Below are 72,089 nucleotides of genomic sequence, written 5' to 3'. Positions count from 1 at the left end.
TATAAACAGGGGCTAAATACACAATAAATCGGCATTTTCAGCATTCTGCATTAGCCTTTTCAATTTCTTTAAAATTTCTTCTGCTAGTAGTAGCACCAATATGGCTCGTGATTATAATGTTAGGTTAAAGGCTTCAATCCGTTTTGCGCCCGGCTCAATTCACGATATGGATTTTATTATGCTTTTGTGTGTGTTTAGTTATTCATGGAAATATGTGTCGTCTTTGTTTATAATTATGAGAAATGGAAGAGACAAGTTGACACAAAAGTCTGGAGTTTTATGACAAGTTGTAGCTGGTTTTATTTACTGTTTACTCGACAAAAGCTCCAGGCATACTAATCTCCAAAATCTCATTCTCACATTCATCTACGTATACCCATCCATGGCTACTTTGTTTAATTCCACTATCTTACATACATACTATTGAGACTCAACTATGAGATGTTTTTGCGTTTTTTGGAGATTCTACCTTGGACTATGTTGAGGTGTCGGTTCCGGTGTCGGTTGTGGAATTAATTTCACCGATGGGGATGGAATGTTTTCTTGGTATTAAGATATTATTTTGAGTGTCAATTTTGTTAATTTGTTATGACGGAATTTTTTGCACGCGCAGCAGTTACTCGGTTTTAAACTTCAAAAGTATGACAGCCTAAGTTTACCGTCGTCGATTGTTCTACTCCTCAGCTTTGGAGAGCAATTGATCACGCCTTTGCTTATCGTAGAGGACGAATGCGTAATTCCGGGCTTTCAGGTGTGGCAGGTTGTGGAAGGTCTTATACTTGAAGTGCTCTTAGTACTGACGCTTCGATGATTAATTGGAAGAGGGACTCTTCGGTCAACATCATCCCGCTCTGGGCATGTAGATTTGCTATGGTTAAAAAGAAGGATATCCCCGTCTCTCCAGGCTTTTAACGGGTAGTTATGAAATGATTAACCTGATCTGGCACAGAGTCCTTCCCGGAAAGGCGCCCCAGCTGTGGCTATCGCATTTCAAGCCATTGCTGGGATTGAATTCCTTGGTCGGTTTATCATAACCCGTTCTAGAGGTCTCTCTCAGCTAGGTGGAACCAGTGGGCGGCTGCCCCAGTTAAATTTCTTCCAAGTGTGTATACCTTTAACATCATCGGTTTAATTGGCGACATGTGGTTCATACTCTTTGATAAACTTGGCCGAGTGGGTTTCGGGTGTTCCATAGAATGGATGTCTCTTTGCTGGAGGACCGAATGCATCATTAAGCCAAACGCATTTGATCCTATGTCCAAAGAACTGGATGCCGCGATTATGACATCTCGTCATCGGAGGTTGTTAGTTCTTATACTTGCGTCATTCCCCTTCACCTCATCGTCAGTTTCGTTCACTACTGCGCCGTACGACATTTTCGTTAACTTTGGTCCCTTGTTGAAAGTCTGTCTTAAGTGTAAGAGAATCCTTTCAACGAAAGTCATCGAACGAAGTATTTATATGTGTTTAAATAGGCTAATAACTGCATGGTTTAGAACTCTAACAAAGCAAGGATACATATTATTACCTTGTTGATTCAAAACAACTTACTCTCTCTTACTTGCTCACTGAAACTGAGTGAGTTCAAGGTTTCAGGCTCGGTGTCTTAGTTGAATCTATGAAACTAATCAGCATTTCATAGCTCGTCGCACGTTTTTTCATCACCGTTTATTACTGTGTATATCAATTTCCAACATTCTTCTCAGGAAGATATCTAAATTAACTATAAATCTGTACATGCCTACTCAACGTAATTTCGATGTTAAATGTTGTATCCCCTCTTTTTAATATTGTCGACATGTATTATTCAAACAAGCTTAATTATACCGTCACGTGTTCCCTCGTCAACGTCCCGCACCCCCATGTTGACAATATTTTACTCAATTGAAGTACTAATATGGGATTCTCCAGACCATGCTAGGATGGTTTTCAGTGGAAAACAAGAGAGGAAGATATTTTGCGAGACTTCTCCGCAGAAGCACTCTGGGATCCTCGTTTACTGGGCGCATCACCTTCTCTGTTGATTGACACGCCGCCATTGGTACTTGTTTTGCTTTCTCAAACATTGCAGGTTTCATGATCTCATCCAATTTTTGTGACACCCTACTTCTTATGAATGCAGTACTCGTCATGTGAATTGCTGAATTTCCAGTTTTTGAATGGTGACGCAGTGTTTGTGGTTGGTGATCAATATTGTCGATCACGACACTCGCCCCGCAGAATATTTGCTCTGACACTTTGAAGTCTGATCAGCATAATCTAAAACAACAATGTTTGCCCGCTGGCTGATGTGGGTGTTTCCGTCTCTAAATCTAGCTTTTCTTTGTTCGTTGTTTGGGAGTGCGTAGGGGCTGCATCTCTTAATTTCCTAGTTTCCATTTTTGTCCTCCACCTTGTCAGGGCAAAGTAATAAATCCTTTGTTACCTACCGACATGTAACTGCATACATGAAACAATGGTATGATAAAGATGAATAATAAAGTGAAAAATGACTCAACAAGATAAAATTCTCTATTTTACATGGTCTAAGTATGGAAAATAGAAGCCGATTTGTAATTCTCGAGTACAAAATAAATATGTCGGTAAATATATATTTTCCTATAAATATCTTAATTAAATTAAGTTAATTTTCATAATATTCCTATTAGAACAACATTGATAATTAGGATATTAATTTATCTTAGCTTGTACTAATTTAAAATATAATATTTTTTGTTCAATATTTACTGATTAACTTAAATGCCCTAACGAATATCAATTTATATATACGTACGTCATCCTCCTTTCCAGCTAAAATATTTTCGTAACGATAAATATAGATGAAAATTTGTTAAATTAAATTAAATAAACTTCATAAATATAAACATGTACATTTGTGAAGCTGGTGGAAATTTTGTGTACACATTTATTTATTTACAACCTTAAGCATAATTTTTTATGTATTCATGACAAAACACTTTTCAGACTCAGCACAGTTGCATATGTATGAAAATATGTAGATACACAAATGAGAAACAATAATGAGTAGCAATAATGAAAACCGGAATCTCGAGGGTCACAAAAAAATTTGACTTTGTTAATATTTGCATAATTGGTAGAGGTGATTTTTGCGAGTACAACGGTATCAATATTTTGGTTCAACTCCGCCCCCTTCCCCGTAGGTAGTAGCCGAAAGTCGCAAAAATTGTAAACCGGGACGCAGATTTCCAGGCGATATCGACGATAAAAGATATCGAAATGCTGCTTTCAACAAAAGATTCCTAATTTTTTCCTCTACAACCCGAATCGAGCGTTTTTGGAAATTCGAATTATACAATTTTCAAAAAATGACGTTGTCAATAAAATTCTAATTCAGCACCAGGTCGAATAAATACGATAAATCAAAAATGTACTTCAGATATTGTTGCCCTACATGAATTATTAGCCAGCGTTCCTGAATTAATATTTTAAACAAAAGGTGCGATTCAAGTAATGCATATCTAAAAACGTATTCTCGTTTCGTCTTTCCAGTGTGGTAAGGTGACTGGTTGTTATTTGTTAAATTGTTTCATCATGTCCTTGGTAAATATTTCATAAAGCTTCCAACATTTTCAACCCGTGGCAATGGGCATGCATATGACGTGAGCGTCTAGTTCTCAGGAGTTTTCTACCGAGTAAATACTTACTTATTTATAACTAGCCTATAAGCCCGTCTTAAAGACGGTCCACAATTAAAGTTTTAAGCCAACAAACGTAAATCATTAGATAAAAGCATTGCATAATGTGATGTATTAATCTGTATCGCAATTATAACTCGAGAGTAAACATACATCTAAATAGATTAAAACTACGAAAAGTCTCGTTCAATCTTCTACGACAATCCTGCATTCTGATTGGTTGCCGACTTTCCAAAGACTTTTTTTAACGTTGCTAAGGAATTTTTGTAACGCTGGTGAGGAATTTTTTTTAACGTTGCCGAGGAATCTTTTAACCTTGCTAAGAAATTTATTTAACGTTGCTAAGGATTTTTTTGAATGGTTGCTAAGGGATTTATTTGACGTTGCAAAGGATTGTGTTTAATGTTTTAACTTTTCGAAATTGTAGCTGAAGATCTACCCAAACTTGTACCCTGCGTTGTACCAGATGTTGTACCAATTGTTGTACCAGCTGTTGTACCAATTGTTGTACCAGCTGTTGTACCAATTGTTGTACCAGCTGTTGTACCAATTGTTGTATCAGATGTTGTACCAGCTGTTGTACCAATTGTTGTACCAGATGTTGTACCAATTGTTGTACCAGATGTTGTACTAGATGTTGTATGTAACTCAAATTGTAACCATTATTATAGCCGTGCTGTGATTGGTGGAGCAAGCAACCCGACAACCAATCAGAATGCAGCAATGTCATGGAAAATTTGACGAGACGGACTTTTCGAAATTATAATATAGATGTGCGTATGGATTGTCCGGTGAAAGATAGTGTCAAGGTTCCCTCTATTGGTTCACCCAGATAAAATTAATTTTGCACATGTAAGAACCATAGAAACTGGCAAATTTGATAAGCCTTCTAAAACTGCAAACAGAATTTGTTTAGCTCTTTTAGTTAAAAAATGACAGCACAAAATTTAGAAGAAGTGGAAAAATTAGTTTGTCACTCGTGCGAAAAAGTGATTTTTTCGGATCGAAAAAAGGCACGTAACCACTTTATCCGTCAAGGTATGCATGCGACAAAATTCATCACACACTATACATATCTAAGGATCGCGAAAATGGAAAATATAAAATTTGGCCTTGTTGACCTGTCCGCCAGAGAATCCAAACACTGACGATAAACGTGCAAAATTTTTTCTGAAAAAATCCCCACAGATCCGTGAGGGTTGCACCCAGACATCTAAAAATTTCAAAAACCTATCTTCCCAAAATCAAAGCCAATAAGATGGACTTCATAACTTGCAACACTAAAACCGCGCCAAAATACAATGAACATAAAAAAGACGTAGCTAAAACAATTTGTGGAAAACTTGTTGAGAAAATGTTGAAATAGACTCCTAGAAGTTTCTCGTCATGGATGATGAAAACTACTGCTTCCTTAACCTCGAATGGTCAAACCTGTAAAGTTCAACTCATATAGAAGTAAAAATAACGTTCGTTCGAAATATAAATTCAGAACCAAGCAAAATCTCCGATGAAATGCATCAGATGGCCAGTTATTGACAAAAAGGGGAACGACTCAAATATATTCGCTTCCACCTTCCAAGAACATGATTATTTCAAAGAGTGTATCATCAATCGATAGACCTCCTCTATCATAAACAAACGCGTTTTGTTTCGGCCGGACATGGCTACGTGCCATAGCACCAAAATAGTGAGTATTTTCGACGAAAAAAAATGATTTCGTCGATAAGAAAGACAGCACCCCAAAAGTACCTCAGTGTCGGCCCATTGAAAGATTTTGGGCATAAATTGAATGGTTAATAAGTTTTTCTATTTTCTCGTTTTCTACCTCCGGTTTTATGCCACAATTCGCCGTTCGGTCTCCTCAACTTTACTGATGGATGGTATTTTTAATGTGTAATTGCCAGTTGAGAACTTTTCTGTGGCAATTTGTACTTTGTACTTAATAATAATATATAATAATAATAATTTAATTTGTACCGAGTATCCCTAGTAAAAATTTGAACAAATTTCCAGCATAAAATTGGCCCAATATTCTGCAGAAAATTGGCCCAATTTTCTGCAGAAAAGCTTTATGCATAGAGCTTTCTGAAGAAACCTATGCAGAATTATGCATAATTATGCACATATGGTTCTGCAGGATAATAGCGACACAAATTTTCTGCAGGATTATGTAAAAAAAATATGCATAATACAATATGCATAGGGTTTTTGTCGATTTCTGCAGAATTCGGCAGAGTGATTTCAACCAGGGATGCATGTTTGTTCGTTCACTTTTGGCCATGTTCTTTCGCTTACAAGTGTCACAAAAGCCAGTACCGTACCAACCGTGGTATATTGTGGTACGGAATACCAGGCCCGGGGCCCGCAGGGGCCCGGCCAGGTCGGCTGCTTTACACTAGATATAATGGACTTTTTATGTATTGACGATTTTGCAAAAAAACATTTCGAGACTAACAATAATCTTTTTAAAAATCCAGCGTAATGTAAGCCGATAGATCTTGTGTGTGAGCAATTGTTTTTCGTTTGTGAGTATTTTTTTAATCCTTTTCAATGGCTTACATGTTGGTATGAATTTAAATCAAACATGTTTCATTTTATTACTTTTTTTATTGTTGATTTTTTCGAAACGAAATTGTGAAATATGAAAGTGGTTGAAATCTATTAGGGCTGTCAAATCCGGATACTCTGAATTTGGTAAATCTGAACTTTTCGGATTTTGAATAGTTCGCAATCGGGATGTCATTCTGAACAGAATCCGGATTTTCTCAATTTAAAGACAAAATTCATTTACGATATAAAGATACAAATTATTGAGAAAGGTATGGATTTAAAATAGTTACATGTTATTCATCTCCGCTAGTTGTGTTCTCACCTTCGGCAGCAAATCAAGTTTTTTGAAATTTCACATTTTATCATTATATTAACTGAAAAATATGCTCAAAAAATTATTAGAAATGATAAGATGAAATGGTAATTTTCGAAAATATTGAAAAAAACTTCAAGAAATCTGAAATGCACTTGAATGTGATGATGAAACTATTTGACGTCCACCTGATCCGATCGAATATCAAGGAAATTAATAATAGCAATAATTAATTCAAATCAGGAATTGGGTCCCAACTAAGTCGGCTAATTCGAATTCCGGATTTGAAAATTTGGAAAAGATTTGACAGCCCCATTAATGGTACGCTCTGAAACCATTATCAATCAAAATTTTCCGTCGACAAGCATCCGAAAAGGCTTTGTATTTTCAGTACATATGCATCAAATTTCTCAATCGATACCAATAATAAAAGCTGAATACTTGCGCGGCTAAGCAAAATAATAATTTCTGTAGTACCATGCTACAGATTCAAATGGGAGTGGGTTTTATGATTTCCATGACTTGATTTTCTGGATAAACCCACCTGGGTTCAGCGATGGATGTACTTGAATGGGACCTTCTTCAAAAAATTACTGATTAGTCGCCACAGGAGGAGTACCCCCATCTTTTTCAACGAATATGCCTTCTTCATATAGTAAAGTGCATCTGAACTTGAAATTTCCCGAAATTTCTTGAAACTTCACGTTCAAAAGTGCGTTAAGATACGAAGGAGACACATTCGTTGGAGAAGATGGGGGTACTCGTCCTGTGGCGACTAATCAGGAATTTTTTGAAGGTCCCATTAAAATAGAGCCATTCAAAAGGAGCCTACCCTTAAATACTGTTGTTCAATGAACTCTTAATTTTGTGCCTTCTTATGCCATAAGTAAATTTTTATTTTTTCATTTAACAAATACGTACAGAGATTTTCGAAATTAAAAATTTAAATACGTATTCTTAAGGTCCTAAGCTTCTGCTATGGACTGTCCGGTGAAGTTAAGTGTCAAGCTATTTTAACGTACAAAAAATGAATGCACGAATCAAATCTAACGAAACTTTTGTGGAATATTAACGATGACCAGACCGAAGTTTTTTAATCCTTCACTTGTCCAAATACCCCTTCCGTACCGGTGGAGAGAAGACTTTGTCGAGGACCTCTCATGAGCGCTTTGCCACTCGTTTCTCCAACTTCTATGATGATTTTCTCTATAACGCGCCGAAATTTTTCAAAATTTCTTTCTGTCATTTTTTTCAGAGTATATTGTTTCTCAATTAATGCCCAAAATATTTCAATTGCTCGATACTGAGGTACGTTTGGGGCAATGTCTTTTTTCTCGAAGAAATCAGTTTTTTTCCTCCATGTTACCCTGTCACTATTTTGGTATTCTACCCCGTAGCCATGTCCGGCCAAAACAAAACGCGTTTGTTTTTGATAGAGGGGGTCTATCGCTTGATGATACACTCTTTGAAATAAAGTTCGAAGTTCATGTTCTTGGTGGAAGCGAATGGATTTGAGTCGTTAACATTTTTGTCAATCTTCGACCATCTTTTGTATTTCATTGGAAATGTTGCTTGTTTTTGAATTTATATTTCGAACAAACTTCATTTTTACTTCTAATCGAGGTCAACGGAGCAGTAGTTTTCATCATCCACAAGAAACTTCTGGGAGTCTATTTTAACATTTTCTCAACAAGTTTTCCAAAAATTGTTTTAGCTACGTCTTTTTTTATCTTCGTTGTATTTTGGCACGGTTTTAGTGTTGCAAGTTTTGAAGCCTATTTTATTGGCCTTGATTTTGGGAAGATAGGTTTTTGAAATTTTTAGTTGTCTGGGTGCAACCCACACGGATCTGTTGGGATTTTTTCAGAAAAACTTTTTCACGTTTCTCGTCAGTATTTTGGTCCTCTGGCGGACAGGTCGACGAGGCCAAATTTTATATTTTGCATTTTCACGATCCTTAGATATGTATACTGTGTGATGAATTTTGTCGGGTGCATCCATTGACCGATAAAGTGGTCACGAGCCTTTTTCCGATCCGAAAAAATGACTTTTTTGCACCAGTGGCAAACTAATTTTTCCACTTACTTCTTCTAAATTTTGTGCTGTCATTTTTTAACTAAAAGAGCTAAACAAATTCTGTTTTCAGTTTTAGAAAGCCTATCAAATTTGCTAGTTTTTATGGTTCTTACATGTGCAAAATTAATTTTATCTGGGTGAACCAATAGAGGGAACCTTGACACTATGTTTCACCGGACAATCCATAGTCTTGGGCTTGATTCAACCAACCCAAAATTCTGTTCCCAAGTTTTGGGAAGTTGACTGGCTAAAATTTAAGTATTTACAAGATCTACTCACTGTCCTTGCATAACAACAAATACAAGTATTTTTCCCTTTGCACTGTCCAGAGACAAAAATTTTGACTTTCGTTCATGAACAAATACAATTTGAAAGTAAAATATAGTTATACATAGTTCCAAGTGTATCACAGCTACATATGTTTTCAAAACGATGGTAAAATTTGGCAACTTTGATTTTATAATCTCAGATTAGTTTAATTGAAAGCACGAATTATGCAAAACTGCAAGGGTAGAAAAGCCATGGTAGCTTGAATTGATTTCGAAGGGGCCAATTTTGCTTAAACCAGGGACAAACTTACGAAGTTCTTGAGGCAGTCAGTGCATTAGATCCAGTCTATGCGATGGTGGGAATTTGTCAACATATTTTATCTGAAAGTTGAAAAATGGGTGATTTTTCGCTTCGAAGTGAATGGGAGTTTGCTTCATCTGCTTGGTAAGAATCCCCCGTTTTTTCAACATTGACCTCAACTATTTTGGAAAATTCTGACCATCCAACCAATTGCCTCAAGAAACGCTGGTTGTATAGACTTGGATCACATAAGTTTAAAATTTCAACCAAATCGGAGGGTAACACTTCACATCATCGCATTGTATGTAAGGTTAAAGTATGTGTTACACATGCGGTTTTATGTAACAAGTATTTTTGATCGCATTTTCTATGTCCTTCGCTCATATGCATATGGTTGCGTTAAAAATCCAAATAATTTGTTACCATTTTTTTACGTAGTTACATACAAGTGTAATCTCTTGGTATTCTAGTGCAAAAAGGCATTACATAATATCGAATATATTCAACTTATGAAAGGGCCCGGTTCTCAAGCACATACCAGGTCTAAGAATCTAACGGTACGGCTCTGACAAAAGCAATATGTTTCTTACTTTCCACCAGAGTGCTTTCGACACTTACTTCACTGCTGGAATACCACTTAATTAACCATGTAGGGCTTTGACTTAAACTTTTAACTTAAAAGTTTTAAGTTTGTATTTGCTTGACTTGGTTGTGAACTAAGTATCAACAGGGGAATTTTCTGGTTACGGAGACAAAATGCGTTGCTTTAGATATAATACCTAAGTATATCTAACGTCCTTGTGAGGGTAATACAGTCTAATGCAGTCTAAACTATTCAAAACACACGTTTAGTTAAATTTTGTTCCAAAGGTTCGAATGGCCATGACTCATTTTCTTCCTGCCTTTTTTGCTCGTTGCTGGTTATTTATATTTTCTTTGCTCTCGCCCAACTCCACCTGACAAGAATTTAAGAATTGAATTAGGTGAAGTCTAACAAACTCATTCTGTCGATCCCCATCCATTTCCCTGATGGCATCTCAGTATATGGAAAATTAATCCAAGCGTTCATGAACAATCTAGTTTATGTATACACTTTGTCCTCCCCGGCATGTTTTCCTCTAAGCAATCCTCGTTTTCGGGATCATTTGTGGGATTGAACTGGTAGAAAATCTAGACGGTACATTTCTCATTGGTTGTTATAGCAGGCACTAACGGGGCGCTACTTTATCGGGTTGTACTTTTCATTGCAAAAACAGAACAGGTCCTGCTCCATGTTTTGTGTAAGATCAAGCCATTCCATGTCAACGATTTCTTCCACAACTTTGCCCAAAATTTCTGCTTATTATTCTGGTTTGGTTTCCGTTTGTTGATCAAAATCTTCGAGAAGTATATTAAATATCGACATTAACTCACTACGTACACGACCAATGTAAAGTCACAAAACCGCGACGCCAAACGAAAGTTGTGCTTGGCGTCCACCGTTTTCTATTTTAATGCATAAATTTATCAGTACAAGTTTTTATTCTACCATCATACATATTTGCCTCACCACATTATGATTGAATACTGCTACCAACCACTGTAACGTTCAATGGTTATTATAAGTTTATTGTTCAACGCAGTTTTTCATGCCTTATAAAAATAAACTTGGATTCATACAGTAATTATTTACTGCAATTTTGTGATCATGAAATTGTAAAAATTGTAAAAATTAAAGTTAGATAAGGAGAATGTACATAAGTGGAGTTTTTTTCCTTGGAAAAAATCACAAGCGCTAACGCCCCGACAAAAGTGTTGACCTGAACAATTTACTTAATTCCCAAATGTCAACAAAATCGGAGTGTTGCACTTCACACCATCTCATTGTAAGTGCATAAAGTCGGTTTAGCACTCACAATGCAAGTCTTTTACATGTACAACTCGGATTTGGATGAGACTGGCACCAAAAAATCAAGAAAAAAATTAGGATGAACATTTGGTTTGGCACTTTTTATAATGCTCAGGTTGTGACGAGAGATGACGTGACGAAGTGACGAAAACGGGCCCGTGCGAGCCCCATCTCACCGCTTCTCTCGTCCATTGCTCTCTGACCTCCTCATTGCTCCTCTCCTCCTTCTCGCTCGCTCGTTTTCACACTTTCATGCGTTCTACATTTTATGACATTATTTTTTCACTGATTTTATAGACTTGTTGTTGCAAATTATTTTCAAAGTAGTGAAATTAACAATGGATAGTATTAATTTTCTATCAGTCGCTAATGAATTGGTGCGTCTAATAAAAAGTACATATTCATACGAAGAAAAAATAGCAAATTTGGAAGAAGAGGAAATTGCAGAATTATTGTTGGAACAATTACACGATATCACTCACGAGTTTGTATTTATCGACGAAAATGAGAATGGTAAAATCTCCTAAGAGCGTGTAACCTTAGCAGTTTTAAATATTATTAAATATATACAGGAGAAGATATCAATAACAACGAATCAAATGAACCGTACATAGACCAACATGGAGCCGAACTAAAACCGTCAGAAGTCTCGCTGCAGTACAAGAAAAGGGCGGTGGAGGTTTACGAGAATCGCAAAAAGTGGAAATTTTCAACCTTTAAACAACAGTTCTCGAAAGTTCGTCAACCACACTACTTAACGAGGTGGAAAAAGCATATTCAGATGGGAGGAACAAAATTTGAATTATTTATGCACATTGAAAACTTTGTAAGCCATCAATTTAGGCTATGCAGAGAGCAATTCCTCCCCGTGCATGATATGGATTTAAAGAAATGGGCTATTGTAAAGGCGTCTGAATTTCTCGGCTTCGTTTTTAAAGCATCGCATTCATGGTTAAACGTCTTTAAACGTCGTAATAAGATAGTCTCTCGAAAAATTCAAAAACTTGTTAGCTTCCGCGAGGTAAAAGATATCGAGCAAATCCAGAATGACGCAGAATACTTTCGGAATCAAATAGTTCCCATGCTGCAGAACTTCAGCCCCGACAAAATATTCAATACAGACCAAACAGGTTTCAGATATGAGATAACTTCAACAAGAACTTTGTCAAAAAAGGGGGAAAGGTATACGTTCGGCTCCTGCATGTCACCCAAAAATAAATACACGCATAGTTATACCGTTCAGTATGTCATATCGTATGCCGGCGAAATATTGGACCCATTGTTTATTTGCCTGCAAGAGGTTGATGGCAAATTCGGCCCCCGAATATTGGATACGATGCTTTTGGCCCTAATCTGTACGTGACTTGTACAAAATCTGGGAAGCTAAATCGGAGCAAAGTCGAAGAATTCTTGGACGAAGTTCTCTTAAAAAATCAAACTGGCAATATACTCTATATTCAAGATAGATGGAGTGGTCAAACGGACAACACACTGTACACATCCAGATGCACGGAAGAGTTAAACATCGACGTAATGTATATTCCCGAACATTGTACCGACGTTTGTCAGCCCCTCGATACCTATTTCCATCGTCAGTTAAAGTACTTGGCCAGACAATTTTATGCTTTCGAAACTGTGCATCTTAGAAAACCAAAATCACCCATACAATTGCGGACCCGAAATGGATTATTGAAAATGCATTCCCTAATTCAATTTTTGTTGTCAGCTCCCGTATTTAAAACTATGGTTAAATACTGCTGGTTTTCGAGTGGAATATGGGATCAAGGAGACAAGCCAATTTTTCGCAATGCTACAGAGGTGTGCTTTAATTTTTCAAATAATATGAAATGTTCATCTGATGGTTGTACCGAATTGGCTTTCATTCAATGTAGTTGGTGTAATTTGGTGTTTTGTTTTTATGAATTTTTTTGTGATTACCATTTAATGTATTGTACATCCGGGCCATACAAATAATTAAATCTTGTAGCTAATGTACGAAATAAATCTAGATTTAATGATATATATCAATCATCTCACTTGGGGCTGAGTGAGAAATATGAGAAATAATGAGATAAACTTGTAGTTCATGACCACGTCCGCTAGGTGGCGCTAGTGCATGGCTCATAAATCTCACTAAATCTCATATTTCTCATGTCTCACTATTTCTCATTATATCTCAGTGAGATGAGATTTACGAGGGTGAGATAAGATTTCTGCAACCCTGGTCTCATGAGTGTACTAAAACCCTGAAGTGGTTTGACTCCATGGCCACATTTGCGCCCGCCACACCCACTCAAAAATGCCCAAAAAACGCTTTCACTCCAGTTTTCACTCACTCAAATCCACGCCAGAAATCCAATTTTACTCGGATTTTGAAATTTCTTTCACCATTACGCTCCCAGATAGTTGCTTTCTTCAATTCCATATCAAACTCAATCTTGCTGATGATTATTTCGCAGGCGTAATTTGAGTTGTTGATTACTACAACAATCCTCATTCAGAATTTCAAATTTTAAAAATACTAAAAATTTCGAAAAAATTGAGTTTGATATTGGATTGAAGAAAGCAACTATCTGGGAGTGTAATGATGAAAGAAATTTCAAAATCCGAGTAAAATTGGATTTTTGACGTGGATTTGAGTGAGTGAAAACTGGAGTAAAAGCGTTTTTTGGGCATTTTTGAGTGGGTGTGGCGGGCGCAAATGTGGCCATGGAGTCAAACCACTTCAGGGTTTTAGTACACTCATGAGACCCTATCACATATCCAAAGGGCATCAAGATCTGTTATTATCAACCTCGCAAGCTCCCCTCCTAAGTGTACAGTATTTAGATGTATGTGATATCAGTTGGTATAAAATGTGTAATTCTAAATTAGGAATTTGCAAGGTATTAAATTTTTGTGAAACTGTAGAAATTGATGTAAAACTACAGAGAAAGTGTATGTCTTTAAGAGAAGTAGATTCTAATTATGGGTACGTGATTCCATTATGTAATTCTGATTTGAGCAAGTAGATTATTAATTTACAATAATAAATTATCCAATATGCTCCTGAATATAAGTAATAAATACTGTAAAAGACAAAAAATTGTGCATTATAACATTGTTTTTATCGCACCGTTTATGGTACCGTTACAATGCCGAGTAATGGGTGCATATTTTGTGCTAGAGAAGAGTGCCGAGTAGGTACCGGCGCACAGGCGTTGGTAAACTGATGGCATATCGGTACCAAAACTCCACCGAATATCGGCATACGAACGGTAGTGGTAGAAGGGGCACATCGGCGTTTTACCTTCACCTGTGTTGCCACTACCGGTTCGTTAAGAAACCTTCACTTGTTTGCTGGTAGGGAATGAATATTTCCCGTCCGGTAATAACATTATAACTACCGGTATCAAAATTATCATAACTCGGAATCAACATTTGAACCAAGGCGGTTAAGTCATACATGTATCATACATGTCATACATGTATCATACATGTCATACATGTATCATACATGTCATACATGTATAAGTCATATATTGACACCGGCGGTGTTGATTTGACAAATTTTTGTCTTGAGTGTACCTTTGTCAAGCAGGATTTAGTACCGGTCACATGTCACTTCATGTGGAGGTAATAAAAGTGCTCTTACTTTTCAAAAAAGTAAAATTATTTTTAAGAGTTTACCCCCTCTCATCCAAATTTCCTTTCCTTTCAGATTTTCAGTTTCCCCACTCAGATTCCCCATTTTATCACCACCTCCAAGAATCCTACATAAACAAAGCCCTACATGAAATTAACCCTAAGCCTGACTGGGATTCAACATCAAATCCCAGAGTTAACATGGGCGTGGTCGGATTTACCGATTGGGCTGAGCCCAACGCCACTAACTTTTATTGTTATCGAGTGCTTTCCCAGGGACTCAATTCCACGGAAAAAATTCCCCTACCAAAAAACGTTCTCCCACAAAACGATTCCGATCAGCGGGACTCAACCTTAAACGCCATCTATTTCGCGGCAATCGATTTAAAATTTTCTTGGCCGAAAGGCCCCTCTAACAGAAAATATATCATATTTTTCTCCAACAATAAGTGGAAATGGGCCGAAGATGATATTCAGGATCGAGGCCCGGAGTACAAATTACGACCCCCGGACGGCGAAAGGGAAGAGGAGACGTATGACGGGAAATTTTGTAAGGAACAAGCCCCAGTCTCGAAAAAAGTGCTATTCTCAACCCTAGAGAACAATAACATTCACCTCATCGGTTTCCTAAGCTGGGAAACATATTCAATCTACAAAGATTTCTTCGACGATGCGCCCTCCCCCGGGAATTATTTTATGATAAGAACTTTTGGACTTGATAACGACACGGCGTCCAGGGTTAAGGACGATATTGTTTCGGAAATTAAGGGTAAAATCTGTACTTGTCGAATACGCTATGAATTTGCATTACTGATGGACACAACCCAAACGTTTACACGTATGTGGATATCATTACAAATAATATTTACCATTTTAGTGCCTTAGTAACTGTATGAAACTTATTTAATGCAACGATCGCATTTTCTTCATGATCTCGTAATTTAAAAATTTAAAACTCCGTTAAAAATTTAAAAACTCTCTATGGTCAATTTCCTCGTCATCGATTTTTAATGTCACACACAGGTCAAAGGTCAAGATTTTTTTTCCGACAAAATATGAGGGATCTAGAAACAAACTTTTCGGAAATTTTTTCTTTTGACTTTGCAATATTTTTATCGGATGCGACATGCGCTTTGAAGAAAAATGAGCTTTGATCGTGTCCAAGATACTCTAGAATATCAATTTTTGTATTTATTACTCGTTGTATACTCAATTGATTTCAAGACCAATCTTTTTTATTGCTTCAATAAAATAATTTTTTCACTCTAGTCGACTTTGGGCAAAGCTTTGGAACACAGAGGAGCCGGGCTCAGCCCGTTATCAAAGCCATCGTCCGTAAAATTAAGCACGAAGATCCCCAGGCAAAATTACACCTCACCACATTCGGAGATTATCCCACTGCCGAAAACCACAATATGGGGGACGCTTTCTGCTATAGACATGCTATGAAGACGACAAACATGGAAGAATTCCTGGCCGCCTTGGACAATGTGGATTCCACGTATGGCGGGAGAGACAGTGAGGAGTCCAGTCTCACCGCCTTGCTGTACACGGCACTTGAACCACACATAAACTGGACCTCAGGAGATTCTAATCTTGAACCTGGAGAAAACATCATGAAGATTATTGTCATAGCTTCAGACGCATTCTGGAAATCTGGAGACGAGTTGCCTATAAATCGCGGACCGGAATACGACTACCCGCCAGCGCTCGGTTACGGAGATTGTTCCAATGGCCCTCCTAAAGTGAAGGACGTTTTTGACGTATTGACTAATGGAAAGTTCCATGTCATTCCGTTAATATTTGGGAACGCGTCGAGCCGCTGGGAAGAGCAGTTTGCTAGTCATGCCGGGTTTCCATATTATTTTGGGTGGCAGTCGTGGCCCACAATGGATTCTACGATAGATCGGTGGGCAGAGGCGTTATGCGCCGGTGGATAAAGATTTGGATGTCAGGATTTAGGTTAATAGGAAAGATTCATGTCAATTAATTACTGTTTCGCTTAGACGACGCCAAAAAATAAATGTTCAGATGACGAATAATATTGTTTACCACGTTGCCTTTCTACTAATCTCTAGATTTTCCATTTGAATTGAAATAGCTAGCGATCAAGCCCGTTTTCAAATTTGTCACGATTGATCTAAAAATACCCGGAAGTATATGGGACATCAATTAGTGTACGTCTGTCTAAACATCCATTGTCAATATGAACGTAATTGTTTAATTAATCTAATTGTAATTTTACAATGTCGTATTGTTCCACGAATTATAAATTCATTTACCAATTTCCAGATGATTAGTTGTGGCTCGACGTTCGCCGTGCTAAATGCATTAAATGTCGCACAAAATGTTAATTTATTTCGTTTCTTTGACAATCATCTTCTTAATTAGGTCCACAGATTTAAGTTATATTCAGCTTATTCCGCTGAATTCTTCAAGCCAACCGGATCGAGGACTAACGTTTAAAGCGTAAGTAACTGGGTTTATAAAATTGTTGTTTCAGAATATACTTAAAACGTAAATACACTATTAGAAATGTGACATATATTCAGTTAGAGCCGAGAATAAAAATATGCTAATTTTGACTATTTGAGCAATCTATCTTAAATACTTACGTTAAAGAAATACTCATAAAGAAGTTTAATTAACCTTGTAAAACGACAGAATTCGGCTTTTTGCGTCGTTTATTTTACACCTGGTTCCTTTACCTGTACCTTTCCTTTAATAATTTATTTAAAATTATATTGTTCAGTAGGGAACGACCATACTGTACTTCATCAAAAAGGTGGATGGTTTTAGGTCGCCTAACTTATTCGTGTCTAGCTTGACATAAGCAAAAAAGGGAAATGCTGAGTTATTGGGCTAAATATCAGCGTTTTTTACGACGCAATTTTTTACTTGTTTATTTTCAGCAATCGTATTAGATCAAAAAAGCGAAACGAAGTAAATCTGACTATTTCGCGATTGACTAATCTGGCTCATCTGGATAAACCGACGCAATACTCGATTACTCCATCAAAGCTGTCGCTAAACTCTCCAGGTGAGATTTTGGTTTAATTGCTGTTTAATTGACAATGTAAGCCTTTTACCTGTACAATTCTGAGACAAATTTTATTTTGTTCAGCACAAAAGAAAAGCCTACCCGTATTTTTGCATTTTTCCTAATGCGCTGATTTGCACGCGTGGCACGAATTTTAAATTGTTTACAGCCTAAACCTCGATTTTTAAAAATGCCACAACTTTTCGCATTTCAGTAAGAATTCAAAAATTCGAAAACATGTCTCTTCAGATTGGCTTGATCATATTAAATATCCAATTGCAAAATTTATAAAAAGTATAAAACTGCAGGGGTTCATAATGTTTTTAAATTTCATACACTGAAGCCTTGATCTCTTAAAAATAAAAATATATTTATTAAGGCCTTATTTAATATTTGCGATCATTCATTTCCACAGAAATTAGAATAATTTAATGTATCTTAATTAAGCATAATCGTCATTTAAATAGTAATAAAAGTAAACTATGCAACCTGCTTACACAAATTTGTTACTTTATCTTTCCAGTTGTACACATTTGTCGCCCGTTGCTTCACTTGCGCGTAGTGCTAATCCTAGACGGGAAGTTTCCCTTTTACGTGATTCCTGAACGTAAGTAGGTTCAAAGTTGAAGAAAGCTACACTCTTACAAACTTGGTGTTCATCGTCACCTTACGGAGTGCATATGTAAATATGTGACTTAACCAAATTGTGATAATGTTTTTCACCCCATGGTGAGAAACACATGGTGACAAATTGTTACCGGCTGGTGTTAGCTTTACTACTGTTAGGTGAGAAACCTTATCACCGCTCGGTGAAGTCATTCGTAACTAAGTTTTTAAGAGTGTATAAGTAAATGCATACGTAGAACGACACTGGCTCGGACATACTATTTCTGGGGATACGCCCATCCCGACTCCGCCTTCGAAATCGATATCTTAAGATTAAACTCCGAATTTATGCAGATCACCTACTCTGACCTAACATTATCTTCAAATCGCAAACAATCACACTCTAAATGAAAATAAGTAAAATTTATTCAACGTTGAGTAAAATTTACCTTCTGGTTGTGCCATCCACTTTCATACACACTTTGAGTAAATTTTTCTGAATTTTATTTAGAGTGCAGCAATTAAGTTGCTACATTAGTAATCCTGTAGTCCTTTCTTATACAGTTTTTTTTACTTCATTCCACCAGGCTGGCAACAGAAGGACGATTCCCCATTTTTCGCCGCCCTCCTAGAATCCAACATTAACCAGGCAATACAAAACATATATCAGGGGCATGAATACAATCCCCAGGTCACGACAGGCGTGGCCGGATTTACGGATTGGGTTGAGCCCAACGCCACTAAATTTTATTGTTATCGAGTGCTTTCCCGGGGACTAAACTCCACGCAAAAAATTGACTTGCCAAGAAACGTTCTCCCACAATGAGACTCCGATCAGCGGGACTCCACTTTAAATGCCATATATTTCACGGCAATCGATTACAAATTTGATTGGCCTACTGAATCGTATAACAGAAACTATATCATATTTTTCTCTAACAACAAGTGGAAATGGGCCGAAGATGATAACAAGAATCGAGGCCCTGAATACAATTTAAGCCCTCCGAACGGGTCCCGGGGGACGGAATGGTCTGAAGGTCAATTTTGTAAGGAACAAGCCCCAGTTTCCAAAAAAGTGTTTTTTTCAACCCTTGAGAAGAGTAACATTCATCTCATCGGTTTACTAACGCCGGAAATATATTCGACGTATAAAAATTTTTTCGACGATGCGCCAACCCCAAGAAATTATAAAATGATACAAATCGATCAAATTGATGATACCATGGGGTTCCAGATTAAAGATATTGTTGTACCGGAAATCCAGCATGAAATTTGCACTTGTCGGGTACGCTACGAGCTTGCGCTGGTGATGGATACAACCTAAACTTTTACACGTAAGTGTAAAAATAGGTGAATCTGTATAATTATGATCATATTTAGAGATGAAGCTTATCCGTGTCAAGCCGATACATGTCATATTTGTCATAATGTTTGACATATATTGTCACAGTTGGACTATCCACTTGTCAGAATTTATTGGTTACAAGTTCCAACGTTCGAAGTTTAGTTTTTATCTGGTTGCACCCCAAAGTTGAATTTTTGGAACACCTAGAAGCGTTACCTTAATTAAATTAATTCATAAATCGCGTAAATGTTATTTCTATATTGAAATCGAGATCGAAATTACATCCTCTAAACTTAATACGGGCTGCACTATGGAATCGAAAGATTCGTAGTGCTATTAATCTGAACACTAATAATATATAAAATACGTAATCCAACCAATGTTTAATAGTACAATTTACCGTTGCCTCCGCATTATTTATCGTGCAGCAAACATATCTCATGAACTTTATAACTTTTACAAAAAAATAATTTATCCACCTTAGTCGACTTTGGACGTAACAAAGGACCTTACAGGAACAGAACTATAGCCATTATTGAATCCCTCATTCGCAAACTTCAACACGAAGATCCCAAGGCAAAATTACATCTGACAACTTTCGGAGATTATCCCACCGCCGAAAATCACAACCCGAACGACGCTTTCTGTTATAAATATGTCATGCAGACGTCCAACATGGAACAATTCCTTGGCGCAGTGGAAAGCGTGGATTCCACGTATGGCGGGAGAGACAGTGAGGAGTCCAGCCTCACCGCCTTGCTGAACACGGCACTCGAACCACAGATAAACTGGGGGTCGATCAAGGATCAGCTTGAACCTGACGAAAAAATCATTAAGATCATTGCTATAGCTTCGGACGCATTCTGGAAATCGGGGGACGAGTTGCCCCTATATTATGGACCGGAATTCGATTACCCTCCCCCCAACGGTTACGGAGATTGTACCAATGGCCCTCCCAAAGTTAAATATGTTTTCGACGTGTTGAGTAGCGGAGGCTTTTATGTCATTCCTATAATATTTGGAAGTGCTTCGGATAAATGGAAAGAGCGTTTTTCTGATCAACCGTACAGTCGAAGCTTTACATACTATTTTACCTTAGAATATTATTCTTGGCCGAATGAGCCTATAGATCGTTGGGCAGAATGGGTGTGCGGTGGTACCTAAAGATTTTATAGAATAGGAATCAATAAATTCGGTGATCTTTACACTTACTTATTTATCATTGCGCTGTGACGACATTCCAATACATCTATTGTGCTAAGGCATCCAAGAACAATTTAAACATTTTTTTATGCAAGAAAAATAAATAAATGATGTGTATGTATTTACTTATTCTGGATTCGTATTTTGTTAAGGTTAATCTTACAATACAATGTATACCTTAAATTAAAAAGTAGCACATACAATTTTTCGAATATTCTAAATTTGTCTTGCGTAATTGAAAAGAGCATTGCAAAGTTACACATGCATAATTTAATTTAATTTGTATTAAGTTGTTATTTTTACCATACATATGTATATTTGATAATAAATAACATTGGTACTAATCTGATCCAGAAATTTTTAGCGTTTAGAGTTATCTAATACATGTAACATGGCGTCAAGAATTAGCGTAAAATGAAATTAATACGTGACAAAGTTATTGTCTTTATTGACTTTATTCATGCATAAATTCAAAACTTTCAGGCTGCGCAACATATTCTCTAACCATACCTTCGCGCGACGTTTCCGAGCATTATTCAAAGTTTCCGTAAATACTTTATTTTAAGTTAGTTTAGTTTTTGCCGCTTATCCAAACACAGATGGTTCTATTGACCAAGATTTCAAATTTTAGACGGATCCTTAATTATTGTGATTTTGCGTTTTTCATCTTATTTTTCGGATATGATATTTATGTTAACAACATATTGATGTAAGTAAAGGGAATCTTTCCGATTTATGAGAAGAAGCATGAAAATTTTAATTTCGTTAATTTTACGAATCAGTGCTAAATCAATTAATTAATTTAGCCATATCATATTTAACGAAAAATTTTCCGAGTACATATTTATATCCAATAAATTTTCTTTATGATAAACTCTACTTTTTGTTCCAATTTTAGGCTGAAATCCAACGATTGATCTGACAATACACAAGAGTAAGGTCCAAACACTCATTGTCAATGTGTGTAACAATAATGTAATTGTTTAATTAATCTAATTGTAATTTTGGAATGTCACATAGTTTCACGAATTATGAATGAATTTAGACCCTTCCAGGTGATCAGTTGTTCCTCGGCTGTCGCTGTGCAAACTGCATTTTAAGTCTGGCAAAATTTTAATTTATTTTCCATTTTTGGCTGTAGTCTTCTCAATTAATCCTGCAGATTCAAGTTACATAGAACTTATTCCGTTGATTTCTTCAAGTCAATTTGACAAATGACAAACATTTAAGCTGTGAGTAATTCGCTTTAAAATAATTGTTGTTTTACTAAATAAGAACTACGTAAGTAAAGTTGAGAAGAATATGAGATTACGCAACTTTCTCTATAGAGAACGGAGAAAATATATTGAAACACTTGGAACTTGGCCACTTGTAACTTTGAAGATATCCATTGGAATTCTAACTCCCTTACTTTTCAAACCTAAACATTATTACTGAACGTTTGTTAAAAGTATACCGGGATTATATGGCGAGTAATATTTACAAATCAAGCCACAAATTAGGAATTGGTTAGATCACTGATGCTGGACAAGTTTTCAAGAATTATGCTCTTCGTTTAATGTTCGCACCATATCATTCAAGGTCATTCATGTGAAATTGCGGAATCGTTCATTTTCATTCAAATGACAAGAAAGTCATGCTCATTCAATGTCATAATCCGTAAAGCTGAATGAAAATGAACAGGCATGATTCGAAGCTTGATATTAAACATGTGCTTATTCATTACGTGTTCTACGTTTACTTTTTGCATATGTACATAGATACCGTAAAACCTCTATTTATAGCCGGGGCTAAAATCCAAAACTGAGGGTCATGGACCCGGCTAAAATTAGAGACCGGCTATAATTAGAGACCCGGCTAAATTTTGTTGCTCCAAACATTTTAGATGTTACAAAATCAAATATAATTCATGTTGACTCAATTTGAGTTTTCTAATTTAGCAATATAAGCCATAAGTAACCCATTCTCTTTTAATCTACATCTTGAAACAAAGTTTAGCAGGTTTTTTAAATTTTCTGTCATAATTATATCCATTATTAACCCGAAATTAATGGGAAAAAATTAGTAGTTCAACTTATTCGTTGATTGGCATAATGTGCAACATTTTTCTTTAATGGACTATGAACAAGGATACAGCGGACAAGACAGGTCATAATTAGAGACCCGGCCATAATTGGGGACCCGGCTATAATTAGAGACCCGGCTAAAATTTGGAAATCTTGGCCTCCAGACCCGGCTATATTTGGAGACCGGCTATAATTAGAAGAGGGCTATAAATAGAGGTTTTACGGTATGTACACATATGTATAAATGACGAATACATTTCGATTTGCATTACGACGAGTATCAAACCTAAGGTGCCGCATTGAATGTATAATACTTTTCCTGAAATATATTTCGGAAAATTAATTTATTCCTAAACAAAGATGAACTTATTATTTACATTAGAAGCAGGCTGACTGTCTGAGTAATGCAGAAATTCTGCGTTACCAACGCTGTCCCTCTGTCTATGAAATTACTCCCAACTTGTATCCTCATTGGCCTTCGGGATCGTATCCTGCTTCGGTTCAACTTCGTCAGTTCCGGATCTAGCCACCACTCTGCCCGTTGTTGTTCCGAGTTGACAAAAATTTGTGCCGCAAATGTTTCGAAGACCACGCATACCATGACACAAATGAAAATGGTGAACGGATAAGTCATAAATCCCGATGATGGAAGATACCTAGCCAGTTTTATCATAACAAAAGTACAGTAAATTTGCAGCCAGGGAGAAACAACCATGGTTGCCGGGATCACGCGGGTTGATAAGGTTAGATTGAACTGTTTCTCAAGAATTTGCAAGCACCGGTACAATTTGATGCGGGCGGGGAGATTCACGCGAGTTGAGTGGGCGGGGTTGCCCATCCTGTAATTTGAATCCGTATGTTATATGGGTATTTTATGTGTGCAAAATAACAAGCTAAATTTGTAACAGGGACACGAAAAACAAGGACAAGTGAACAGTAGGTTAACCAAGTATGGGCAACATCTACATATAATATTAAGGTTCTTCTGGACGACGAATCAGTGCGCCAAGAATACTTATGTAAGTACTTTGACAAAAATGTTTTGCCCGTTAAATGTAAAGAAAAGTTTTCGTACAATTGGATGTATTTCCATTTTCACAAAAATTGGTTAATTCATATTTACGGAAATTTGCAAAAATTATTGATTACCAAGCATTTTTTTCACCACTTTTGCCTTGGATTTCATTGGACTAACAAATAGGAAGCCATAAAACTGATTTACATTTGTCCAATCGCATCAATCGGAGATCCAAAAGAACCTTAATAAACCTAACGGTAATTCAAATTACCGTCTCAGTATGGCCAGATAATCCAACAGACATCCAGTTCCAACAATAGAAAATTAAACAAGATGAAGAAAGCTCTCCAAAGTTGCACCGTGCAGTGATATCCGTCCACAATGGAGACCAAGTATTTTACCAAGTTCCATCCAAGGGCGTCTGCTGGAACTAGGTGCTGCTGACAACTGGAACAATATCCGACCAAATAACCCAAGTAAGGCGGAACACAATGGTTTCCAAGAAGTCGTCTCGTTCTTATTATTCCCATCGGGATGCACATCCTGTTCACGAAAGGCAGCATTCGCAGCAGAATGATGTTACGTTGATTTCTATGAAAATTTAGGGACTTATATACGATACGTAGCTGGATGTGATACTTGTTCTAATTGAGAAATATTGAATTCATGTACGACTAAAACAAAGTATCAACAAACTACTAACTAGTACTAACGAACGAAAAAATGTAAATGTATCAGGATACTGAATAGATAATTCATATTCCGTATCCAATTCATCTTAATAAACGTCACCCCGTTTAGCCCACCTGTTCGTTATCGACTTCCCAGAATTTGTATCCGGCAGAATATCCATCGCCTTAAACGAATCTTGCATCCATATCTCAAACCGTAATGTTGTATTTAACAACGCCCCTGCCTTATTAGATAGATCGATCCCCATTCCCCAAAGGTACAGCGTGATGGTGACCAGCCACATGAAAACGTTGGGCAGGAGGGTGATCAAACATCCCGACTTGTACTGGTTGTACGCGATTAAGGTGACCAATCCAAAATAACCGAGCTGCAGGATTTGCACCGCTCGGACAATATTCAGCTTCGTCCGCGTCTTGATATGAGCGATACGTTGTGAAGACTTGTCCCATTTCAGGGGAATACAGTGTAGCCAGGACAATCCTGTCAGGCTCCATTTTATAATTTGTATATGATCGTGTAACATTTCAGGTCCTGTTAATCTTCTTAAATTATAGAGTTGCCAATGAGATTTGCGTCAGCTGAAGATGAGCTGACAATAACAAAAGTTTGTACACATTTAATTTTTAACCATACATATTTGCCCCCTCAGACAAATTTGGCATTAAACGGTATAAGTTTCATGTATATGCCAAACAGTAACTGGCCGATGTTCAGAACTTTTTAACTGGTCTAAATTTTTCGAAAGTGCTTAAACTTTGCAAAAGTTAATCATTTAAATTGAGTTTAAGACCAACTACTGATTTACAACTCATTGGTAACTCATTACTAACTTATCTTTCTTGTAAATGTGTCTGGTTGTTTGTCTTGAGATCCATAAACGTCACAATTTTCTTCTGCAATAACTGTTATTTTTTCAAAATTAATTTTTTCCAATAAAGGGTGGACAAATTACTTTGCTCAATTAGACTAATTTGACCTCCGTTCTTCGCTGGGACTGGATTCTCAGGGCGCTTGCAGCTACAAGAATTCGAGAATCTACCTGCATGCAGAATAAGTACAACGCTCATACGAAATTATAGGCTTCGTGCAGAAATTAACTTTAAACCCCAGGCCAATTACGTGGCTTTCACGATTCTCTAAAAATAAAGTAATTGAAGATAGATAAAAAGTTAATTTCTTTTAAAAAATCCATAATTTCGTATGACTTTTGTATTCTGCAGACACATAGGTAGGTACATAGATTCCCGACTTCTTGTAAAATGAAATTAGTCCTCTAAATTTGGTTTGCAATCCATGACGGTCTTTCTCACCATATAACTCTGGTGGACATGAGTCGGATCTTCTACACAGAGTACAGACTCACTGAGGGCTTCCCCTCTATTGCATTGCCAGACCGTCTGGCTGGGCTCACCGAACCGTTGAGAGGAGCACAAAACCCACTAACACCGAGCCAAGTAGGATCAGCAATAGCTTCCAGGCAACTGTAATCGAACGTGATGACTATCATACCCCCGATCCACTTAGGAGTAGGGTGTCACATGTTGTCAGTCTCAGATTTTGATGTCCTTTACATAGATATGCTGTAGTACTATATGAGTGTGCAAAAGGGGAAGGAGGGTTAAACTCCATGAGCCCATTTACGTTCGCCACACCCCCTCAAAGGCACAAAAACCCCCAGAGTTGCCGCACTAAAATCTATCATATTTTTTTGAAATTTCTAATTTTTTCAATGGACATATACCCTTGATCAGAAAATCTTCAAAAATATTGAAAATTTCGAAAAAGTTGAGTTTAGAGCAACTATCGGGGATCACAAAAATGTTAATTTCGTCCAAATCTCGATTTTTTGGGAAGATTTTAGGGTGGCAACTCTGGGGATTTTGGCGCCTTTGAGGGGGTGTGGCGGGCGTAAATGGGCTCATGCAGTCTAACCCTCCTTCACTTTTTGCACACTCATATAGTACTGCAACATATGCAAAGGACATCAAAATCTGAGACTGACAACATGTGACACCCTACTCCTACGCTAAAGGGCCTTGCATGTATACAGGGTTATAATTTTGTATAGGCACAGTAGCTAATTTGCCGATATAAATAAACCTGCTGCTCGAATTCAAAATGTTGTAAATGATTTTAAAACTACAATTCAAGTCGAACAAAGTTTCAATTTACTCCATTTTAAAATTTCGAAATCTGGGTCCGAAAATTGACCCCCAAGTGTACCATGCTGCTAAACGATTTTGCACACCTAAAATGACCTCTAAATCTCTAAAATGTAATTTATCAATGCAATTAATATGGTTTCTGATAGAATTGAGCTCAATGCAAACAATTATATCCAAAAATCGACCAGAAACACAAATCTCAGCTTTCCAGAGTCTCCAAACGCACCACCCTCAACAATTGCGAAACCAGACGCGCGTGACATACATTGATCGTGCTTTCACAAAAAAAATTTTTTAAGTACAAAATGAGTTGGGGAAGAAAGAACACGATCCCTAGTTTATAAAACACTTCATTTTTTGGTATTTCGACAAAATTTGAGGATATGGCATTGAAAATAGGGTGAAACCACAAACTTTTTGGAACCCTGCACAGTCAGAATCACCACTCAGTATTATTCAATTTGGATGAAGTACTCTGAATTAGAATTATTTTGTACAAAGATGCACTAGTTACGATAACTTATGCACCTTTTGTGTTTTCTCAAAATGGCAACTTCAGGACGACATTTTAAAGAAAAGTGTGCCTAATTTTTTTATGGATTTTGCAAACTTTTTGATGACGAGTGTACGAAACTGACCTATGAAACGCGGCTTAAAATGCTTAATTTTTGGAAACGCCGACTTTGTTCCTTATCAAAAAAGGATGAGGAACACGTGGAAAATATCAAAAACATGCACCGACGAGTACTTCGGACGCAAAATTAATGTTATCAACTGTGCCTATACAAAGTTATAACCCTCTGTAGTGGGCATACATACATTACTGCGCTATTATTGTAGTTGCATGGGCTTTACAAATTCAACCCATTAGAGGAACGGAGATCAATTGGACAAAGTATTTTGTCCATGGTTTTAAATCGTGCGATTATAAACTGCTAAACATTCAACTCGGCGAACACCGAAATTAAATATGTATGTTCGCATGCTCTTATTTACATACATATTAAGCTTAGCTCTCTGAAAGGATGTTGCACGCGCAACGGCAAGTTATGTACTTGGAATTTAATTGCCTATTCACTTAAGTTTAATCGAATTTCACTAAAATGGGTACTAAATTGGAGTGTTTCTTTAAATCAAGTGCAAAATGTTATTACAATTTTGCGTTTCCAGTTTAACTAAACTTTTGCACATTAAAAATATTTAATGCGTACTAGGCTTTAAATATAGCTCTTTAACAATATTTTGCTTGCAATGGAATATTAAACTACTGGAAAACTTTGATAGAAATCGCTTTGAGTTTTGCTCACCGATGAAAGTTCTTTATAAAATTGTTGTCCCTAGCGGTTTGCTGGTCAAATTGGACCAATTAGGCAGCGACCTGTATTTATGTAGAACTTTGTGAAATGACCAGACTACATACATACTTGGACTAATTGTGTCGATATCTCTAATTGCATTACCAATTTCCAATTACTCGAAGCTCTGCAATGGGATTACGCAAGCAGCTAAATTGGATTGAGGTACCCTAAAGTTATAATTACAGTACTTGGATCAAATATATTTCAAACTACGCTTTAAAAAATATCATTTTGGTCTTGCTGACATTACACACTCTAAGAAATGTGGTTACGAGTATAACCAGATAGTATATAGGCATTACTCTACCGCCATGGTTATAAAGTTTGTTACAAATTGTGATGGATTTACAACAAGTTGGTGACAAATTTAAAATGATGGTCCCTATAATGTTACTAATTGCCCTAGTAGCTCAGAGGTCAGAGCACTTGACATGAATTCAAGGGAGCCGTGGTTCGATTCCCGGCTGGGTAACAATTTTTGGCATTATTCGGGATTTACGTATTTGATTTCTAAATAAATTTGGTTTCCACAAGGATAGAAGTAGTGTTAAAATCAAAAACAAATTCCTAGTTCGGAATAAAAAAGAACTTTCCATCGTAGGCCAAAAGTGAACTTTCTTTGGTAGGCAACAGTTCGTTACCACCGTAAAAGAAAGTAGAAATTCACAGAAAAAGGCCACAGACAAATATCAGTAAAAGTCCCTATAATGTTACTAATTGCCCTAGTAGCTCAGAGGTCAGAGCACTTGACATGAATTCAAGGGAGCCGTGGTTCGATTCCCGGCTGGGTAACAATTTTTGGCATTATTCGGGATTTACGTATTTGATTTCTAAATAAATTTGGTTTCCACAAGGATAGAAGTAGTGTTAAAATCAAAAACAAATTCCTAGTTCGGAATAAAAAAGAACTTTCCATCGTAGGCCAAAAGTGAACTTTCTTTGGTAGGCAACAGTTCGTTACCACCGTAAAAGAAAGTAGAAATTCACAGAAAAAGGCCACAGACAAATATCAGTAAAAGTCCCTATAATGTTACTAATTGCCCTAGTAGCTCAGAGGTCAGAGCACTTGACATGAATTCAAGGGAGCCGTGGTTCGATTCCCGGCTGGGTAACAATTTTTGGCATTATTCGGGATTTACGTATTTGATTTCTAAATAAATTTAGTCAAAATCTTTAATAATTTTCTTACTTTGCAACCGTTGAACTGGTAACAATTTGCGGTGTGAAATCCCCCATCGTCGGCAGGGTACATATATGTGTATATATATTGAGTCATTTGGACTTATCAGTAAATCATGCCATTATAAATTGATAAACACACGACACGCGCGTTCCCACCCAAATTAGGTTTGTACACGTACATTATGTATTTTAGTTGACAACATGAAGGTCCTTAACAATGTTTTGCTTGCAATATATTTAATTAAACTACTGGGAAATTTTGACGTAGTCACAATCCCCTCAAGTCTCGCTCTGGGGTGAAAGCTCTTTATCTACAAGATCGTTGCGTCTGTCTGTCTATTTTTCCAACACCCGAACGGCATGTATTTAGACTTCAAACTGTGAACGTATATAATGAAACCTGACGGTAGACATTAAGCTCAACCGTCTCCCGTCACTTTGCATAAACCCTTGCCGGTCAAAGATGTCGAATTTTTTATTTCGCCCGTTTTAGATGTATTTTTGGGCAGGGATCTCAGAAATCGACATAGTTTTGACGTGCCATAGCCGTGTGACCGTGTCAATTCACCCCTTTGCCACATTTCGTTTGCCACGGTTTGTTAAATATTTTATCGGATGGAGTTTGTGAATAGCGAAAAGAGGAGGAGATGAAAAAGTGGTATGCAAAGCAGAGGCAGACACCAGACCAAGCTCCACAGGTTGTACCCTTTAAGGTCAAAAAGGCTAAGAAACGTCAGGCAAGGATTAAATTACAGACATACATACAGTCAGGTGCAAATCTTTAGAGCCACCTTTATTTTCGTCATAAATTTTGATCGCGTCATCATAAAATAACCAAATTGGGCAATAATGTGTGCAACACTATCCTTCACAAGTGACAGGAGCCACGAAGTCGAAATATACCGCAAACAATTTTTTCTTCCTAAATGCCAAAAATAGGGGGTGCAAAACTTTAGAGCCACCTAGTTACTAGTTGCTATTTCGAATTTATCCTCTGTTTTTTGGTCTGAGAAGGAATATGATGATTTTGCATTTGGAACTAGTATAGCACGAGTTTCTAAGCCAATCGGCGTGCATTTTGTGACAACTAAATTTTTTTCCGCATTAATGCGAGCATTGGAAAGTAATTATGATCATTTCAATATGAAGCTATCGAGATATCGGGTTTGAAGTTATTTGGCACTCTTTTATACCAGATTCAGTAGCAAATAGGACAGAATTTTTAGTTTATGCGAAATTCGACAACATTCTTTTAAGATTACGGTAAAACAGTTGGGGATGGATGAGGTCTAAGCTTGAACCACGTGGATAGTTACTAAATTTAACCGCATAAATCAGCAAGATTGTCTCGCGAGTACAAATTTCAACTTTCTCACTCTAAGGGGATTGCTAGGGGAATTTTAGAACTAACCCCTTCCCTCGAATTAACGAAATTAAGGAAACAAACCTCTATTAACTAACCTTGACCAACCAACGATTTGGAGTGCTCTAATTGGTATAGGGTTTCGTCCACCCAGTACTTTACAAAAATATGAAATACTTCCGAATAGATGCCCTCGACAGTCTTTATCCATTTTATCACGATTTTGGTGATCCTCAACTAGTTTATCTTAAAACAAAGCGGTTGGGGATTATGTAATGATTTTAGTGTCGCCGGTGATACATACTGCAAGGAAGGTGAAGCTTTCTCGTGGTACAATGGACCCGGAAGGTGGTTACAAATTATGCCAAGATCTAACTGTGAAGAATAAAGCCAGATAGGACGAAGGAAACTCGTTTTGCAAGAATGTACGCCAAGATTCTTCATCTAAGATCAACAAAAAAAAGTTTCGATGAAAATAAGACCCATCAACGGGGCAGTCTCAGATCGGCGGCTGACCTCAATTCTATCCAAATGCATGGTGGGGTATTGTCAAGAAAATATAAACAAAGGTTAGGCTGACCCGACGCTGATAACAACTTGAAACAAGAATTTTTCTAGTTTATAGCGAAAGAGGGGACAAAATGTACTGACTTAATGCTGAATTGAATCTGTGGATTAAATTCGAAAAACTGAACTGCAACAAAGTCCTAGATATCAAAACTACGTGTTCCAATTGGTCATTAACTGAGCAAATTAATTTAATAGTCAAATTTTACGGGTGGCTCTATATTGTTTTGCACCCCCAATTTTTTACGTTTGGCAAGAAAAAAATAGTGTGCGGTTTATTTCGACTTCGTGGTCTTTGTCACTTGTGAAGGATAGTGTTCCACATATTATAGCCAAATTTGGTAATTTTATGATGACGCGATCAAAATTGATGACGAAAATAAGGGTGGCTCTAAAGATTTGCGCCTAACTGTATGTATGTACATAAATGCATACATATGAATGTCCATTTAGTACAAAACGCAACCATGATTCCCGCCGTTTTGACCCAATAATAGTTGACCGTGAGTCTCAGAAAGGTAAAAGTGAAAAGTGAAAGTTTCATACGTTAGTATGCTAACGCACGAAACTTTGAATAGATCGGACAGCATGTCACACATAACACGACACTCCTAAATTTTAAGGTATCGCCCCTTTGTTGTAACGGCACAACCATTTATACCCTCATTTATACCCGACAAGGTTGTGGTTCAGCACGAGGTGGAATAGGATGAAGTTAAAATAACCTATATTTTTTCCGGACGTGAATTATTTTTCACGATAGAGTTGCTGCTTTTTGGTATGCATTTTTAAAACAATATTTAAGACATATTTATCTATATATGTATGTAAGTGCTAGTTTTACGAAGAAGTAAATAAATAAGGACAAACGGTATGTTTGTATAAGCATGTTTGAATAAAGGATTAATTTAACAATATTTAGCTAGGTGTACTGGACTTGAAAATTGGACCAGTCTGCTTTAACAATATTGAGATGAAGTTGGGACGGATGTTGGCGTATTTTTATCATATTTTTCCAATAAATTGATGTGAATAAAAGGCAAGTTTTCTATGTACAAGTATGCATTAGAAGAGATGATAAAAACGAAAATCTGGTGGTTTGGATGAATGAATTGTTAAATCATAAAAAACTTTTTTTTAATATTCATAACCCTCACCCACCAGTTCGTCGGAATTTAAACTCGATAAAATTTGCAAGCATAAAACAGAAATTTCTAGTTCTATCTAGCAAGACTCGATTACATAGATAGACACTTTCTTTAAGTTAGCCATGTCATCCGTTTCGAAGAATTTCCCGAGCATTTTCCATGCCGAAGCATTTTTCTAGATACATTTATTATACGTACATCCTACCAATGACTCATTCCCATTAGCTTCCTACTTATTATTTATATGATTGTGGTAACATCCGCTACCGATATTGCATCCGGCGATGGGCAAAAAATGTCATACATAAGTAAACTTACTTATTATGTAGAAATCCATTATTTCCGTAATTATTTAGTTTTAAGGACTACTTAGGAAATACATTTACAAGTATGAAAATCTATGTACATTAGCACTTCAATTCGCCTGAATAAATAACCGCCGTTGAATTTCAACAATTTTAGGCAAAACATTTGAAGTGGTTTCATGCGCTGGTAAGATAGTACTGAATGTACATAATACAATCAATCATTTTCAATTATTTACACAACCGCAATCGAAATATCTGTGGTTATAGTTTTAAAAATAAAATTTTGTGCTCATATTCCATCCTAAGTTCAAAATGTCATTTAAAACTAAAATAATCCTATTCTTCCTAGTTTTATCGAACAATTACAAATCATCCGTAGGAACTGATACCGTTCAAAATACACAACACCCACCAACCGGAACTTGGGCTTCATTTATAAATATGTTGAACCATTGCACAATCCAAGTATTTTACTACCGCAGAAACTTTACAAGTTGGGATACCATTTCTAAGCAACTACAAGACCTGAATGGCCTTCTCAACTTCAATTTTATCATGGAAAACGTAGGTGACCCAGAAAACAGATATATTAGAGCCAATGTAACCCAACATGACGAGAAAGGAATTATTCAGAGTTTCCCATTTGAAGAAAATAACTTCAATCTGATTTTTTCAAATTATCATACCGCCATCATGTTTTCGCCACCTATGAATCCTTTACTACGAATGTTTGGGTTGGTGGCCTTCAATGAAGATTCGGATTACATCATCATCCTTGACTATTTTCCCGGACATATACACTGGCATTTTAACTTTTATTTTGGCTTAAGTTCTAATTTTAGGCTGACGTCCATCCTTCTATACAGCAACATGACGACGAATGCCTTATCCATCGTGTGCCATACTTGCACCCCGCTTCAGCAGATAAAGGATCGGAGTGATAAGAGCTTTTTAATCAAAAAACTGTTTCCCGCTAAAGACTCAACCCTCACACAATTCTCAGGATATAAGAAACTGATGACAAACATGAACCTGCACCCCATAGAATTTTTACCAGATCAAAAGTTTTGGAAAATTCCTTGTAGTTTAAAACACTGCGGATTGTTTACTCCTCACACAACTTGTCCAGTGTCCGAACTAATGGTCAGATTGAACTTTACAACTACCAATTCTAGTCAAAACATTGTTGGATCTGCTATTTCGAATAAAATTTACACTAGGGAAAATCTGAAAGATATGCTCTGGAGCCCAGGACTAATTGGTCGAATGACGTGGATAAAGCACAGCGTAGACTTTAGGCAGGTTCAGTATAGGATTTACGCCTTACCCGTTGAATTTAACGCAATATCTATGTTAAATATTTTTGATGTTTTGTCCCTTTCCATTTTAATAATCTTGGGAAGTGCATCGAGTCTAATAATTCTCAAAAATAGGAAATTTGTATTTGCCCCGATCGCATGGACTGTAAGCATTTTCCTTCAGCAGGCTACAAGCTTCGTCATCAAACCAGGTGAAGCTAAGGTTACCCGATTTCACGTGTTTGTGACATATTGTGTCGTCTTATTTTGGTTATTTAATGCTTTCTTTGTGGGAAGTATGTTTAGTGGTGAATTTTTCTCTCTCTTTACATCTAATCGGATACCTCAACTTCCCAGAAATTTAAAAGAGTTAGTCCTCGCAACAGATATTCCAATGTTTTCATGGTCAACAACTTTTATTATGCATGAAAATAATAGAGAGGTTAGCACTCTGAAAGAAAATTTAATTACACAAATGCTTGAGGGAGCAGAGTACCCGCAGGAATATCGCAGAATGTTATACAGTCTCAAAGAAAAAGTAGTATGGTGTGGAGAGTTGAACTTGTTTAGGGCTGCCAGATCTGCCTCCTTAAATATACCATATTTTGGCAATTATACGCAAGGCAGGTACTCAATTTTTGCTTTGATTGACCCCTCATTTGTACATCAAATTATGGAACGTTGCTTCGGTGTGTTTAGAAAATATTTTATAATCTCTAACACCGAGGAACATTTAGATACAGCGCTTCTTCCATGGATAACATATAGAACCTCCTTTGGGGCGAGGTTTGAAGTGGATGTTGGGTACCTGACTGAAGCTGGGATTACAGAATATTGGGAAAATAACTTTCAAATATATCGCTTTCTTGATTTTGTTAAATCGTCTCATGATTACAACATGGAACTTGGAATTCCAGAAAAGAATTACACAAACTATTTCCAAAAAGCGATACTCAACAAAAGAGAGAGTAATTCGGCAGAACTTGCAAGAGAAGGAGAGCCCATCGAGCTGGACAAGACTAAAATGTTGTTTTTCCTTTATACTTCTTGCGTTGGGATCTCTGCAGTTTACTTTGTAGCAGAAAAATATAGATTTATAACAAAACTAGCCTACAATCCCGTCTTTAGGGACGGTTGTATATAAACTTGGACACTAACATATGACAGTAATTAAATTTATTCAGCACATGGCGCGGTGTACTCCCGCTGTACTGAAGTCCTGGCGCGGTGTGCCCCTCTTCGTCCAAATTATAGCTACAAAGTAAACTAACTCAACTAAGACGCAGTAATGATGTTAGTATAGTTTTAGTCTGGTTTGAACAGTTGAGTAAGAAATTTTTACCTTTGCTAAGGATTTTTTGACGTTACTAAGGCCTACCCTTATACTGAAGATCTTATTGAAGTCGTTTCTTATACAGAATATTTTTTCTCATCCGCATTTGCACCAACTCTTGAAGGAAAAATAGAAAAGAGATAACCAAGCAAACCACGAGGGCAAGAAACGCGCCTGAAATATGTTGTAGCGTAAGATCGTCACTTTCTTGTACAGCTTTTTCCTCTGTTTGGTTTGTTTCCGCCCACCAGGCTAGTTTTGGCAAACGGACAGTCTCATATTCGTCCTGTTCGATCCAGATTGCTTCAAGGTGAGAGGGGCGCGTCCGGCTGATCCATCGGTCAAAACTTGTCGTGTAGATAGAACCACCTTGCAGGGCGATACCGAGGAAAATCTAGAAATGGGCGTTAAAGTTTTTAAAATTCCGCCAATGAAGGAGGACTGTGAGATTACTTAAATTGTTGGATAAAATTTTATATTCGCGATATCTAAAAAGTGATTAGAACCCTGGCATCAATCAAATCGAGGATTAGCAAAAAATCTTCGCTATACTGAAACTCATTTTTACCTTACTGTAAACTCACCATGTATGTCGTTTCGGAAGCAAGAACCAATTTTCTGGCATCCGCATCCGATATATTTCTCGCAATGAGATATCGTGGGCTGGGAGCGTAGATGATACAACTGTGTTTCGGTTTCGCTATGACGCGACGCAAGCAGTCTAAACCACTCTGTGCCGACATGACTTCCATTTTTGCAACAAGCTTAACGAAGACCGGATGTGTTGAACCCTTAAGGAAATTTAATGCAGAGTCACCTTCGCGTAAGAACCCAACAGTAAAGTCGGAGTCCGCCAGAGCTTCAAATGTTTCTGGGAGATCTTCATAGAACGGGAAGGCTAATAGGCTCACCATCTTGGACCTACCCGAAAGAATTCGAGGTTATAATAGGGGAATCTTGAAGAAGATTTAACGTTCCCGAGATGCTTCATGCTTCCTTCTTACTTAGAATATCAAACTCATGACGATATTTCAATTGATAATTAAAAAGTTTGTGCAATTCCCAAACAGTGATGGATTTTGCAATTTTGCACCGAACTTCTCCACATTTAACTCATTTTTAAAAACGCGACCTGCACGAGGTCTCTTGAAATTGACAATATTCAGCTTTGTATGCCCTTCGGAACGCCATTAAATTCTGGTGTATTCTGAGGCACTTGATTACCTCTCAATGCCGCATCCCTTAATATTTCTGAGTATTGCTTACCTATAAAGTGTCGTAATGATAAGGGTGAAGAAAAGCCATAACGCCACCATACACCTTAGCGGAGTGAACCGCGGAAGAACAGCATCCTGATCGAGATAACTTGCCATTACGAAAAACACCTGATGTCGGACAATCCATAGATTTGAGGGAATAACTGATCCTCGGTGAGAATATCCCAGTTCGTCTGTCATGCCCAAGCCGACCAGAGCTATTGTGAGGAGCTTAAATATGATGAACGCCAAGATAGTCGAGGCTATGATACAGATCCACAAGACAAGATCGAAAGACCTTCAATCAACACAGAAATTACGTTAAGGAAAAGAAGTAAATATGGACTTATTGGGTCATTCGAGGTCACACCTGATACTTCCTTTGAGGAATTTTTAAACCTCCCGCTATCTCACAAACTATTAACTTTATTTACAAATTCGAACGATCAACTAACCACAATAACGCCTTCGAACTGAAGATTCGTACTCCCTTACTAGTAAAAAATTCCAGGTTGGACTGAATAAAAAACGAGTCCGTGTACGAGATGAGCTTCACTATCATAAAAAAAATCCTTAAAATTGCTTAGTTACTTTACTCCCCAAATACTTGACTAGCTCTTGCATACTTCGGCTCCTCGATATTGCCGTTGTAAGTCCAAAATCCGCTTTACCAGACATCAAGTCTCCAACAGCACCTGCAAAAACAATTAACTTGTATAATATAATGAACCATTTACTTACATATATTACGACAGACGTAACATTTTATACATCTACTAAAATGAACGAAATATAAGACATTACATCTTAAACGAATCCTATTTTTCCCTACATATAATTTTGTATATCGCGGTGTGGTGTGATTGGTTATTTATTTGAGAGAATTTTACCAGTTAAGAGAAAAGAATGGAAAAACAAGGTTGTTGTAAAAAGTAGTGTTAAAAGAGAAGAACGAAGTTAATTGCTTCTTCAATAATTGTTGTTAAAAAAGTAACTCGTGCAGTAAATAAGTAAAACCGATTATTAAAGTTTTCAGTGTGGTTTATTTCGCCAGGCACGAGTAACTTGAGTAACAATTAGCCACCACGCTCCACGGTAATCTCTGGTTCACATAGCAGAAACGCATGCGACGGGTAGTTGCTTGGACCGCTCTCATCTATATTATAATCTATATTATAAGAGGCAATGTCTGTTGGCAACAGAAGTGAAAGTGAATCTGTCTGTGACGGAAGTTTGTCCGTGACGGAAGTGAAAGTACTGAAAGTCAAGTTTCGAATGGCGCGAAAATTCAAAAACTTTAATTTCAAACATAAATGTTGGTTATCAAGGTGTGGCGGCCTGGTGGGGTTATCGGGTCTTTGTTCCCTGAGGGTGGTTATCGGATCTTTGTTGCCTGATGGTGGTTATCGGGTCTTTGTTGCCTGGTGGTGGTTATCGGGGTGTGGCGCCCTGGTGCTGGTTATCGGGTCTGTGTTGCCTGTTGGTGGTTATCGGGTCTTTGTTGCCTGATGGTGGTTATCGGGTCTTTGTTGCCTGATGGTGGTTATCGGGTCTTTGTTGCCTGATGGTGGTTATCGGGTCTTTGTTGCCTGATGGTGGTTATCGGGTCTTTGTTGCCTGATGGCAGTGAGGAGCTGTGTCTCTGGTGAACGAATATGCTACGGATTTCTGCGGTGGTGGCTGCGTTAATGCGGCCGTTCACGATGTATGTCACATAAATAATGTGGCCATCACCAAATCAGATCATACTAAAACTTGGTAAACTAACATCCAATGTAAGCACGGTCGCAAAAAATCAAACATAGTTTTCCATATTTTCCATATTTGCGGGTTTTCGTACATATTACATATTTTCATACAAATTTTTGCCGATTTTTCGTACATGAACATATTTTCCTATATATTTCGAGTACTTTTCTAAACAAATATGTTAGTAGATATTTCGAAGTTTTGAATGGAACATGCTTTTCTTCGTTTACAAATTAAGGTTCCCTCAAAATTATATTTCATGAATATCGTAGAAAATTCAGGTTGAAAACCAATTTTTATGAGCATATTTTCAGTTTTTTTAAGAATATATATATTTTGCGGTATTTACGTACATACATACGCCTTCTGGTAAGTACCAATTAATTAGAAAAATATTATCCTTCTAATTACTAGGTTTTCATTTATGTGACATACGTCGTGAACGGCCGCATTAACGCAGCCACCACCGCCAAAATCGGTAGCATATTCGTTCACCAGAGACACAGCTCCTCACTGCCTGATGGTGGTTATCGGGTCTTTGTTGCCTGATGGTGGTTATCGGGTCTTTGTTGACTGATGGTGGTTATCGGGGTGTGGCGCCCTGTTGGTGGTTATCGAGGTGTTACGGCCTAATGGGGATAATCGGGCGTCGTTGCCATTGTCAGTACCATTGTTAGTTTATTTGGGCAGTTATCTTATTGCATGCCGTTGCCGTTGGCATTGCCCTAGCAGTACCAGTCGCAGTATTAATTGGTAGACCCGTATCACCCAGTTAGACTTCCACTATTACTGCCAGTGGTATAGGCAGTGCGCAAAGCAGACCGACCTGGCAGAGATGACTGAGCCAAATTTAATGCCAGACCCCCTACCACTGGCGATGGCAGTGCCTGTGGCTGTTTGGACTGGCAGAGATGACTGAGCCAAATTTAATGCCAGACCCCCTGCCACTGGCAATAGCAGTGCCTATGGCAGTTTGGACTGGCAGAGATGACTGAGCCAAATTTAATGCCAGACCCCCTGCCACTGGCAATGGCAGTGCCTATGGCAGTTTGGACTGGCAGAGATGACTGAGCCAAATTTAATGCCAGACCCCCTACCACTGGCGATGGCAGTGCCTGTGGCTGTTTGGACTGGCAGAGATGACTGAGCCAAATTTAATGCCAGACCCCCTGCCACTGGCAATAGCAGTGCCTATGGCAGTTTGGACTGGCAGAGATGACTGAGCCAAATTTAATGCCAGACCCCCTGCCACTGGCAATGGCAGTGCCTATGGCAGTTTGGACTGGCAGAGATGACTGAGCCAAATTTAATGCCAGACCCCCTGCCACTGGCAATGGCAGTGCCTATGGCAGTTTGGACTGGCAGAGATGACTGAGCCAAATTTAATGCCAGACCCCCTGCCACTGGCAATGGCAGTGCCTATGGCAGTTTGGACTGGCAGAGATGACTGAGCCAAGAAGGGTGCCAGACCCACTGCCTATGCCTATGGCAGTTTGGACTGGCAGAGTGTAATATGCCAAGTCGAATTCCTAACTTACTGCCGGCATGCAGCCAGCCCAAAATTGGACTCTTTGTCTGGAGTGTGGATCGAGCTTAGAAATGTATGGGAAGGTATAAATGGTGAATATAGCAAGGCATGTGAATTGCTTCGAGATATTTTATTTTATTTTCCTACCATCAACTTTCCACTTTCTTGACATTCTTTACAAATTTGTTTCACTTCCGTCGGCATCAAAGGTTGAGCTAATAATGCAGACTATTTAAATTTAATTTGGTGAACATTGAAAACTAAATCAACTCTCGCCCGGCGGTAGACGGGCTTATACGCTAGTCATATATAATTCCCGCCACATCAATGCTTCAAATAATTCCGTAATGTGCCTTTACATACCTATCATAGTCCCGTTCGGAAGCAAGAATCCAGTCCCACCACCAGTCGAAGTAATCGCGCGATATGTAAAATTCAACGCGATGGTGAGGTACTCGTTAACCAGTGGGGCATACCGACCCCTCTTGAGGTTACGAATTTTCCCGTTCATTCCAGGATCCAATTCTACCAGCGGTAAAATTGCGGGGCACGTAATTGTTAACATTTTACCGTTCAGATTGGTCGTCAAGTCTGGGAAATATGATAACTTTGTGTTGTTCTCGGAATCAGCTGGAATCCGAATTATCTTTGGGTTGCCGTTATCACAGAAAAAGCAGACGGAGCGAATAACCAATTCTAACGTTGTCTTTTCACGAGAAACTCCAATTTTATAATTGATCCGATCTACAGAGATATTTACTTAATCGTTTTACAAAAAGAGACCAAATTATTTTCTTAAAAACTTTACTTGGAAACACGTCCGAAAGCAGGAGAGAATTCAGGTCTTCCGAATTTTCTGTTATGAAAATCCACCGATCCATATTCCGACTGACGAAGGGCAAATAAAATGGTGAAATGTTCCTATCAAAAAAGTCAATTTTAGGTATATGTAAATTCATTGCCAAATTTAATCTCAGAAATTTTCGCATGGCGGCAATATTTAAAATTTGTGTATTAAAGAAAATTAATAGAGGTACATAATTATTTTCGTAATTACTTTTCAATCTCTGCCAAAAATTCGCCCTCTCCATCATCACGGTGCCCCATTATAACCACAACAAGCTTACATATGGACGATTTCATCATAAAGTTTGCGCGCGGCGGGTAATGCGGGATTAAACTCTCATTCCGCCCCACTCCATCCACATAATAGGCACTATAGTACGGCACGATTTGATTTTTTACAATTTCGCCAATTAAACCATCCTCACCCTCACTTTCTCTGAATTTTCTGATAAAAAATATCCCACAGTTTGATGCTTCCTTTTGCCAAATGCTGACAACAAATTTCGAAATTAAATCTTCACCCGTCGCAAATTTGTTGCTGTGAATGAGGTAAAAGAGCAGGATTGGGATAAATTTTATGAAAACTATTATTGACATTTTGTGACATGCAGAATAAAGCAAAAAAAATAAATCGTAGCCTTCGTTATTTTTGTACTGCGTAGATATTTTTTAGCCTGTGTCATTTTACAGCTGAATTGATATGCTCTTCGATTTCCGATTGATGGCTTAAATAAAATATGGTTGAGGAGCGAGGAGTGAAAATCGGGCGAATATTTAATCAGGGCCAAAATCACGCAAGTAAGCCATCGTCACGTAGAGTATAGCAAAGCAGTTAAATTATTAGTTGGACATAAAACACAATCTTAGCGTTTGAGGTGTTGAGTTTAATAATTATAAATATGTAAGTACGACCCACTTTTATCAAGGTCTCATTATGACTCTCGCATCATTAAGTCTGCAAAATTCTATAGCAGGCAGAGCTCCTAAAACACACGTGTTTGTTGGAAAATGAAAACTTAATTCGTACATGAATAACCTTCTCCCATACATATAACAAAGGGTATCACTCGATCGGAGTTGTGTATTTAAACGTCGTTTTTTTTGCTAACGAGATTTGTATGCCAACCCTGAGCTTTTGCGGCGAGCAACATATTATTCCACTCAAAAACCGCGTATGTTTTGCGAAATTCCTGCTCTAGTGACGTCCTTAAATTTGGTAATTTGTCCAAATATGTATCACACTAAATATCTTCTGAACAATTTTGCACCTTGGGTACGAGCGTTAGTCTAAATAAGTCATCAATAAATTTAGTGTGGCATCGGTCACTCTATCATATTGCCTCCCACTTTTAAAATTTCCATGCTGTGGTCGTCGCTAATGTGTGAGGTAGGACAGTTTTCTACCGTACAATTTAGAGGTTAACCTCTTAACGACCAAGTACACACATTTGTGAAGTTATTTTATTTTCCGTTCACGGCGAAGTACACACATTTGGGTAGTATTATATTTTTCCGTTGACAACGAAAAACACAAATGTGCGTACTGCAGAAATTTCCTTGATACCAAAATTTCTTGTAAAAAAGAATAGTTCTTCGGTATTTTGCGGAAAACTCGATAGTGAAAAGTGGATTTTTTAAATATATTTTTCTCCTAAAATTTTGGAATTTTCCCATACCGACCAATGTTAAAAATTGGATTTTTCGTGTTTTTCGTCAAAAACTCAAATATTGGAAACTGGGTGAAAATTTTAATTCGTTGCTATCAGGTGAAATTAGGAAATCAAAATCGTACCGAAGGGAAATTTTATTTAAAAATTAGTAGTTCGAAAGAGGTTAATTTGCTCGTCACTGTACGTACATTAACACATAAGTTCATAACTATGTACAGACAGATATGTCTGTATTCCTCAGCCCAAATATTTTGAGACAAGAAAGGTATTCATTATGCACACAATTGCACCCTTGTATTGTCTTGAGTCACGTAAGGTTTCATAAACTGGGGCGATCAGGCAAGTCATGAATTTTATGTAGGTTAATCACCTCAATATAAAAGAGCACAATTCAATCAGTTCAGCCCAATCCAATTTATCGAATTGTATAGAAATACAGAATTCTTATCTTGGACAGAAATTATTCACAGGCTTCAACAAGGTACATATAAAAAAATTCCTGAAATAAAGTTGCAAATTTAAAAATTTAAAAAATCAAAATACTGAAAAAGTTTTGTAATTTTTCCAGGAAAATGATTTATCTAACATTATTCATTTGCTTTATAAGCTTATGCTTCTTTGGATTCGTCCGGCCTCAAATTTCACTCGGGACACCGGTCAAAATTACGAATTATGGTTCAGGAAATGCCCTCTCAACTCAGTCATACCCCGCCGTCCGAGCCTTTATGGCTGACGGGTCTGCAAATTTCGCCTGGGTTTATAATTCTGACGGGACAATAACAAACTACGACAGCTCAACGACCGGTGGGACCCGTGGCTGCTTATCGGACCCCTATGTTGACCAATACATTTACCTGGAACCATGCAACTCCACAAATCGTTTCCAGACGTGGGAACTCGTAAAATCGAAGAGGAATGGAATATATCAACTAAAAAATTTGGGGTCATACACTTGTCTGAGTAATGACGTGAAGTGGATCGTAAAAAAGCAAAACTGCGCTGATGTCGAAGGTGATCCGTACATTTATCAACAATGGATTGTTAGTATCCTCTCGCCATCCTAGTGAATAACTTGGTCCTTGCGCATGTATCATTAGTTTTGCATCTGTTAAATAAATATGTTAGTCAAATAAATCACTAAATACATACTTGGGAATAACAACATACCAATTTATGAAGAGTTACATATCTTATATAAATTGATTAATGAGATTAGAATATCGTCAGTAAAGGGTTAAATGTCTAGATACAGACGCTATTTCGCTATTAACGAGCATAATATACCTAGTACTTGTATCTTTCAAATTTCCCTCAAATTTCATATGTACGTGGCATACGTTTGTATCTTGTAAAAATATGCAAAATTTGGTTGACGAAGCAAAGCAACTAATGTGCCAGTTATCCCCCAACGTCCTAAAAGTTTGCTGTATACAATCTGTAATTTTAAATCTATTTACATATGTACATATGTATGTACACTCGTAACCCATTTGTACGTACATACCATAAAGACTCTATTTATAGCCAGGTCTAAAGACGACACAAATCCGACTACAATTTCAAACCGGGTATAATTAGAGACCCGGGTAAAATATTTTTCGGTTACTTGAAGTTTACTATAACTTGAAGAATCTAAAAACGGACATTAAAGGAATGTCATAATTAGGGATAAGCTTATTAATTTTTTCAAAGTTGGGCTCAAGACCCGGCTATAAATAGAGTCTTCACGGTATGTATATCGCACTTACGCAGCACACCTATTTGGCTAAACCTATAATACCACCAGAGATGCAAATATGTACATACATATACCTAGGTATGAATATAATGCTGCCAAAAAACTTTTCATTTGTTACATCTTCCTTTGTGTTGATACAATAATGTGAAAAATGTCATTGGCGTACAGATAGTTGCACTGACAATGCGATGGTGTGAAGTGTAACCCTCCGATTTGGTTGAAATTTCGAAATTATGTGGTCCATGTCAATACAACCAACGTTTCTTCAGGGAGTTTGTGCGATAGTCAGAATTTGGAAAATTATTTGAGGTTAAAGTTGACAAATGTGCAATTTTTAACACGAGAAGAGAATGGAAGTTGAGTTTGCTTCCTCCGCCTGGTAAAAATCGCCAGTTTTTCAACTTTGACCTCAAATATTTTGGAAAATTTTTATCATCGCACAAACTGCTTGAAGAAACGTTGGTTGTATTGACATGGAGCACGTAATTTCGAAATTTCAACCAAATTGAAGGGTTACACTTCACACCATCGCCTTGTGAGTTTAGAGAAATATGCAAATATGTATTTACCTACATAATTATCATTTTAACCTATTGTACGTAGACGAAGTTCGCGTCTTCCTATACTGTCCTCGACATGACCATCACACGTTCAATATTTCTCCATCCATTATGATAGATTGGTACATGTTACAAACTGTCCACGTGGGTGGGCATGTTTCTGAATACTGTTGAAAGTGGGTAGGATAACAAACAGACTTGATCAGTGGACAATGTATCGCGGATATGAGATTTTTTGAGTATGTGTACAAATCAGAGTGGAACGTGGAACTACATACCCACTTCTAGTGGACAGTAAACAGTGGAGAATTTTAAACAAATATGTATTTGGGTGGAAACTAGACAATGTTTTTCTTGGGTGGACGTAAGACACATTTATCTTGAGTGGACAGTGGACAAGTTGACAATATTTCTTTGGGTGGACAGTGGTTGTTTAAGTGGATAATCGACTAGGGAAAACTTGATTTGGATTTAAACTATAGCGTAACCAAATCCTTCAACCTTCAAGACAATTAGGAAACCCTTATTTGAGTGATCCTAGAACGGATATATACATACACCCACCTCAAAATTTCCGGGGCTTTACGTCGATATAATCATTTACTTAATAAGGATCAGCCGAAAAATGTGTTTGAAGCGTCCAGGTTCCCTCATCTGGTACCTAATAAAAATACTCGTTTATGATGTAGCAAGTAAAAGTAGCAGTCATCCAACTTGGACCTCAATCGGTAGTGATGTTAAAATAACGTCATACTTAAAACCATTCGAACACTGCACAACAATAATTTTATTCCCATCAAACATTACTTCACAACTGCTACACCAAACAGTTCAGTACGCTCCAATAATTTCACAAAAGTATAACTCAAATCAAGGTAAGCTGATTGAAAACGGATTTTCCTTGATGAGAAGACGTAATCCAGTTCCACATTGTTGGGCATCACTAGCCATTCTTCCGGAAGAAGACGATAAATTCTTTTTCTATAAAGGGCATTTCCATTTTAGAAGTGCGCCTGACCTCATAAGTGAGTACTGGTCAAACCAGTATTTCATTTTAGTTACCAAGGTTAAAAGAAAAATTCAAGAATCCCTGAAAAGTTTGGGGCACGTTACAATACACCAACTCCGTGTTAGGGAAGTTATAATCATTGAGCTATTCCAGTGCAAAAACGAATTGATTAGCTTAACTTCCCGTATATCATGGCTCCGGATGTACTATCACTATATCTATTTCATTGATAGACCAATTGCCGGAGTTGAATTGTCCGAACCATGGTATACAATAAACTGTTCTCATGAGGACTGCTTCACCGAAATACAACTTGTAGCCAAAAATGTTGCAAAGCGTAACAAATATTTTTGGGGCACACATTTAATCTTGGATACGAATTGGACAAGTATTCATCATTTACACACTTTGATAAATCTTACAGCGATACAAAGCGATAGGCATGGTTATCAGCAAGTAGCACACTTGACAACATTTAATGGCTTTGTCAAGTTTTGGATCCTTCAGGACGTGTTGAAATACAACCTTGGCCAGTTTTATACGCCGCATAATATTGCTCCAATTCAAAAGCTTACTTCATCCATTTACACGAAAGGTTTTATCTTTGTGCCTTACGACATACAGAAATTCAGTTACGCATCCTGCTATCAGGTCATGTCATCGAATTTAGGTGGAACTCTATCCTCTTTAACGACTCCGTTTGATAAAGCCACCTGGATATGTCTGATGATAAGCCATTTTACGGCGATCCTGCTTTTGACCAGTATATCAGAGAAACTCGACTTCAATGAAGCTTTCCTGGTGATTGGAGTGTCTTTGGAAAACTCAGTACTTTCGACTTACAGGCCTGGAAAATGCATTCTGTCACTGCGGATGGTTATCGCGGTTTGGGCCATAATCACTGCAACGATGTTATCGAATATATACAAAACTTGCTTTACCATGGAAATGATTCTCCCCACTACATATAGGACCTTACTGAACAGCGTAATGGATGTGGAAGGGATGAAGGTTCTCATGCCAATCAATCTTCTGGATGACAATGACTTTGAAAAGTTCAATCTGGGAGCGTATGTTCGATATAAATTTTTCTTTGATGAAATTCTCCAAAGATCTCTTCAAGTAGTAGTTACACAAGATGGGTATAAACAACTTGATGCATTCATCAAGTTAGCAAAAGATCTCGTTAATATGATCCAACCTTATTTTGGGATTGGCGCTGATGGAAAATTGTTTCACAACGGGACATTTTCGAGGCTTCTACAACCGCACGTGGCCTACAATTACAGTACATTAATGGAATGCCCGATACAACCAATAAAATATACCGACACAAGCTCACTTAAAGTGTTACACACTTGTGGAAAGGTTGCATTAATGGATACAAAAGAGAATATTGCTGCTGTATTGCCATTCCTAAATGACAACCCTGACAACGTAAAGTATCTTCAGATTGAGGACGATTCATACTTTACCGTAACACGAGGATGGCATATAGATTCTGTGCGTGAAAATTACGCCGTCAGGCAATTGCATACTATGAGATCGTCGGGAATTTTTATTCATTGGGAAACTATGCTCAAGCTATGGAAACCTGCCAAGTTATTTCATCACTATGCTAACTGGACACACCCCGAATCAGATGCAGTTTCTAGATTAGATTTGGATTCTAAGATCTTGATGGCATTTTATTTGTGTGGGATGAGCGTACTAATTTCAATCTTGGTACTTATTCTGGAGATTGGGTGGCAGAAAATTCGAAATAGTAGGACAGCTAATGAATAGGCAAGCTATTTTCTATTTCGTAATATTACGTAGAGGGGTTGTCTCAATAAATCCAAACTGACTCAAACCGGATACAATGTCAACCAATGCCAGTTGGACAAGTAAATAGAATACAAAATTTCATTCTTTCGCCGACCATGAAAAACGAATAATGTGCCATTTATTATTTACTAATATTGACAATGTTTTTTACTATGTATAAAATATGAAGAAAAGAATGCATGTTTTGTATTATTGTGCGTATACATTCCAGCAAATTTATAAATGCATACAGAAGGTTAAAAAAAAGTTTTGTCTTAAAATATTTAAGTTTTTATTTTTTACACAAACATTGCTACAAATATAATTAATGTATACATCCAGGTACAAACCCAGCATGCAGCTATTCATGCAAAATTTAAGTTAGATAGATAGATTTATTTACTTCTCATCTGATGGCCGAGGCCCTCATCATTACAAATTACAGAGTTGTACATATGTGCAAATGTAGATAACCAAATAGGTAGGTAGTCAGAGGAATGGAGGAAAAACCTAACTATGGTGGAGAGTTAGGAAAACCTCCATCACCTCTGGGAATGTGGCCCAGAGGTCCATTCGGCTCTGACTACCTGGACACCAGATAGGACAATGAATGATAGAGATCATAGGTAGATTCCATGAGATAGTGGTGATATTCAAATGAGGACGGCGTCGTGACGGCGGAAGCATGATGAGTGAAGGTTGTTGGGCGGGGCGTCCACGGACCACGAACTACCTTAGCACCCTCTCGGGCACGGGCTACGTGTCCCCTTCACGGTCACACAGTGTGACCAGGGCCGAGTGACACTACCCACTTGCCCCTTCACCCCTCACAGCACAACCGGGTCATGGGACCCCCGTAGGCCCGACTACGCTGCCCACCGCCATGCACGACCCCGTCCTCACTCTTCCACCAACCACCCCCCACAGTCACTACCCCGATATACCAAACAATGACCTACCTGGGGGAGTCCTCCATGGCGTAGATCCTCCCGTGCACTGGGTCCGGCGAATCCATCTTCGCCTGATGGCTCAGCTTGTCGTTGCTGGGACGGGTGTGGCAGGGGGTGTCACCAGGCACGCAGGTGGGGGGTGTGAGTGGACGAGGCTCACATGGCGAAAAGCCTGGGACACACTTCACTTGCCCTGGCACACCCGCGACCCAGATGGAAGAGAGAGAATCCAGTTGCAGAGCGAGAGAGAGACACGTCGTGCACGGTTGGAAGCCAAGGAGGATCTCTGCAAAATTTAAGTTACTGGATTGAAAACCATGACGAAGTAACAAAGCGAGAATGTGAAGTAAAGCAAACAAAAATGTGACGACCTATCTCAGAAATGTTGGGCGAGATCTCGTCTCCGTGTAAATATGTGCATACTTATCTACCCTACATTCCGATATCCTGTGTATTGTTCTGGGTTTTTGTGGCGAGTTGTTAATCAACAATTTGGCACAATCACAATCAACCTGATGCAAAAAAATCAATATTTGAATGCGGCTATAATGCATTTTCAATTTAACAGCAACCGATATAAATCCAGAAGAACCGCTTTTACGTGCCAGAAATTCCATTCATTTTATATCAATTTGGATCATCGTTTACATCCCTTCTTTTGAAATGGGTCAGTTTCATGCGTACATAGTGTATTGACCCGACTTATATAAATACCTTGACAGAAATACAATCCATATAAAAGGATAAGAACTTGGCAATCATTTTCAGACATTTTCAGACAGTTTGCATATACATACTCGAAGAGAAGCCTGATAAGCAATATTTTGCTTAAACTCAAAAATGTGAGTTTGACTTTTTTGTATATACCGTGTCCCAGGGTAGGTTAGACAGTAATCCATGACCTGTGGAATTCGACCTGGTTGGAATCTATTTATACACTCTTCGGTGCAGGGTAGGTGGTAATCATAGCAAACAGTTTTTATCCCGGAGGATTTATCACATCCCCTTTTCGGCCTTCAATCCGACTTTCCGCACTAACCCTCAAATTTGCGATTTTCCAGCCGCTTGCGAAATGTCCTGGTTGATTTTTTGCCATTAACGTTTGAATTCTTCCCGCTTTTTCGCATTGGAGTTTAGGTTAGAGTATTTTGTTTTACAAAAGGCCTAAAACTTATTGATCGGTCGCAATTGAGGAACACTTGAAAGGTTTTCTTTTTGAACGTCAAAATCGACTTCTTCAGCACGAAAGTACGCGGTTGAAACTTTGGTGTCATGGGCGCTTGGGAGGTCCGGCGAAAATCAAATTGCATTCGGATTATGAAGTTTCCTTAGCCAGAGCTGTGCCCGCTTCAAAAATTCGTTTTTGTTAACTTTTGTATTTATGGTACCTTTTCAAATATAAGGTGGCGAAATGTTGCCAAAACTGTCCGGCCTCAGCCAAACTACGAATTTCGTAAGGAATTTGGTTTTCACTTTAAATTCACGTTGATATTCCACATTATATTGGCGGAGCGAAAAAATTTCAATTCCGGAGTCTCTGAGAAATCAACTTTGCCGTAGTTCCCGTCATAAGTATCGATAATTTTTAATGACATTTATCCACACTTTTTTTTCTAATTTTTGTGCACTCTGCTTTTTTGGTCCGTAACATTCTTTGGGAGACTTTATTTATTTTTTTTCGTAACCCTCAGTTTGTGAACTTAAATGTTGCGGAACAAACATTTTGAAATTTGCAGTACCCGAGCAGCGCCACAAATTTACGTGGAAGCGTTCGGGTTGAAAAGTGTTTTTATGCCTTTCGAGTTTTGATAGGTGGCTATGAAAAGAGGTCGCCTGGAAATTTTTTAAAATTGCACTTTTTGGCATCCTCATACTTCGAAATATAAAGGTAGATTGCCCTTTTGTGACACCTTTCTGCGTTTAAGTACTGCCACGTCATGTTCGAGTCACGTCAAGTGACGATTTTGTAGTTGTGAAAAACTCGATTCGCGAGATTTTCACTTCGACCCAGATTTCTATTGAATTTCATCGTTTTAATAAAAAATGCTTTACACCTGCTGGAAGCCCTTTAAATTGCGTTTCAAAAAACTAAGATAGCTAACCAACAATCTCCACTAATTGCGCAGTATACTGTATAATCCAACTGTCTAACCAAACCTGGGACATGCCTTATTTCTTATTACATGGGAATGGAGGTCTCCCATCGTTTGCGTTTCGATTTTGAGCTAGCAAAATTAGTGTCAATAGATCACTAATTTGATTGATTTGAAATTTGGAACAGACACGGTTCCCCAACGGTCATGGTTGGAAGATATTTGCATCGTAAGAGGAGAACAGCACAGTTAGTTTGGAAAATAAAAACTTTTTTCCTTGTTTTCTGCTCTTTTGGTAAAATATTTCTGCCAAAAAACTATGTATGCCTCAGCCCAAATAGTTTGAGAACACAAAAGTATTCATCCTGCACACAATTGCACCGATGTATTGAGTCACGTAAGGTTTCATGAACTGGGGCGGACAGAATCTTATGGAACACTGTAAAAAAAGTTGGGTAAAATTGCCACCAATACAACTGTTGGATAAAATTCGCCCGGGATTGCACGAATAATAAGCAAAATTTGATAAATTTTACTCAATTTTGAGTAACATTTATCCAACTTGTTGCTTTGGTGGCAATTTTGCTCAACCTTGAGTAAATATTGGTGATTTTTTTTAGTGTGAATCTTATGTAGGGTAATCACCCCAATATATGTAAAAGAGCGCAATTCAATCAGTTCAGCTCAATCCAATTTACCGAATTGTGTAGAAATAACAGAATTAGTAAAAATATGTAAAAACATATAAAACTAATTCTTGAAATAAAATTCAAAATTCTTCAATTAAAAAAAATCAAAACATTAAAAATCTTTATAATATTTCCAGGAAAATGATTTATCTAACATTATCCATCTGCTTTATAAGCTTATGTTTTCTTGGATTGGTTCGGCCTCAAATATCCCTCGGAACACCAGTCAAAATCACAAATTATGGTTCAGGAAATGCCCTCTCAAGCCAGTCATACCCCGCAGTCTGGGCCTTTAAGGCTAAGGGGTCTGCAAATTTCGCGTGGGTTTATAATTCTGACGGGACAATAACAAATTACGACAGCTCAACGACCGGTGGGACGCGTGGCTGCTTAACGGATCCCTATGGCGGCCAATACATTTACCTGGAACCGTGCAACGCCACAAATAGTTTCCGGTCATGGGAACTCGTCAAATCGAAGAGGAATGGAATATATCAACTAAAAAATTTCGGGTCACACACCTGTCTGAGTAATGACGTAAAGTGGATCGTGAAAAAGCAGGACTGCCGCAACGCCGACGATGGTCCGCACATTTATCAACAATGGAGTGTGAGTATACTCTCACCATCCTAATGGATAACTTGGGACTTGCTTATGTGTCACTATTTAGTTGTGCATCCATTAAGTAAATATGTTGGTCATATGAATCAATTAATAAATACATACTTGGGAAGGACAATATACCAATTTATTTTAAACTAGTTCTCTATTAAATTAGTGGCGGAAAATTCGAATCAGTATGACAGATAATGAATAGGCAAGCCATTTTCTATTTCGTAGTATTAGAGGGGTCGTCTCAATAAATCCAAACTGGCTCTATCCGGATTTAATGTCAACCAAACCCAGTTGGACAAGTAAACAGAATACAAAAGATCATTATTTCGCCCACCATGAAACACAAATAATGTGCTGTTATTTAAGCTGAAAAATTTTGCTTGACAATAAAATATGCAGGAAAGAGTACATGTTTTGTATTATAAGCATTGTGCATACAATCCTGCAAATGCATTCATGAACACAGTAGATTTAAAAAAGTTAGCTTTTAACCCATGTATTTATTTTTTTCCAACAATTACATATGCCAGAAATTTGATAAATATATGGGCACCTTCTCTAATAGACTCCATAAGAAATACGTAATTTTTAAGCAACATATGCGTGTATAAGTTACTTCGGAAACTTATTTTGACTTTTTATGATTTCAACAATTTTTATTCAGGTTAGGGATTTTTAATGTATTTACGACTCCTTTGTTAGTCAGCTTTTCTGATGTGTAATTTGTGTAACGCAATGATAATTAGTGAAATAAAAACTTTTGTGGAAAAAAGTTACTTCGTATTTATGTAGTTATTGTAAACATGACGAATTAATCGAGCGAGAATGAGCAGTAAAATAAACAAAAATGTGACGATTCATCAATCTCTGAAATGTTGGCCGAGATCTCGTCTCCGTGTAAATATGTACTTATCTACCTACATTCCGATATCCTGTGTATTGTTCTGGGTTTTTGTGGCTAGTTGTTAATCCGTAATTCTACATAATCACAGTCAACATGATACAAGGAAAGTCAATACTTGAATGCTCCAATCATGCATTTTCAATTTAATACTACAAGAAACTGACCGATATAAATCCGTACGAACGGTTTTTATCAGCAATTCCATAAATTTTATTTCAATTTGGATCATATTTTAAATCCCTTCCAGTGAAATGGACCATTTTTATGCGTACATAGTTTATTGACCCGGCTTATGTAAATACCTTCATGGAAATACCATCCATATAAAAGGATAAGAACTTGGCAATTATTTTCAGGCATAGTTTGCACTTACATACTCGACGAGAAGCCTGGTGAGCAATATTTTGGTTAAAGTTGAAAATGTGAGTTTGATTTCCTTTTACATGGAATGGGGGTCTCCCAGCGTATGCTCCTCGATTTTGAAACTGTGTCAATGCGTAGATTATATATTAGCTTAATATGAAATTTATAACCGACACGGTCACGTTTGGCAGAGATATTTGCACCCGAAGAGGAGAAATCGTGCAGTAAATTTGGAACGTATAAAATTTTGACAACTTTACGTTTCTCTGTTTTCTGCTCTTTCGTAAAATATCTAAGTTAAAAGAGCCCTTTGGAAGGTTTTGTCGTTTGAAAATTTCATATTAATCAGATTTGCGAATTAATGACACTAGTTTAAGATTTGTGAGTATACGCTGGAAGACCTCCATTGTTACATCAATAGTTTGTTAAACATGATATAATTTAACTAAATTTACATTCTAAATTACAGAAAATATCCGCGGTCCCTCGTGCAGGGGAGCTTACCATGAAGCCACTCAGGTCAGATGTGGCGGCAGGTTCGGGAGATTGACCAACAAGAAAAAGAGATATTGCTGTAGGAATCCATAAATGAATAATTTTGCAGGCAAGTCTATCAAACTTATGATACAAACGCCGTATCACCAGAAAGAAATCAACTTTTTTTTTACTTACCAGCAATTATCAACAATTAAGTCAAAAAATAATTTGTGAAACCTTAAAATTTCGATTTATCACAAATATATTATCACTAGCGTATAAGCCCGTCTCCCGCCGGGCTTATTTGATTTTCATGAAAATTAAGTACGATTGTTCAAAATTAATTCCACCGAATTATTTTTTTATTGTATTTATATTATTAGCTGGAAATGTGCATGTGTTAGCAAGGGAAATGAAACTTTCTCCACTTTCACTTCCGTCACGGAAAATTACTTTCACTTCCGTTGCAGACAAACATTTCCAGCTTATAATATAGATAATTTCATCCGGTAATTCTAATAATTTATTTCTACATAATTCACAATTTATTCCAATAATTTATAATAAATACTTTTAAAGATTGACTTCGGTCGGATAACCAACATAAAATACATGCGTTTTTTTCTTATTAACATAATCATTTGGCATTTTTGAAATACATAAATAATTTATAAAATTTTAATTTAAAAAACTTCATGCCGCAACCAAACCCATTATGGTGCCCACAAAGACTAATTTTGGGCCTACGTAAGCACACACTTCTTTAGTGGCTTCCCACCACGTGGCCGACTCGGACATCCCAATTGCGCATTGAAAAATTAGCAGAGCCAACAAAAATGCGACGAGGATCCTGGTTCGGGAAATCATGTTCAACTTTCCGGTAAAAAATGCTGTAATAAAATATGAACAGATTACAAATCGGGCATAAATTTCAATTTTATGAACAAACCTTTAATTTAGGTGAAGACGATACTGCTTCTTTGATGCTCTTGAGACGATATTTTACGCCAGACTGATATCAAGTAATCAATGCCATGCAAGTTTATATAGACTCTGATAAGTGAGTCGTTGTGCCTACTGGTAAGCTTGCATACAGTCGGCGTCAAAACTATAAAGGCACTTAAATCAAATCAAATCTAATCTAATCACATTACAAATGATTGAAAGGTGTACCTTGGTAAATAATATGTCTAAAACTTTAAAAAATCGGTTTGTCTCTAATATGTACCTTCGGGAACCTTGGTTATCGAAATATCCTAACTTTTAATTCCTACAAAATATTGGGTTAAATTTAATGCACCACCGAATAAGCTGAAATTTGCCACAAATTTTAGCTGAATTTGCCACCGGATGAATTTTTTCCAACTTTATTCTAAAAGTAGAAAAACGCGCAGCAGCGTTAGGTAAATGAACGAAGGTTTGTATACATTTTTAAAATGTAAATTTCCGCTATTTAATTCCCTTAAAGTGACATTAAAATCCTCAAAAGTTTACCACTGAAATTGATCACCAAATAATCTTTAATCTATGTTTCTAAATACATAGATTTAGTAATTCTTGAAATCAATATGCTCAATGTAAGCGATGGTGATATAATTTTGACTCTTAGTGTATCATCGCTCTTATTTATGCTTACGTGGCTTACACCCGTTGTTGTTCAAATCTATATAAATTACGCATTTGCTTCCTCATGATAAAAAAAATCACGATAAACCCGATAATATTCTCCGTCCCGATTGGTTTTCTAAACGTTGGATGGACAAAAGTGTGGATGGACACTGAACCAACCTACTGTGTGCATAAGAATGATAATACGGTGATGAACAAATTTGAGTAATGTTGGGATTCCTCTTGTAGGAAAAGGATTGCATAAATGGAGTGATGACAAATACTTAGGTACATCTATAGGATGAAAGATCATCAAATCCATTGACTGAAAAAAGCACATGATGGTCATACCTATGTACATTAATCGTGGATCCAACCTATCGATCGTGATGTCCAAAGTTATGGGAAACTTCTCTTAAAGTACAACTGCATATACGTCGAACTTACTAGCCATTTTCTTATGAAGTCTTGAGCATGGAAATTCGGTAAATTCAATTTATTAAAATTGAAACAACGACCAGGATCATCAGTTTGTAATTATGGCCAGATAAACATTAAATTTCAGGGGTATCATACATAAATTCACATTCACATTTTTGCAATCATGCATACGTTTAAAGAATTAATTTCATTATATAAATTCTCAAATAATTAAAGTCAAGTTATTTGTAACCCGTCGTTGGAATGGTATCAATGGTTTAGCTCGTGGTGCCAGTTCCTGTGATTACACCTCTAATAATATCGCCAACGAGTGGAATTTAGGTACTTCGTGGATCCGGATGTACTATCACAATATATATTACATATACATTGATCGACCAATTTCTGAAATTGAAGTGCCCTAACCTTGCTACACTATAAACTGTTTTTATGAAGATTGCTTCACCCAAATACAACTTGTGGCCAAGAATGTTGCAAAGCGTAACAAATATTTTTGAGGCACACATTTAATTTTGAATACGATTTGGACAAGTATTCAATAGCTACATACTTTGATAAATCTGACAGCGATACAAAACGATAGGAATGTTTATCAGCAAGTAGAAAGCTTGACAACGTCTAATGGCTTTGTAAAGTTTTGGATTCTTCAGGACGTGTTGAAATACAGGGTGTCCCAAAATGTTGTACAAATTTCCAAGCCACCCCACCACAAAAGGCGGATAAAAATAATTCAAATCTGTGACCAAAATCGGATAGAGCAAATAGTTTTGCGATTTTTTTGTCAAAGAAGTTTGAAAAATGCGCCACCACGGCGCTCAGGTGAAGTATAGGTACTAATGAAACGCTTCTCCAGTCGATTTTTTACGATAAGCGTTACAAAAAAGCTTAAATTATATTTCTATGAAATGAATTTGCAATTAATTTATACAATGGTTAAATAAGCTACAAATAAGCCGTAAATAATCTGGCCCAAAAATTAGCGGTTGTTTAACTTATCTTCGATTTCGCACTTAAAATTGTCCAGGTGGTTTAACATTCGGGGCAAAAATGGAGAGCATGACTGAGTGAAGTATAGAAGAGCTTGAAATATCCTGATCTCTAACTCCTGCAAAATTTGTTTACGATAGAATGAGCCGTATACATACATAAACCACCTTGTATATGTATGTATCTATACTAGCGTATAAGCCCGTCTCCCGCCGGGCGAGCGAAAATTATGAGCTGGTAATGTCTATCAGCAACGGAATTGAAAGCAAATTTTCCGCAACGAAAGCGATAGTAAACTTCAAATGGCGCGAAAATTAAAAACAAATTATTTTTTAAAATTCAATGTCTGATGGTATTAATACTGGGATGGTTGTCAGATGGTGGTTATTTTGTTTGGTTATCTTGACAATTTCGCTGCGACGTGAAGTAGAAGTGAGGTCAATGTAGACTCACCGAGTACAGTAGCATGTCGTAGTAAAGTAAATAATATCCTGGCTGGCTAGCGCCTTCGTCATAATATTTCCTTATGTGTCTTTTGTTATTCACGGTGTTTGTTAAATTAAATTGGAGCTGCAATTGCATTAAAGTGAAACCACAAACCTCCGCCTTAAAACTATAAACTACGATGCGGTGTCTTACTCAATTACGGACCTCACTTACACTATCTCCTGTGGAGTGACAATTTTTGTGCGCTCACGACTCACTCCTACTCAACTCCTACCCCACTCCGCACTGGAGTGACAAATTCAGAGTACTCGTGACTGACTCCCTCTCCACTTCCACTCCACTCCGCAGTGGAGTGCCAATTTCATAGTACTCGCGACTCACTCTTACTCCTACTCCGCAGTGGAGTGATAAATGTAACTCATTTCCACTTCACTTCACAGTGAAATAACCACCCAGGATAGCTACTATTAGACAGTCACTCCCAGATAAGCACCATCAACCAGCCACTCCCAGGTAACCACCATCAGACAACCACTCCCAGATAAGCACCATCAGACAACCACTCCCAGATAACCACTCCCAGAAAACCACCATCAGACAACCACCCCCAGATAAGCACCATCAGACAACCACTCCCAGATAACCACTTCCAGATAACCACCATCAGATAACCACTCCCAGATAAGCACCACAATTTTGAATTTTTGCGCCATTCGAAACTTCACTTTCTCTGCTTTCACTTCCGTTGCGGAACATTTACTTTCACTTCCGTTGCCAACAGACATTTCCAGCTTATAATTTTCGGTAGGACACTTAGAACAAAATAAATAAGAATCACTACCCCATCTATAAGTTTGTACTGTACCTTCCAACTCCTCGTTCTAGAATCCAAATTAATTGTGCTCGACTAACCAAGAAACTGAAGCAATATATACATAAGCGGGTCGCCCACCGAGACCACCAATGGTCGTATGTTATGGGGTTTACTCCCGGTCAGGGAAGAGAGATAGAGAGCCACAGTATACATATAGAGTGCTGGCGCAACACAATCTCTCATCTATGCTCCCGGTGGCTCGTCCCGGCTGAGGGCGGGTCGCCCACCAAGACCACCAATGCTCATCCGTAATGGGGTTTAGTCCCGTGGCTCGTCGCGGCTGAGGGCGGCCCGCTTGGCCACCTGAAGTCTTGTACCACCAATGATAGTGGAATTTGACACCTTGGCCCTAACACCATCAGATAACCTACCACAAAAAATCCTTGACCTGAAGTAATTAAAATTAACCAAAATTGATCGTCCTGTACAAGACGATTTACTGCTCAGATTATCAAAATGCTTTTATTTGCACATTGTACAACTCTCCCACCTTCAAGAAAACCATTTATGCAAAACTGGAAATTAAATATAAGCCAAAGTATCACGCTCCGCCTTAAAACGGATCAAATGCAATTAACATGGGAGAGATGAACAACGTTCCCAAATTTGCCAAATACAAGACCTATTGAAAAATTTTAGTTCCTATCCTAGAAAAAATATTGTAATCGAAAAACTTCAGTCAAAAATTTGAACTTATTTCAACACATGTGGTCAAAAATCTCAAAAAAGGTGACCAAAAACAGTGGCGAAGCACTAATTGTGAGCGCCCAACAAAAACGTCTCCAAATTTGGCGGAAGGGGTGTACGGACCATTGGAAGCAAAACTTAATTAGCTTTAACCTTTGTCCCTTTCTGACCAAAATTTCGCTTTAAAAAATTCATTCGTTGAGTTTATATGTGCATTTGACCAAAGTTGCATTACTTCCGGAACACCCTCTATGTGGTTATCAAGTCAATTTGCAATTAATTTACAAAATAGTCCATGGCAGACACATTCTTAGAAGTGGGGTTACGATGATAACCAAAAAGTAGACGTATGTGACTCTATCGCCGTGGTTATAAATTTGTCAGCAAATGGTTATCAATATATTAGTTCTGGTGACAATTTCATACCAAGTCGGTGAAACTTAATAATTAGTCGATGACAATTGTAACCACTCGATGACGAATTTATAACCACGGCGGTAGAGTAACATACGTTTACTTTTAGGTTATAATCGTAACCCCATTTCTAAGAGTGCATGTCCAAAATCAATCCAAGTGTCTAGTATAATTATCACCTTTGAAAAACAATCCATTTCTAAATGTCCGAAAAAGCTGAAAATTCCGTTGGGCGATTTAGCCAAGCAGGAAAACCCCAAATTCTAACGCAGCATGGCCTATCTGTTAGAATCTAAGAAACAAACTATCTAGAGGCTAATTAAAACTGAGTTGGGAAATAATATAACAAAAGGACCTTTGTAAGGTGTGTCCAGGAATAAATGGTTCCGCGCATAATGACCTGCATATTACGACCTTATTAGTAGATATTTATAAAGCCTTTCGTAAATTGTTGGAAGGAACCAGACATGTCAATTTTTGCTTCGAAGGATTTTTCTTACTTGATTTTTGGCCCCCGATTCGACTTTCCGCACCAACCCTCAAATTTGAGATTTTCACTCGAAATTCGAAATGTCCTTGCTGATTTTTCGCCATTAACGTTTGAATTTTTCCAGATTTTTGGCCTTGGGGCGAAGGTTAGAGTACCTTCTATTCCACAAGGCCCAAGCATTTTCGATTTCTCCCAAATAGGGATATTTGGAGGGTTTTTTATTTTAAGGCCATTTGTCTCAATGTAAGCCTCGCTTGGAATTGTGTAGGGAATTTAGATTTGATGTACAACTTCTGTTGGTAATCTATACTCACTGGGTTCCCTGCGTGGAAGAATGTGCTTTACGAAGTCTTTCAGGGATCCAGATCGACGTGGGTATCGTCAGAATTGGTGAAAATTTTTCACGACATTTATCGACACGTTTTTTTGCAACTTTTTCTAACTCTGCTGTTTTGGTCTTGAACGTTTTTTGTGAGACTCCACTTTTATTGTTTTCTGCAATCCCCAGTTTATGTACTTTGATGTTGCGGAACAAACTTTTTAGAAATTTGCAGTAGCCGAGCAGTGCCACGATTTGACGTGGAAGAGTTATTGTTGAAGAATTTTTTAATGTCTTTCAAGATTTGGGGGTGGCTGTGACGAGAGTTGATCTGAAAAGTTTTTTGAATTTCACTTTTTGTTATCCTCATACATCGAAATATACAGAGTGTTTGTTGTTTTGTAACATATTGCCGTTTTAAAGTACTGCCACGACCTGTTTGAAGGACAAAAAGTGAAGATTTTGCAGTCGTGAAAATCTCGATTCGAGAGGTTTTCATTTTCACGGCGATTGCTACTAAATTTCATTAGTTTAACCAAAAATGCTTTATATCCCCTGAAGGCCCATGTAATTACGTTTCAAAAAATAAAAATGGAAAATTGCAAAATACACAAACTGCGCAGTGTAGGTACACAGTACTCGGTACCATTTATTCCTGGACAAGTTATAGGTTTACGCATTTAGAAACCACAACTTTTTTCTGCTTACTGTTGAGTAATTCGGCAAAAACTGACGACGATGATTTTGGTTTTGTAGTCATAAAAAATGTAGAAGTCCCTTGTTAGTCATCCGACATTGACCGTTCGTTTTTTTCCGATTTTTGATCGTGACAAGATGACTTTTATACCGACGAATTTACGATTTTTCGCGAATTTTGGAACGCTTAAAATAATTAGTCGAAGAAAACCACCCTACAAAAGTGACTGGAAGTATTTTTGTCGGACAAAAAGCGATGCAATCATAAAGTCGAGAATAAGGGACGTCACATGCAGCAAGTTTCGCGTCGAAAAAGACCCGGTTGTAGGCTAGAAAAATTATCAAACCCTTCCACGAATAAATGAATCACCCTTCTGTACTTTGCCAGTATTTGAAATTCATTAAAATTATAAAGTCGTTCAAATTTTCAAACAACATTGCATGTGGATTTTTTATAAATGAAGTAAGGCAATCTGAAGAGACATGTTTTCAAACTTTTGGATTCGCGCTAAAATTAGAAAATTTGCAGCATTTTAAAAAACCGAGGTGTTGGCTGGAAAACAACTTAAAATTCGCATTCAAATTCCTTATGAAAAATGCAAAATTCAAAAAAATACAGGGACGCATTTATTTTTTTGGTGAACAAAAAAAATTGGTCTTATGGTGATCTGGGTTTTGCACGTAAATGATCGGCATTGAGTCGGTAAATGAAGGCATATTTCCAATTGCGGCGTGGGTTTGTCCCCAATTTTAACAATACTCACCAATAAATACGGAAAAGAACTTAATATCTAAAAACGTAAAATTTAATTTCACTTTTTTAAACGCTATCTAAATCAATGTAGTAAAATTTCTGAAGTTTTAAATTTTCAAAATTTAAACTTACAAGTTTGAAGCGCTAAAACTTTTTGCCACCTTCTCACATATTTCTCCAATTTTTGGAATTTAGATTTAATAAATTTCGTGACATTGCTAATTACATTTGTCAAAATTGAAAAGACATTATATTTGTAAAAATTTTTACCAAAACGTCATGAATACAGAAGCCTATGTAAATTGACAAACTTTTCCGTTAGACAATTAAAACAAAGTTTTATAGATCCGTCCAAAACGACGCTGAATCATTATTGACAAAAATTTACACCAAATCTTAAAATGGCGCCAAAGGTTAAAAGGTTCATTTGCGATTAACAAAAAGCGAACAACACCGCGAACCACACCAGCAAAAGTCTAAAACCCGGCGAACCATACCGCGAACTACACCCGGTGTGGTTAGCGATGTGGTTCAGTCCGCAATTTTCCGAAGCAGTGGTGCGCCGATGCAGAAACTAGCAAATGTGCCAAAATCAGGATTAAGCAAATTAGCAAAAAATTTGCAAATTTTGGCATGTATCTCGAAAATTTGCTAAGCCCGCCCCCAATATTATCTGTATTACGAAATATTGATCTACTCAATACTACGCAATTTTAACCTATTATAGATTAAACCTGTAAGAGCTCATTGTATAAATATGCCATTCTAATAAGGCCTGGGTAAGAATATTTTGATATGAATAATATCTTATTGAGTAAAAAGCCACATGCGAGCGCCGAAGGCGCGAGCGGCTAGAGGCGCCTAATTTCTTTGCCCAGGTAAGATTTTGGGCTAGATCGGGGCCTGCTGGAGGGTCACCACTTCATAAAATCCCCCCGCTCGCAATAAATTTTTTTAGAGAGGTTTGTGTTATCATATTTACTTCCCCAAGGAATGGGCAAGATATTTTGAAGCGAATGTGTTATTAGGAACAATCAAAAATTTCATACGTGACAATGATTGGAGCACTCCAGATATTTTGATTATGGCAATTTGCAATTACATAAATTCAAATCTCTCTGCCTGTTTGCAATGGTGGCAGCTGGTGGCAGCAGTTTTTGTAGATGAGATATGGGGGATTAACAATACATTTACGGTTCCTCGAAATAGCACAGGAATAGACAGGATTTTCAACTTGAAGTTTTTCCCATTTAGCCCAATGTTATAAGCCAAGTTTGAGCATAGGCCACGTCTTAGCCAGTTGGACAATTCAAATGAAACTTTCCAAAATTGAACATCTATGTCAAAGGTACTAAAAACGGTACTTTGTTTTCGAATCGGTGAGAATAGCCAACAAATTCCATATTCCAGACCAGCGTGCGGTGTGCTGAAATTTTGAATATAATCTCATTCACCCCCAAAAAATATGAGACTGGGTTGTTTTTATTCGGGCTTGGGCTTTTCCTAAAAAGCCCAAGCCCGGCTGTGCAAAAGCCCGCCCAGGCCCAACTAAATTTGGTTCCTCAAAAGCCCAGGCCCGCCCAAGCCCGGTTGCTGACAGGCCCACCCGCCCAAAGCCCAATGGGCCTGGGCGGGCCCGGGCTAGCCCACTTAAAGCCCAGGCCCGGCTCACTTCTAGTCTGTGCATCCTAGTGAGCGAGTTGACTTTTCCTGCTCGCCACTTACCAGTAATGTAAATGATTTTTGTCACTAAAACTTCTAATTTGCAGCTAATACAAAATGGATTGATTTCGTTTTGGTGGCAATAACTTCCTAAGTTTGTGCTTTACAATTACCATTGGGCAAAAATTCCATCATAAATCTCAAAGAAAAGTATTGGACTGAAACATGTAAGTTATCATGTTTTTAGTCCAATACTTTTCGTTGAGACTTATTATGGAATTTTTGCCCAATGGAAATTGTAAAGCACAAACTCAGGAATTTATTGCCACCAAAACGAAATCAATCCATTCTGTATTAGCTGCAAATTAGAAGTTTTAGTCGGGATTGTTCTCCCTTTCTGGTTCACGATGCCCCGTTTGGAGTTTGGGAACGGTCACTCTCAAAATCCAAAGCAACTTTTTACATGCAACTGCCTGCCTTGTTTACATGAAAATCAGCTGCTCTCTTCGCCCCTCCCCCTCCATAGAAAAAAATCTCTCGGTACACAAGGAGACGCAACCGTCGTCTCTGTCTTTTATTTATGAGATTTTTTCAACGTATATGCATTCTTAATTCATCTATTAAATTTGTTAAACATTAATTACGTTTGTTTAACGTAATTAATTGGGTTAAACCCAATTAAGCAAAAGACTTTGTCTGTCTGTATCCATTCGTCTGTCAGCAGGATTATGGAAAAACGAATATCGAGATAAACAAGAACTGTTTGAGGCATCATATATATGACCCATGTGGGAGGATCCTGTAAAATTTTGGGGTCAATCGGACCACCTCCCCCAGCGACGTCGAGGGGTATGGTCACATATGTATTTTTTGAGAGAATAACTGGTTTTCACACTATTGCTTAGTTCCGTTTCTACGGTTTATTTATTTTGCATTTTTGACATTCAGAAATATATAGATATGTACATAGTTTGCGTAATTTAATTCGGAATAAAGTTCATCCTAGCACAGCAATTAAGTCCATCACTGTGCCAATGGTGGATAATTTAGGTCCCACATAGCCACACACATCCTTAACCTTGTCCCACCACTTGGCCGACTCGGACATCCCAATCGAACATTGCAGAATTAGCAGCGCCAGTAAGAACACGACGAGGATTCTCGTTCGGGAAATCATATCCGGTCTTGGCGGAAATATGTACTATTATGATGGATTAGAACAGACATAACGGTTAAAAAACTATATTTCTTCATTCAAAATTCATTCAAACTAATAATCAAAAAATTTCTTTATTATTAATGTATGCAAAACTTGAAAACAAATATTGATACATACAAATTCGACTTGTTTGATAGATTTCTCAATGTTCCCCATAGAAAATGAGTAGAAAAAAGGAAAATGATGCAAAGAAAATGAGTAATGAATATTAAGAATTCATTGAGTCTTAATGAATTCGAAATGAATAAATATTTATTCAATATTAATTCATTCCAGAATTTTGGAAAAAATAGTCTCCGATTATTCATAAGTTTAATGAATAATGAACGAATAATTAATTCGTCTCCTATTAAATAAATAAAAATGTGGGCAGTTGTGGATTATAAATCAAACATTAAGCTGAATTTTATTTTTGTATTAACAAACCTTTTACCTGAAGAAAATACTATTTTCTTGCTGCACCTTGTACGATATTTTACGGCACACTGATACCAAGTACTCAATTCCATACGAGTTTATATAGACTCTGATAAGACATGAGTTTATGTGCCGACTTGTGAGCTTGCATACACTCCGCGTCAAAATGGGAAGATCACCGATTGCATGCACTCTTATGGAGCAAAATGGTGTTAAATCAGCATCGATCGCGGTACATACACATGTGGCCGTGTGCTTATGTATATGACATCACCGGTACGGTAATAACGGACACTACCGTATAGCAATATATGTAGGTTCACCAATGTTTTGATAAACGTTTTTTAAAAACATCGGTATTATAAAAACGTTTTGATAAATGTTAAAAATGTTGTTAAACGTTTTTATGTATAAAACATTTTTAAAACTTAAAAATGCGGATAAATGTTTTGGTTGTGATAAAATCAGTAGATTAATTAGCCCTTTCATGAAATTCGTACCTCTACATATATTCGTATTACAATATTCATCCAGTTATGAAACCTGCACGTGAGAGATGCACCATTGTAAACAATATTTTTCTAAAGGTTTACACAAATTCTGCGTTTATCTTTACCCAATACATATCATCGGTAACTCTGGTGCTCAAAGACACCCCAACTTTTAATTCGTTCGTAAGGGAAAGACGCTGCAACCTTTGCAATGTGTATGTATATTTTTACGAAGCTCCGTATGCATAGAATTTTCGGAAACGTAGTGAATTCACGCTATTTATTAAGGGGTGAAAGCCCTTTATAAGATCGTTATGTCCGTCCGTCCGTCTGTCCGTAGCTCCGATAACTTTTGAACGAAAAGACATAGAGACTTGAAATTTTGAACATAGACTCCTAACGTCAATGGACAGGACGAGTTCGAAGATGGACAATGTGACATCGTCACCTGTGACGATGATGTCGTCAGAGTGACGAAAAGTGACGCAAAAATGTGTCACGTGTCACTTTTGGCATGTGACACAGCATTTTCAACGATTTTTCAATGTCGAATTCAATGGTGACCTCCATTTTGACCTCGGAGGTTATCTGAAGGTCATAGGGCATATCTATGTCAATTTAACAGGAAGTTTGATGCTGACTACAATGGTGACCTTTATTTTGACCTGCGAGGTCATATGAAGGTCATAGGGCATATCTATGTCAATTTGAGCTGAAATTTATCCCCGAATTCAATGGTGACCTCCATTTTGACCTCAAATATCACGAAAGGTCATATAAGGATTATCAACTGTTAAACGTGACACATCTGAGACACAAACGTCGAAAACACATCAGAAATATAAATTTTAACAAATTTTCGGGTATAATATGACATTCACTTTCACCCCTTGGTTACTTGCGTTGTAACGGTTTATTACGTTTACGAGAGTGATATGCAAACAAGCTCTCAATATAAACAGAAATTTACTACTGAAATTTGAATTAGCGTATTAATTTTCTAGATATAATCAATGCAAGAGATGGTTTTAAAATTTTGACACGTAGTGTACCATCACTCTTATTTATGCTTATGAGGTTTTGTTCTTTACAAATTGCGCATTTGACTCCTCATGAACAAAAAAAATCACGATAAGCCCGATAATATCCAAAGTTCCGATTGGTTTTCTGAACGTTGGATGAACAAAAGTGTGGATGGACGTTGAATCAACGTACCGTGTGCATAAGAATGATAACACGGTGATGAAAAAATTTGCGTAATGTTGGGATTCTACTTGTAGGAAAAGGATTGCATAAATGGAGTGACGACAAATATTTAGGTACACGTTTAGGATGAAAAGTCATCAAATCCATTGACTGAAAAACTCACGTGATGGTCATTCCTACATATGTAAATCGGAGACATCACGTATCATGATGTAAAAACTTAGGGGAAACTACTCTTAAAGTTCAACGGCATATATGTCAAACGTATTTTCTTACGAAATCTTTAGCATGGAAATTCGGTAAATTCAATTTATTAAACGTGAAACAGCGACCAGGATCATCAATTTATAATTATGCCCAGATAAACATTAAATTTTAGGGGTATCATACATAAATTCAGATTTACATTTTTTCAATAATGCTTACGTGTAAAGAATTAATTTCATTATATAAATTCACAAATAATTCAAGGCAAATTATTTCTTAACCCGTCGTTGGAATGGTAGCAATGGTTTAGTTCGTGATGTTAAGTCCTGTGAGTATACCCCTAATAAGATCGCCAACGAGTGGAATCTCAGTCACCGCATTCAATAATTTTCCCACGACAGGAATTTGTGGCTGAATTTGTCCCACCGACACGACATTTCCTGCCGCTAGGGCTTCGTCCAGTTGGGTCTGCAGGGATGTCATGGTCGCGTTAAGGATTGGGACCAAAGTGTTAACGGAGTTTTGCAGTTGGGTGAGCTGAGACTCTAAAAGGGCGGCAGATACGACGGGTAGTGACGAAGGGTCGTTAAGCGAGGCGCGGAGCTGGGTGGTTGCGACTTGCACCTGATCGCCGAGCGTGGACTGCTCTGCCAGAACGGAAGGAGACAGCGGTACGGTTTCACCGTTGAGGTTCATGATGGTCTTGATTAATAACATGATAAGTGTCATAAGCGCATGTGACACGTTTAGTGTGGACACCTCCGGCAAGCCTGGAAATTGGGAAATTATAACAAGTCAATTTCAAATTTTGAAAAAAAATACTCAAATACACAGAACTTTAAAAAGAATTAAAGATTTTTTTTAAATGGGTGAAACATAATGGACCATAAACTTTGGAAGAAAACTGCGTTTTTACCAGCACGTCGGTTTCAAATTTTGAAAAATTAATTAAAATTGAAAAAAATAATTATCGAATTTTGAAATGAGTAAGACATGCTTGACCACCGTAAATTTTTAAAGAATTCAAATTGAGGCTTTACCCGTCCAAACTACAGCCAAGGAAGCAAACAGGATAGAAATGGGCTTCATCGTTTCTGGAAATTGTGCGAAATTTCGATTTCTAGATTGTCTCGGTTTGAAGGCTAAAACGCGACTGAGCTAATCACCTTGGCGATATCTTGGTTAAAACTGGTTTGTACTTCACGTTCACGATAAATGTTAAAGATGAATAAACTGCGAATTTATAAAAATGAATTTGCGCAACTTGGATAAAACATCGTTCGAGTATACCTAATTTGGTAATTAATTGATATAATGCAAACCTACGAATATATTGATCGCATGGATACACTGCTTATGTAAATAAAATCCATAAATTTGGATATTCGGATAGATATAGGGAGTCATTTTTACGGGGTAGGTTAATCTAAAGCCGAATACAGTTAGAGGACAAAACGAAAGTCGGAGCCTTCAAAACTCGCGGTGGTCTCTTCCCATTCAATTTTTTTACTTTAAAAACGATTAATTAATTTTGATTAATTTAGAACTTCTACATTCATACATACATGAATTTTAACTTTAATTTTCATTAAATTTTTTACACGGAAAAGTTTTAATGCCTTATAGATTATTCATAATTATAATGATCCATATTTCTTGGTTAAAATTAGGACTGCCAATGAGTTCGACTCTTGACTCATTGAGTTAGTGAGTTGAGTTGAGTTTGAGTCGAGAGTCTAGCTCTCGCTTGGAAATGAGTGAGTTGAAAAATAATGAGTTTGAGTTGAGTTACGGAAAATGATCTCGAGTTGACTCATGAGTCAACTCATTAAGGATTTTTTACTTTGTACACTTCGAGATTTTCACCTTGGTGAAAGCAAGCTGATAAATCTCTAGTCAGCGATTTGTGATAAAATTATTCACATTTTTCGATTTTTCCACTTTCAAATCCTCATGAATGTAATGTGAAGCACTTTCTCTCCAGATATCTAAAGCTTGAATTTGCTGGGCTGGACGAAGTAAAAAATGGACAAATGTGCAATTGTCAAACATTTTTTGAACGAGAAATTACAATGTTAAATTCACATACTAAACTGTCCTCCCTATACACGTCGTCATCATATACAGTTTGTTGACTAGCTTATCGAAATTATCACAACAATTTTATATTTCTAGATTCTAATCTTCTGTATGTACAAAATCATGAAAATTGTAATTGGTAGCTACCGATATCGTTCTCAACGGAAAATTTATTTAAAGATCAATAGTTTAACGAGATTTTTGACCCGTTTTGAATGTATTTGTGTAAATAAATATTTTACTCTAAAAAAGGTGAGTCGACTCACATGATATGAGTTGAGTTTGAGTCGTTAATATTTGAGTTGAGACTATTTTGAGTCGAGTTGAGTTAGAGTCAGTGATTTTTCTTAATGAGTTGAGTTGAGTTAACCCTCAACTCAGCTCAACTCAACTCCTTGGTAGTCCTAGTTAAAATCTGATCATGTTTTCATGGAGTTGCTCCCTCTACCTAAATATCCAACTCTGTGTGGTTACATACATTCGTATAAATAAGGAATGAATGGCTATTCATTATTGGGTTAAATTTAATGCACCACCGAATAAGCTGAAATTTACCATAAATTTTAGCTGAATTCGCCACCGGATGAATTTTTTCCAATTTTGGCCTTTTTAACCATATATTACGATGGTGGTTACCACAAAATTAGATGACCTGCCAATAACGTATTTCATGGGTACAGAATTATAAAACCAAAATTTAATTTACAATAGGATTGGTTTATTTATAATCTTTGACGTCTTTTTTTTAAATACACCTGAAATTAAATAACAATGAGCGCTTTTTTAGCTTTCGCAACCCTACCCCTTTTACGCTTTTCACCCAATGGAACGGTTTTGGCTTCCGGTCGAACATCATAAAACGTATTCTGAATTGCTAAACCAAGTATATGCTTACAAACATGTTCTTTTAAGTAAACGGGACAAGAACATGTGGAATTAGTCCATTGATTGGTGTGGAATTTAACCATCCATAATCTCGTGGTGCTGGCCAAGTACGAGTCGAAAGTTCTCCAAGATTTGTTCGTATTCATTCGCAAGTACTTTTTAACATCGTCCTCCTTCAAAGGAGGTTGACCTGAAGCAGCGACGAAATAATGCCTAACATTAAGTTCATCTTCAGGTGTGTTATACCTTGTGCTTGGTTTTGATTTGTTCCAATTGAAAGCATCGGTCTCCAGCCTGAGTGAAATAATGGGAACTTTTGCAAAAGTTTTATGGTTCTCATGTATTGGGTCCCTCTGCTCCGACCAATCTTTGGTTTGGCTTAACATGAAGGAAATGAACTCCCCCATTGGCAACCTTGCCCTGAAGGTGCCTTGCTGCTTAATCCAAGCATTGGTTGACTCGAGTCCATTATTTGTGGACGGGTAGCCAGGGGCGTATCCTTCATACCAGTTTGTTCTGCTGTTTAGCCATTCATCTCTGAAGTAATTCACAAAATCTTGAGTTGCGTCTGCAGAGTACTTTTTTATCCACAAACTTTTTGCAACCTCAAACTCCTCGGGGGACCGAGCTAATTGAAGCTTTTTTATGTCCTGCCTTAATTGTGGCCAAATTGCTCGATCCTTAACCAACGATTGTTTTTTATCGATGTTTGAAGTAACATGGAACCAGCAGTGCACCCTTTTGTAGTCTGTTCCGAAGACATCTTAAAACCCAATAGTGATAGCCTGAGCTGAATCTGCAACTAGCACTTTCGGGGCCAAGTCTCCTTTAGTCCCCTTTTTAAGGCCTTCGAATAGAAATTTAAAATCGCTAGATGTCTCTCCAACAGTAACAGCAATAGCGGTTGGGTGAAAAGTTCGGTTTTTGTCAGATACCCTTACTACTAGCACAGGAAACCCCTCCCAATTTAACTTGTAAGTTGCGTCGGTGTGAATCAGCGGAGTCATCTGAGTAATTGTCAAAAGTCTTAGAGTTGATACCAGTATTCCAAAACTTTTATCTTCATAATTAAACATTGAGTGGACTACGAATGGTTGATCAAGGGTACTTGGGATCTGGGAATGGTTTTCTGCCAGTGCCTGGAGAGCTCTAAGGGAAACGATTGGGGGATGGATTTGTGACCGATAATACGCCAAAAAGTTTTTTAGTTGGGTTGTGGTCGGGTTTGTTTCATTGATCTTACGTAACTCGGTGAGAATCATTTTTGGTTTAGTAATCCCTCTCTCCAATAGTTTGACAATTTCGTCTATCATATTCTGGCTGATGCCTAAGATAACATTAAACTTTCGTTATTCAACTTTAAAATGCATATACATGAATAGCGTGGAATCTAAAGTACCTTTTTGCTTTTTTAAAGCATGGTCATGCTGTTCTATGGTGGCGTGAAGTTCGACAATGGAAGATACGGCCTTCAAAATTAGTCTCCGTTTGGCAGAACATGCAGAGGAAGATCGACAATTGTACTTCATTGTTACCCCTTCTTCAGTAGAATATTTACAGTGATAAATCCACTGTCCCTCTTCTTTTAAATAAGCCTCGGCCTCTTTTTTATTTTCAAATTGACGAAGAACAGACCACTCGCACCTACGCCTGGGTTTCTTAGATTTGGGAGAATTTTCCTCAGAGAGAGAGGAATCAGCATCACTGGTCCAGTTAAAAACTTGGGAACACGCCATTTTTTTGGTTTTAAAAATTTTTGTTCAGATATATCTTAACTGCAGGACAACTGACTGTGAGAGTGATGACCAGCCGAATGGTAATACATATTCAGTCAGTTCTCATGCCCATAGTCTTGTCAATGATTCACAAATATATACATATGTACATGAAACGATAAGGAAATTACCATGATTCCTCGAGATTATTGTAATTATATTATTGTGTTATAATCCTGTACCCATGAAATACGTTAGTGGCAGGTCATCTAATTTTGTGGTAACCACCATCGTAATATATGGTTAAAAAGGCCAAAATTGGAAAAAATTCATCCGGTGGCGAATTCAGCCAAAATTTATGGTAAATTTCAGCTTATTCGGTGGTGCATTAAATTTAACCCTTCATTATTCACAAAGTGGGCTTAACTTGCTCAGGCTTATCTTTGCCAAAATCCAGTTTTCTGTTACTCGAGTGTCTGACTTATGTACATACATAACTGCAAAAAATAAATGTGTGCATGCTAAAGTCCAACGTCAAACTCGAAGCGATTTTTCCTTAGGAATCTATGATAAATTGCTCTCCTGAGTGAATACGTATGTAGGGAAATACTGTGTAAAGTGTGCACTGTGCATACGTGTGTCTGCATGCTGAAGTATAAAGTCAAGTTCAGAGGAAATTTTTATTGATGGCTGCAAGATAAATGTCTCTCGTCAGCTACGATTTGCTTAACTGTGGGACCGTTGGGAAATTTATACGTTCATATTTATACATATGAATTTATATATTCTTGAAAAGTGCGTATAGTCTTGCCATATCTATATTTTTATAAAGCACAGATACATACATATGTACATACGTACGTAAAGT

The 72,089-nt window shown here is 37.4% G+C and overlaps 1 protein-coding gene and 7 long non-coding RNA genes across 9 annotated transcripts in view; 4 read left to right on the top strand and 4 right to left on the bottom strand.

Annotated features, from left to right (window-relative positions):
- Positions 1 to 2,878, top strand: part of LOC110860382 — a 10,800-nt gene extending 7,922 nt beyond the window's left edge. Inside the window, exon 4 of the long non-coding RNA XR_002548958.2 lies at positions 1 to 2,878. This exon is cut by the window's left edge and continues 5,992 nt beyond it. This is a non-coding gene — a long non-coding RNA (uncharacterized LOC110860382).
- A 20,392-nt stretch (positions 2,879 to 23,270) lies between these two features.
- Positions 23,271 to 25,495, bottom strand: LOC118439180. Its single transcript, XR_004837271.1, has 3 exons — positions 24,762 to 25,495; positions 24,227 to 24,546; positions 23,271 to 23,776 (listed from the first exon to the last, which is right to left on the bottom strand). It is a non-coding gene; the product is annotated as an uncharacterized LOC118439180 (long non-coding RNA).
- A 17,274-nt stretch (positions 25,496 to 42,769) lies between these two features.
- On the top strand, positions 42,770 to 43,605 carry LOC110860361. The gene is made up of 2 exons (XR_002548947.2): positions 42,770 to 42,900; positions 42,988 to 43,605. It is a non-coding gene; the product is annotated as an uncharacterized LOC110860361 (long non-coding RNA).
- A 5,523-nt stretch (positions 43,606 to 49,128) lies between these two features.
- On the top strand, positions 49,129 to 52,287 carry LOC110860356. The gene is made up of 2 exons (XR_004837258.1): positions 49,129 to 49,324; positions 51,402 to 52,287. It is a non-coding gene; the product is annotated as an uncharacterized LOC110860356 (long non-coding RNA).
- Positions 52,288 to 53,024: 737 nt separating this feature from the next.
- Positions 53,025 to 54,122, top strand: LOC110860355. Its single transcript, XR_002548945.2, has 2 exons — positions 53,025 to 53,205; positions 53,616 to 54,122. It is a non-coding gene; the product is annotated as an uncharacterized LOC110860355 (long non-coding RNA).
- Positions 54,123 to 54,145: 23 nt separating this feature from the next.
- On the bottom strand, positions 54,146 to 55,080 carry LOC110860354. 2 transcript variants are annotated; one of them, XR_004837257.1, is made up of 3 exons: positions 54,797 to 54,811; positions 54,573 to 54,731; positions 54,146 to 54,513 (listed from the first exon to the last, which is right to left on the bottom strand). It is a non-coding gene; the product is annotated as an uncharacterized LOC110860354 (long non-coding RNA). The 2 variants fall into 2 exon arrangements; XR_002548944.2 differs by having other exon boundaries at positions 54,573 to 55,080.
- Positions 55,081 to 63,901: 8,821 nt separating this feature from the next.
- On the bottom strand, positions 63,902 to 64,805 carry LOC110860367. Its single transcript, XR_002548951.2, has 2 exons — positions 64,648 to 64,805; positions 63,902 to 64,203 (listed from the first exon to the last, which is right to left on the bottom strand). It is a non-coding gene; the product is annotated as an uncharacterized LOC110860367 (long non-coding RNA).
- A 1,821-nt stretch (positions 64,806 to 66,626) lies between these two features.
- On the bottom strand, positions 66,627 to 67,687 carry LOC110860375. Its single transcript, XM_022109414.2, has 2 exons — positions 67,583 to 67,687; positions 66,627 to 67,312 (listed from the first exon to the last, which is right to left on the bottom strand). Exons 1-2 carry the CDS (start codon positions 67,629 to 67,631, stop codon positions 66,849 to 66,851), a joined length of 513 nt encoding a protein of 170 aa, XP_021965106.1. The 5' UTR covers positions 67,632 to 67,687; the 3' UTR covers positions 66,627 to 66,848.
- Positions 67,688 to 72,089: the final 4,402 nt, after the last annotated feature.

This window comes from Folsomia candida, unplaced genomic scaffold (assembly GCF_002217175.1).
Source record: "Folsomia candida strain VU population unplaced genomic scaffold, ASM221717v1 Fcan01_Sc031, whole genome shotgun sequence".
Lineage (NCBI taxonomy): Eukaryota > Metazoa > Arthropoda > Collembola > Entomobryomorpha > Isotomidae > Folsomia > Folsomia candida.
The sequence above is the reverse complement of the archived record's forward strand: the minus strand, read 5'-3'. Positions and strand labels throughout refer to the sequence as shown.

Coding starts and splice junctions, on each gene's coding strand:
- LOC110860375 (XM_022109414.2), bottom strand. CDS start 67,631: ATGAAGCCCATTTCTATCCTGTTTGCTTCCTTGGCTGTAGTTTGGACG. Junction 67,313..67,582: donor CTTGGCTGTAGTTTGGACGG/GTAAAGCCTCAA, acceptor CCCAATTTCCAG/GCTTGCCGGAGGTGTCCACA.